This window comes from Carcharodon carcharias, chromosome 16, assembly GCF_017639515.1.
Source record: "Carcharodon carcharias isolate sCarCar2 chromosome 16, sCarCar2.pri, whole genome shotgun sequence".
In the NCBI taxonomy this organism is placed as follows: Eukaryota; Metazoa; Chordata; class Chondrichthyes; order Lamniformes; family Lamnidae; genus Carcharodon; species Carcharodon carcharias.
The window spans coordinates 63911907-63983995 of record NC_054482.1 but is presented as its reverse complement, the minus strand read 5'-3'; the positions used below and the strand labels follow the sequence as shown (position 1 = coordinate 63983995).

Here is a 72089-nt window from a genome sequence, read left to right as displayed (position 1 = left end):
CACATCAGGGCTGAACTGAGAGATTTGAAGCTGAGTATAGACCTCTGAAAATATATGATAAACTGAAGACTTCAGTGAACCAAGCTATTCGAGAACAGAACAAACATACTTCAGAGATGACACAAAGGTACCAGGAGTAAAAAAAGATCTTCAGTTCCACAGTTTGCAAATCAAAGCAAGAGTTGGGAAATATCAACCAGATGTACAGCCAGGCAAAGCAGCGGGCAGAAGAGGCACACAAAGAAGTTGCGACCCTGAAACACTTCTTGAAGAATCAATATGTAGCCATGGAAAGACATGTGGAGCTACAGAGGATGTTGAATATTACATTATAAAAAGCCACATTAGAATTATCAGTAGCAACAAAATGATGCTACCCAGACAGAATTGGCAAGCTGTCAACAAGAAAATAAACAGTTGAAAGAACAATAATTGTCCTTCAAGATCATATGCAAAAGGAATGCATAATCATTCAGCAACATGAAGAAACAAATATGTCCTCAACAGCATAATGAAAGCACAGCAGAAGAAACTCAAGGAGACTCTGCTGAATTACAAGAAAGCTCAAGATGAAGCAAGCGGGCTTCGCAACGAAAAGGAAAACCTGTTGACAGACCTTTACATGTTACAAGAGTTTCTTAGGACAAAGGTTATTCTTCTGAAAAATTACAAAGAAGGAAAATGAATTTAATGTCACTCTGAACAAACTGAAGAACCAGTTGACAAAGAAGACTCAGCAATGTTCTATATTCCAAGAGGGAGCCAAAAGCTACAAGAAACAGAGTTAAGAGCTGAAGAAGCAGTTGAATGGAAAAGAGGAGGCATTGAAAGGAAAACAATTGAACTTTCCAAACTGTGAGTGGATAATGAAGCAACACAATTACAGTACAGAAACAAGTTAAGACTTTACTGGAGATGGACCTGGCCAACAGTGAAACCAAAATGAGGGACAAAGGCAAAGTTCTGCTGCAGACAGAGAAAAAAAAGACAGAAATGAGATCAGAAAATGTAAGTCCGATACTGAAGCACAAGGCACTAGGAGAAGAAAAAGCTGAACTGAATGAAAATATTCATAAGCTTGCAAAAGAATTCGAAAATAAAACTGCAAACAAATGTTAGGCTGAGATTGTGAAACAAGTGGATATGAAGGCTCCGTTTCTGAAGCATATCTGTCCAGCAAGAACAAAGCAGAACATTGGAAAAAGAAAATTCAAGTCTATTCTAGGAATGAACGGAGCATACATTCCCTGCAAAGGGAACGGGACAAACCCACAGTGTACGAAAAAAAACATATGTGTTGTTAATAAAGGGAAACACACCTTGAAGAAGTGCAAAAAGTGAATCAAATGGAGATAGCCAAGTACCAGAAACATAGACCACTACTACCATTCCTCCAAACGTGACAGACTGTGGAAGAACTGTCAAGCCTCGAGACCATCTGAATTTATAAAGTCTGAGACTTGAGATGGGGGAGCAGGGATAGCAAATAAAGATTGTATTACGATTAGTTATATTCCGTTAGAAAGGGAAATTTTCTTTGGCGAAGAAAGGGGGATGATATACAATATGCCTGCATGCACGAAATTCACGCTTGCCCCGCTCGCACTCCTCCCCCTGACTGCACAGGCAGCACTCAGCACTGCCACTCACATTTCACACTGGGCAGGCCTTAATTGGCCCGCCAGCGTGAAATCACCTTCCAGCCCCGATTGTGGTGGCGGTCAACTTCCCAAATGACCCCGCCCACTCCTGCTGAGCCCGCCTGACATAGGTGAAATTCTGCCTCTGCTTTCTGCAAGTGGGGAGACTTCTGAGATTTGCAGCACAAAATCTGCTGGAATTCCCATAGGACCATTCCTAGGCTTGCCCCCAAATTGAAGTCAGGGCAGAAATATCCAATCCCCCCCTGTTGATGTTGTTGCATTTATGGGGCGGAAACCAGTAGGAAATACATTAGTCCCAACATCCAAGCCTTCTGTCTCTATAGCAAAATTCTGCAAAGCTGGAATAGAATTGCTCGAGTGATTTCTTTTATTATAATTTATGGTTTCTAATTATTGTAACTAATTTCTGAAGCCGACTTTCTGGAAACCTGCCAGTTTCTTTGTATTGGAGAAAACGATGATTGTAACTAACATGTTAATGGTATTTCAAAATCTGGCCTGGTGAGGTACAGCTCTAGAAATGAGTCTGCGCCTGTTTTTGGGCCTGAGCCCAGCTGTGTGTCTGAATTAAGAGGGCGAATGGATATTGGATATTGGGCCTTATCAGCACTGCTCCATAAGGTAGATAACCAGGGCAAAGGCATAAATGTCAGGCAGTCTGCCTTATTGGGTGCAGCCCTCAGGTAAGTCCCAGGATGGCAGGGCTGGAGCATGCTACATGAATAGAGATGATTGTGATTAATGTGGAGTCAGGGCAGCATTCCTGCTCCACAGGATGCATTTTTTTTAACAAGATATGTTTTCATGGCTTACCCGCAGGTCATGGTGTGTGGCAGCCACTAAAGAATCCCAACCACTGCCCTTGTTGATAAATTTCTCGATGGAATCCTTCACCAGACATTGCATATTCAAGGGGCTTAACACCTATGTCAGGAGACTGCCCAAAATGCTTTACAAAAAACAGCTCCAAGAATTTAGTAATGGGACCAATACCTGAAAGATTGGACCCAGGCTATGCCACTGCTAAATTGGTATGCTTTGCACCCATTTTATTCTTGAAATGCAGGCAGACATGCAACATCTACAAATTTCCATTCCAATGTGATTATCATTTATCACAGCACTTTTGGTGCAGACCAGCCTACCAGAGGGAACAATATTTGTGTCTGTATGTAGGTACGATCATTATATGGAAGGAATTTTGATCACCTAAGTTAGAAGTGTAAGAACAGGAGTAAATCATTTCAGCCTGGAGTCTATTCCTCCATTTGATTAGATCAACTCTATTTAACTGCCTTTACTCCAGACCCCTTGATATGCTTACTTAATAAAAATTGGTGGATTTCAATCTTGAAAATTTCAATTGATGCAGCACCCACAGTCTGTTGAAGGAGAAAATTTGACATTTCCACTATCCTTTGTTAAAACAAAAGAGGTTTCTGATTTCCCTCCTAAAAATAATCTATATTATAAATTGGCTATCCCTTGCTAGCAAAGATGATTTTCTTCCATGAGTCTGAAGATAGCTGATGAGGCTGATCATTCAGGATCTGCAAAATATAGGAATGATGGTACAATGGTAATTGGTAATGTTATTGGACTAGTAATCCAGAGGTCTAGACAAATGCTCTGGAGACTTGAGTTCAAATCATATCACAGCTGGGGAAATGAAATTCAATTAAATAAATTTGAAACATGTGGCGTCCTCCTTACCCTGCTTAAATGTGACTTGACCCACAGTAATGTGGTTGACTCTTAACTGCCTTCTGAAATAGCCTGGAAGCCACTCAGCCATGGTTGGTGACTGACGGTTAACTGTCAAGTATCAAACCACTGTGGGAGAAAAGTAAAACAGGATGGAATACCCAGCATTGACCTAGGCATCAGGAACAACAAGGCACATTGAACCTTGTGACCTAGCAAAGTCCTTCTCACTAACATCTGGAGACTTGGGCCAAAATTGGGCAGCCGAGCAATGGCCTGACATAGTTAGACTCAACAAATTATATCTTGCAGCATTTGACACACCAGGCTCCTCCATCACATCCACCAGAGATAGAGGCACGTTGGTGTACAGACAGAAGGATGCGGCCTTTGGTAGCTTCAATATTGACTCTGGATGCCATGAAGTCTCATGAGCAGGTCAAACACGGTCAAGGTATATTCCTGTTGATTACCACCTACTTCCCCGCCAACCGATGAATCAGTGCTCCTCCGTGCTGAAGACTTCCTAGAAGAGGCAATGAGGTCAGCAAGAGAATTGAGTGTACTCTGGGCAGGAACTCCAATGTCAGTCACTAAGCGTGGCTCAGTAATATCATTACCAACCTAGCTGGTTGAATTCTGAAGTATCTGCCAGCATGGGCCTGAACGGATGAGGGAAACAATAGAAGGGAAAAAATTGACTTGACCACATCCTCACCAATTTACTTGTTCCAAATTCACCTATCCATGTTAGTATTTGTAGAAGTTACCACTGCACAGTCTGTTTTGTGCATGCACAGATTCCCAAAATTGATGCCAGTTTCAGATGTGTAATGTCGGCAAATGCTGACTGTTTAGATTTTTCAGTAAATCTCTGCTGCAGCAGGAGCTTGACAAGTGGCAAGGGTGGAAAATTCCATGAATATCTGATCTTACATACTGTTATAAATATCTAGTTCATGGTTCATATTAATATTTTAGTGGTAATGTTTAGTTCTACAAAAATTATTGCTGAAAAAAGAAACATTTTTGATCCAAACTTTCGTCCTGCACCCATCAGGACAATTCGCAAGAAAATGCCAATGTTAGGGGAAACAACATATTTATACTGTATGAGAAGAGAGTGCTGATTGTTTGGCAAGTGGACTCTGATTGGTATGGATTACGATGCCATGGAGAATGCACTAGCGGTTGGTGACTAATGGTTAACTGTCAAGTATTGTTTGAAATTTAAACCAGGCAGCTTGACTCTGATTGGTCAAGACATTGCCCTGAGGAATAAACCAATGAATGGCTGTCACTTACTTTGTTTAGCTGAAACAGGCACAATGTGTGTACATGTTCTTTCTGTTTGCAAAGTACAGGGCCCTATGTATTAATATCTGTAGCTTCTAGTACACGTAAATGTGCCACACCGAGAGCCCGACTGACAATCTTAAATTAGTTCTCAGCGTAATTCTTAGCACACTGAGGATTATTTAGTGAATATTGTCCAATTACAGAATCATATTTAATGTTGGGCACTGTGTTTGAGTTTTGCAAGCATGAGCATGAGCTGGTTGGGTATGGTCCAGACTTTGCCTATTGCGGACAGCGGAAGGGACATGATGTTTGATACGCTTTGCCAGTCTTTGGGATGTATGACCTATGTACCTAGCATCATTCTGGCACTGAAATTCATGCACCACATTATTCATTTGTGTAATAGGCAGAATGTCTTTTTGGCTTGATGGCAGCATCTTGTTAGTAGCAAATACCACTCATGTTGCGACTGCACAGCAGCAGCATGAAACAGCTAGCTTTACCTGTTGCTCAAATTTTTGAGATACCTTGTCCTTCCAGGGTAATCTGAGGTAGGCTGGGCACTTTTCATAGCCAAAGGTGATGGCCTTCGGTCCATTCTATCTGGGATGTTTGTTGTTGTGAAGGTAAGATAACTAAAATGAAAATGCTGGCCTTTAGAGATTGGCAGAACACCTAAAAGAAAATGGCAGTTCAGAAGGTTACTTATGTTTGTTTAATAGAGTCAGATCAGAAGAGATGGAGCCATAAAACAGCAGATGACCTTACTTAGCTGGAGAAATTGTAAAGCAGGGATAATTGGCTAGGAGGTCAGTTGGAAGATAAACCAGAGCAGGCTACATTGTCATGGAGATGGGTGGAGCTTAAGAAGGTTCTCTGGTTTCAATTTATCAGTGTGTTTGCTGGGAGAGAGAATGTTCTGCATCGGGAAAGAGGCTTGAGACAGAAAAGATACTGCTGTTAGCAGGTTTCAGGCGGTTAGGGTTCAGAGAGCCATTCAGTACAGCTAAGAGTTGCAGTTTGGACCTCATGTGGTTTGCAGCTCACAGATAAGCTGTGGGAGCTGTTTGGTGCAGTTCAGGCTCAGGAGAAGTCCTGGGAGCTGAGAAAGTAGTGGAAGGTTGCTGGTTCCATGATGGAGGCAGTTAGGGCTCAGGGGAAGTCCTGGGAGGCATTTATAGTTTGGTTGTAGCTGGGAGGCTGTAGTTCAGAGAAACCCAGAGGCAGTGCCAGTTTAGTGAAACTAGTGGTCTGTGCAAGAGTTGGAAGGATGCCCATAATTATAGGCAGGGAGTGCAGTATTATGAGTCCCATGGAACACAGTCTCAGAAGAAGAGATTGAGCCCTCAGGAGGTGAGACATAATTGAGAAAGTCTGAGTCAGAGTTGAAATCCCTCATGAGAGAGGTAAAGTTTTAACAAGATATTATGATTCACAGTGGTCACTGACATCCCGGCGGGTTGCTAAGAAAATCATAGGATCTGTCTTGGTCACATCTTCCATTTAATATGCAGTGTGCTGTGTTCAACCACAGTTTGTATGTTAATTAATATTTACCTCGTGTTAATTCTGAATGTTAAAAAGTATGAGATGGATGTTGTTGATTGTTTCATTTTTCTATTTGTTTAAAAGCTGAAGTCTTTTGGCTTTATTCTCTGAATAAGCACCTGAGAGTTCAAGCTTTGGGCAGAATTTTCCATGCCCACTGGCTGCGGGCGTGATAGGTGGTGTGCGCAGACAATATGGCGAGATCAGTTTCATAATGGCAGGAAGGCAGGATTGTCCGCTCAGCCCGTTGGCCGCATATCCCACCAACGGTCATTGGGGAGCTCGTTGTATTACATCAGCATATCATTAAAAGGCCATCCTGACGGGCTCTTGGACTCCCGCCAGATCATCTGTCCACGTCCGGGGATAAGCACGTCGACGTGTTTTACAGCAGCACACAGGCGACATGCACTCGGCAGCCTTCACCTTGGGGGAACTGGAGGTGATTGAACAGCATCGTTCTGCAGAGCTTTGCCAGGGTTGCCTGTTGCTTTGCAGGCTTCAGGGGAGCCGGGGGAGCCAGGGTGAAGTGCCGCCCTGCCGCGGAGGTGACTGTGTGGTGTGGGGTGTCCAGGGGCAACTTCTGCCCAGCCTCGGAGGTGACTGTTGTCGGGGGAGGGTGGGGTGGTGTCCGGGGGCAACAGTTGCCAAGCTGTAGAGGCAACTGTTGTTTGGGGGGGGGTTCTGGGGGCAACTGTTGCCTGGCCTCGGAGGCAACTGTTGTCGGGGTGGGTGTCCAGGGGCAACTGATGTCCAGCCTTGGATGCAACTGTTGTCAGGGGAGCTGCTGCCCTGGCGTTGGATCCCGTGCACAAGAAATTGAGGTGGGGGGCAAGGTCGGCGAGGGAAGTGGCCATGCAGTAGGGACACCTGTAAAAACTGACCATTCCTCTGCAACTGATGCAGTTCAGGCGCAGCCACAGTGAATTGATTGGGGTCAGGCTCCTAGGCTGCCCACCCATGCAAGCAACACGGAGGCACCAAAGTGCCACCAAGTGCTCCAGACATTACGTACCCCTGCCCATCACCCACCACCCCACCCACAAACCCCACCAGGCACAGACTGTGAGTCTGAGCCACTTTACTGCACTGCGGAATCGTTGGACTGAACACATTTTACAATTTCCTCACCAACACTGGCCATGTAGCAGTCACTGCTGGAGGCACTCACAGCCCTTTGCAATCTTAGCATCCCGGTTAGGAGCAGTCCCCCCCGCATATCACAGCCTGACAGGGCAGCCGTCATGCAGCGCACTCATCTCTGGCCATCTGAGGGATGGCCAGCACTCTCCAGGAAGGGTAGAGGGGCCATCACACAGGGCCAGGAAAGGTGCTAAGTACACCCACACTGACCAAATCTCTCTTTCTCTATTTCATGCTGCAGGAGGAGGACATCAGGTGCATGGAGACTGGTGAATTAGCTGTATGCTTGATGGCAGAGAGCAAGAAGACAGTCAATAGAGCGACTGAGGCTCCTAGCTGCGCAAAAACAGGAACAGAAACCTCAGGAAGAAGGGGCTGCTGGGTCTCCTGCACCCACTGCCCAGGAGCGACAGTGAGCCATGGCTGGTTGGTGCCTAGTGACACCCAGGGTCTATAGAAGGCATCTGTCTTCCTTGCATATGACCAAGAACCAGTGTCACTGAAGACAGTGTAAGTCTAAGGGCCTGGTTGCTCACGTCTGCCAATTACTGCAGGACTTGGCATCAAAGGGACATGGAGGGTATCCACTGCCAGTGGCCATGAATGTGACTGCGGCACTCAATTTCTATGCCAGTGGCTTCTTTCAGGGCTCCACAGGTAACCTCTGTGGACCTGTGATATCCCACAGAAGTCACCCACAAATGCATCCATGAGGTCACGGATGCCATCTTCTCGAGGGCACACAACTTTGTGCATTTCACCCGGAACTGGGACAGCCAGGATGCAAGGGCCATTGGATTCTCCCAGGTCTCAGGATTCCCACAGGTGCAGGGTGTGATTGACTGCACTCATGTGGCACTCAGGTCTCCATTGCTACACACAGTAGACTTCATCAACCACAAGGGCTTCCACTCACTGAACATGCAGCTGGTGTGCGACCACCAGAAACGCATCCTGCACATGTGCGCACAGGTTCCAGGGAGTGTGCATAATGCCTACATCCCCAGTCGGTCACAGATCCCTGGAGTCTTTCAGGGTCCACAGAAGCTGCAGGGATGGCTCCTTGGGGACAAGAGCTGCCCGAAGAGGCCATGGCTAATGACACCTGTGCAGTGGCCTCAGACTGCAGCAGAGAGATGGTATAATGAGGCTCATGCTCCAGCTCGCAACTTGGTGGAGCAGACCATCGGGATGTTAAAGATGAGGTTCTGGTGCCTGGACCGTTCAGGTGGAGCCTTGCAATACAGTCTGCAGAGGGTGTCTTGCATCATCGTCATCTGCTGCGCCCTTTACAATCTGGTTCTGCAACGGGGAGAGGAGCTGGCTGAGGAGGAGTTGGAGGAGCTGCATGCCTCCTCCGATGAGGAGGACACCAACAGAGATGAGGCTGAGGAGGTTCTCGAAGGAGATGATGATGGGGATGAGGCCCTCGCACTGGCTAGACGAGGCAGGCGTACTCGGGAGGCCTCATAGTTGCTAGATTTGTGGAGGATGATGATGACATGCAGTGATAGATCCTCACATCGCATGTGCGAACGTTTGACTCCAGTCTGGCTTATGGCAGCGTGAATACCCACTGTGAGAATGCTCCTGTCGTGGAGATGCAGTAGAGGCCCTAATAGTCACTCGATTTCAGGAGGATGATGACAATATGTAGTGAGGACACTCCATAAATCTTCACACAGCCTCTGAGAATGTCTGATTCCTGTCTGGCCGAGGGCAGCTTGCTTGCACTCTATGATCAGGGTCATTTCATAGAGACACAGCCATGAAACTTTAGAAGTTCTGATGCTTTGTCTGCCTTCAGCACCTAAGCCCTTCAGGAGCTGGAGCACAGCATCAGTGATAACAGATGCTGAAGAATGGGAGCCAGCCCCTCCTTAAAAGTGCTGAGAGCAGACAGAGAGAATGAGAGAACTCTGTGGTGCCTGTCCACTACATTCTGGCAGCAATGAGAAGCACCGCCGGGGTGCAGGCATCAGTAATGTTTCCAGGGAGTGTGAAGCCGAACCATCACTCTGGTTTGAAGGCTGAACAGAGCACAGGGAAGAGGCCCTGGACTGAGACACATGCTTTTTATCTTGTGCAGAAAGGTTTTACATCTGAGTGACAAGAACACTGCTCATCAAAACAAGGATCCAAAGGCAGGGGCACATTCTTGGGAGTTTATTAACAATAGTGAACAGTATGTACAAGTGATTAACACCCGTACCTAGGTTGTGCAACTAATTCTCCTTAACTTTCCTAACCCTGCTGCTACATCTTGGTGTTCCCCAGATAGCCACAGCAGAGTTGGAGGCAGCCTGCTAACTGCGATGCCCTGTCTATAATGACTTTGGCAGGCGTCCTCTGGAGAGCCAAGATGTAGAGGCCCCTGGCCTGCTTTTGTGGTCATGCTGTGTGGCGATGGCATCCTCCTTGGCCTGTGGAGCTGGATTTGCTGAGTTCACAGGAAGACGGGAGTCGGATTGGCTGGGCCCTCTCAGAGTCACCTGGATGGATGGGCCCGGAGTGTGCACCAGCTGATCCTCCTCCCTTTGGGTGCCCGGGGGCCCCAGGCTGACTCCTTGAGGAGCAGGGGTAGCTGGAGTGAGATCGAGCTGCCTGGCATCCCTCTTGCATACATACTGTTGGAGGTCAACTATGGCATCAGTGATGGAGTTGAGCCCGTGCAGCAGTGCAGGAGTGAAGTCCTAGACCAAGGTCTCCATGGCGGCCGCCACCCTACTTGTGTTGACCTTGGTGCATTGGCATGCCAGTGCTATCGCCTCAGTCTGAAGGCAGACGGACTCTTCCATTGTGCCTTGCAATCTGAGGAGTGCAGCGGACATCACTTCCTGATGTTCCTGAGCTTGCCTTTGCAGCTGCAGCAACTGTGACATGATCAAGTCCAGAGACTCATCATCTGACTCAGACTCAGCAATGTTCTGGCCTCCAGCAATTGACTTCAATGTCACTGCAGGCATGGTCCATGTCCTCACCAGTCAGTGTGATGGATGTTCCTCAAAGTCAGTGAGGGGCCTAATGTGGGTCATTCCACCCCCATCCTGGGATCTCCCTGCTGTTTTGCGCCAGCTTCTCCTGCATGAAAGCAGATGGAGACAGTGTGAGCAGGATGCATGATTTGTGTGGTGAATGGAGCCATGGACGGGATGAGGACGCCACACCAGAGGATATGAGTCTGATGGAGATGTTTTCTGGTGGCACTGAACACCACAGCCACTGCCTCCGAGGCCAGATTGTTGACTCTTGTGGACTTCACGTGGCCAGGGTGGGGATAGAGGATATTGCGGTGGCCTTTCACTGAGTCCAGCAGGCGCCCCAGAGAGGCATCCCTAAATTTGGGGGCTGCCGTCTTCTTTGCTTTCGGGGCCATCTGTCACCTGGAGCAGTCCTGGTCTGAAGACATGAAGTAGCCATGAGCTCTGGTGCACTTTAAAAATGGCACCCAGAGCGAGGTCATGGCGTGGTGAGCAAATCCGAGCCCACCCACCAGTAATCCAGGGTGTTTGCCATGAATGCATTATTAATGAGGCGGGACGCACCGAGAATCAGACGATACGGCGTGAAAAGCTGCCATTGTGTCTGGTAGATAAAACGTCCTTTTCCCCTTCCACTACTGCACTTTGTGCAAATCTGGGACAATTCCACCCTTCATCTCAGTGCCACACCACTCCCTGTAGACTTCATGAACTTTAAGTAGAAGTACAAACCACTAAACACTTCTACTAACTCAGCAGCAGCCACTATAAATTAATCAGCAACTAAGCTGATAGTATATGATGGTCCCTTTAAGTTGTGCTGGCCCCCTTCCTTCAGCTGGTTGCATGTTCAGCTGTGTGAGGTTGATCGTGGGTGTTATAGCTGGAATGTTGAGGTCAAAAATGGCATCACTACTACAAAATGACTGTTAAACACATGTCTGATATCATGGTTTCGCTACTCTACATAGCTCCAAATGCTGCCTGTGAACATGCTGACGCCCTCACCAAAATGATGTCCATTGTGGCTAGCACCAGAAGTATCGGCACGTGTCATTGACACCATTTTGGAGGCAAAACAGCACTCCTGAAAAAGCTGGTTCTACAGAGCCTATTTTCCTGAAGTTTCATGCAAATCAAGAGCATTTCTTCTAAGGCAAATAAGAACTTTAAGAAATGTTATTCTTTTGAGATTGTGACGGGAAGGGAAGCTCTGTAAAATTCAGTACAATTTGTCATGTTTGCTCTCCTGTTCAATTTTTTCTTAAACCTGATTCGTAGTTGCAGTATGAACGATATGGCCCATTGAGCTGTTATTCAGTTGAGGTTATTGTTTCCTGCATATGTTTTGATACTAAATGGGCATGCGATTTCTTCAATTAATTCATGAATAAGATCTCATTTCAGTTCTTGGTTAGCAAATGGAAAAGGTAATATGCACTGAGCATGAAAAATGTATCTGCAGAGTGCTCTAATCTTAACTTCGAGTTTGTTGGTAAACTGTCTAAAAGGGCGATCCTTTGGCTGTTGATTAAATTACTCATTTGCATTCATCTAAAGGTTGAAGTTCATTAATTTGCAAATTTTAATGAAATGTAGGCATGAGTCAAAAGTGGCTGAATGTCTGGAATAAGCTAAAGGACTATTAATCCATGTTCCATGCTGCTCTGATCATTCCTGCCCCTTTCAAAATAATGGATGAACAAGTATCACAACAAAATAAAGAATGAAGACCTTTCACAGCTTGTCAAATGTATCAATAAAGAACTTGTGTAGCAACTACACAGTCCAATTTAGGGTGTATTTTAGTTTAGATCAGATCTGGTATTGGTGGGTTTAACAAAGAAGGAAGATTTGAAAGTGAGAATAACAGTAATGAAGTGATACTTAAATGTCTTTTGTGTGTTTTCTTTGCTCTTAGTTGATAGAGATGTAAGAGAAAATGAAATGCAGTCTGCACTTTATGGTGAATAAAAATAGTACATGCTTGCAAAAGATGCAGGCAAAAAAGGGTTAAGATGGTGGTTCTCTGTCCTCAACTTGATTTTGATAAAGTAGTAAATGGCACTGATACTCTGCAACAACTGCAGTCAAATAGGAGGTTGCATCCTGTATGTGGTCATGCCTCAGCGATTGACAATAGTTCTGGCCCAGTTACATTTATATGGCTGTGTCCCATATATGTTAATAGTTATCTTGGAATGTGTCATAAGTATATTGTAGTTCTATTTATTGTTTGTCATGATTTGCAACCTGCATGAAGGAGATACACAGAGAGAAGGTGTTTAGTCCCTCACACTGCTGTCAGGGAGAACTCTTCAAGTGGAGTGCTCTAATCCTATTTCTCTACCTTTTGTGTAATATCCGTTTATATTCATTCTTTTCAAAACATTATTAAATAGCCACAAGTGATAATGTGTTCCACAACCTAATTTACAACTCTGTGTAAATAAAATACTTCTAATACCCCTCATATTTATCCAATCTTTTGTCCTAGCCCTCTGTTACTGATTTGTCAACTTTTGGAAATTTTCTTTCTATTGTCTTAAAACTGTCCTTACATAATTAGGAAGACATTTATCAGAGTTCCTTTTTCACCTTCTCCAATGTAAAATATCGCGGTTTCAAGTGTTTTTCTTCCAACTATAATCTGTCTTTTGTTGGTATCATTTTAGTGTACCCTTGCTGTGCAGTTAATAGGCTGGATTTTCTGGACTCGTCGAGGCAGGTAGTTGGAATCAAGGAAAATTCCTGGCTTGGTTCACATGCCTTAGGAGAATGTGCTCGCAAGGACAGGATTTTCATTGTCGGGGTTGGAAGGGGCGGGTGCGGGCCAAATGACTAGGAAAAATGTTCAAAGGCAACCATAGGGACTGCCAGGTGTGGAGGCAGGCTGTTTAAAAGGTCTGCTTCAGTGCTGTGGGACTTTATTGCAGTTAAAATAAAAAAACAGAAAGGCCATCTAGGCCCCACCCCTCACCCCATCCATGCGACTTCATGCCCCACCCATCCCCTATGGTCACTCATGCCCCCATGTCAAGCTATATCCCCAACCACTCCCTAATAGCCCCTCACAACCCCAGGCTAGTGCATGACCCAACCCATCGCATGTGACTCTTCATGCCAATGTATGCCCCCACCCCCTGTGGCCCATTATGACCCCCATGCGAACGTATGACCCCCACCCACCCTCTTTAGCCCGTCATATCCCCCATGTCAAGCTATGGCACTTCCATGGCCATTTACTGTATTGAACCATTGAACCCTGTAGGATGTGTAAAAAAAGCAGTCATTTCAGTGATGCCTCATTATATATTATTGACTGAGAGTCCAGATATCCATTAGAGCACTATATCACCTGATCCCCAGAGAAAACATTGCCTGATTGATAGCGCTGGCTCTGTGATCTCTTCAGTCAATTTCACAATGTTTATTTACACAAGATGAAGAGGTGCTTAAAGTTTCAACCATTAATAATTTAAAGAATCTGGATAATTAACAGTTTTATTGGGCCATAGTAAAAAGGAGTTTTTTTAATAAAGTGGAAAGTTATCAATGATTTTTTCTATACATCCTACTGTTACTAGAGGGTTTATTGCTTCTATACAGTATATAGTGGATGAATGGACATGGAAATGCCATAGCTTGGCATGGGGGACATGAAGGGCCATGGGGTGGGTGGAGGACATATCTTGACATGAGGAGCATGAGGAGGACATATTGAACTTACCTTTTAATAGGTCCCATCATGCAGATTATGGTTCACGACATCTCTGAGGTGCTGTGAACCACGAATCTTTGAAAACCTAGCTCAACTCCATGAAAATTGTGGAGGATTAGGACATGCCTATCCTGCAATGAAGCCGGCCAGATCTGAAATGCAGGGTGTGGGTTTGTGACCCGAACCAGCTACTACCCTTAAAAGGCTCCACTAAAAATTAGAAACCCTGGGAATCAGGTCAGAAATCCCAGAATTGGGTTCCAACCATCATTTTACAGTGTTCCTGATTCACCTCAGATTTGATGAAAATCCAGTCCAATATCTTTCCTATAATTTGGTTCCCAGAAGTACTCCCAGTGGTACAACTGTGACCTAACCAATACCTTCTATGAATTTAATATCCCCATTGATTTCAGGGCTGATAAGTCTTAAATGCTCCAGTTTGTCTTTCAGGTGTGAAATATGTATTTTGGCTACTTTAAAACATGCTTGCACAGATCATGTTTTCAATATCTCTCAAAGGAATTATGTAAAAAGCAAACAATCACAGTCCTCTTTAAAAAAATTTGTGAGAAAGCCATGATAATTTTCCAATTCCCTCTTATTTCTCTAGATTTATATCTAGTCCACTTGTTGCCATTTTAGTTGTCTGCAACATGGAAACATTGATTCCTTGAACTGCTTCACCCCTACTCTTTCCAGTTGTTATATTTTTTTCTTTGCCCTCACTGACGTACCCTACTCTGTTAAAGGGCCTGACTTTTCCTGCAACTTCTAGCTTGACATTTTACTTACACTCCAGAACTCCCATTGTTGACTAATGCTTTCTTTTTCAATATTGTGAGGGCCACTGGGCATAGCATGAACTTTCTGTGCCGCATGCATTTGTCATTTTGCTAGAGCTACTATGTTTGTTGGCTTTATATCTCTAATGTGATCCATACTTCTGGTAATGTCTAACCAAATGACAAGTGATGGGAAAACAATCAGGGTTTACAGAGCAAAAAAGGCAACTTACACAACAGCAGGCCTGTAAAAGGAAAGAACACAAAGTGAGTGGAAGTTAAGAGAACTGAGGGAGAAAGTTCAGAGGTTAAAGTCAATGATTTTGAAAGAGAAAAGTGACAGAAAAATAGATAAGTCAGGAACAACACTATTGAGAACAGAGAGCCCAAATCATCAAAGTTGTAAACAAAAGGGGAAACATAAAGCTAAGGTTTGGTAAGATGAGTGACCTTCTGACTAGAAAGATAGATATTTAAAGTATCAGATTCACGTCAATGTAAAGAATGCATGTCAGCACTAAAATACAATAGAATTACAGTCAGGGACTATTTATTTCTATACATACAATTGTGATATAATGAAGTCATGTACATATTAAATGTGTTAAAATACACTCAACAACTGATTTTCACAATACCACAAGCAATTGCTAATAATTTTCAGCATCATCATTGTAGTTTTTTTGCACTGTTACTGTTTGTGTGAGAAATCAGGATGAAATTTAATTGAACATATTTGCATTATTATAAGAAATTTAAGAGGATAAAGAGCAATTAGTGACAGAAATTTTAGATTATAATATATGATGGAATCTTTTGCTATGAGGCTGTATCTTGTTGCAATGAAAATCTGAAATTATTTTCTTTGAATAACAGCTTCTGTTATAAAATGGAACATTTAACTTAGAAAGTCCATAACTCGGAAGAAAGAACTTGCATGTCTATAGGTCTTTGTCATTCTATCAGAATTGTTCCATCAATTAAAGTGCCGTTTCTGCTATTATGTAGGCAAAACAGCAACCATTTTGTACACAGCACTGTGATGAATAAACAATTAATCTGTTTTTCCTGCTGTTAGTTGAGGGAATCATTTTTGATCAAGATACCAGGAGAATTGCTCTTTTCTGAATAACACCAAAATGTCTTTAACTTTCACCTCAACCACCCAAATAAACAGAAAGACTTCAGTTTAATATATTATCTAAAAACTGGCACTCCCAACCACGCAGTGTCACAGCAATACTGTACTGAAGTGTCAGCCTAGATTATACGCTTAAATGTTGAAGTGATACTTGAGCCTATCACATTCTGACTCAAAGGCTTGAATGCTACTGAATGAGCCAGGCCATTTATGTCAGGTACAATTTAACAAATTACTGTTACTGTAACTTAATTACAGTTAAGTCTAGAAATCATAAATAATTTTTAAAATTATTATACCGATAACTAAGTTTATGAAATAATATTTTAATATTTATCATCTTTTTGGGGGAAGAATTATATGATCTGAGTGATTCAAAAGGTCTGTGTATAAAACAACTAGGGTAATTCTTGGTGCATTACTTAGGAATAACACACTGAGAATTCATTTTATTAAGTTGGCTCAAGCACTTATTTCCTTGCAGTTTCACTCTCTTTATAGGACCGTGTGGAGCAATCATAACACACAGCATATTAAACAAATCCATACACAGAAATTCATACCCAAAAGATTATCTCATAACCATATTAGATGATCTTTTAAAATTGTACTGTACTTGCCTACTCTAGGTGTTCCAGAAAGGTACACTGAGTGAGTGTTGAAATGAAGCCTTCTAGCTACTGGAATGGAGAGGTGAGCTTCAGAAAAGTCAATTGTTGAAAAATACTATCAAACAGCATGAAGACAGATCAAATCTGCAGAACATGCCAGGAGAAAAGTTAGGAGGGTTAGTGTGGTGAAATGTAGGGAGTCTCAATGTCATGTTGCCACCGGGGTCATATTCAGACCTTATAGGCTATCATTGGTAATTGGGACTTCGTCACTTGTCATTAAACCATTTAAGAGAAACATTTTGCATTCCACAACTGGAATATTCCAGCCCTTTTTTTGATGTGGGCTTTGCTGGCTAGGCCAGCATTAATTGCCCTTGAGGAAGTGCTGCTGAGCTGCCTTCTTTAACCACTGCAGTCCATGTGGTGTAGGTACACCCACAGTGCAGTTCAGGAGGGAGTTCCAGAGGGCACTGTAGTGTTGTTGGAGCTGTACTCATCCAGGCAAATGGAGAGTATTCCAACACACTCCTGTCTTGTGCCTTGTACATTGTGAACAGGTTTTGGGGAGTCAGGAGATAAGTAACTCGCTGCAGGATATCCAGCCTCTGTAGTCACAGTATTTATATGGCTGATCCAGTTCAGTTCTGGTCAATGGTACCTCCCAGGATGTTGATAGTGGGGGATTCAGCGATGATAATGCCATTGAATGTCAAGGGGCAATGGTTAGATTCTCTCTTGTCGGAAATGGTCATTGCCTGGCACTGGTGTGGCGCAAATGTTACTTGCCACTTGTCAGCCCAAACCTGGATATTGTTGCATTTGGACATGGACTGCTTCAGTATTTGAGGAGTCGTGAATGGTGCTGAACATTGTGCAATCATCAGTGAACATCCCCACTTCTGACTTTATGATGGAGGAAAGGTCATTGATGAAGCAGCTGAAGATGGTTGGACCTGGGACACTACCCTGAAGAACTCCTGCAGTGAATTCCAGTAGCTAAGATGATTGACCTCCAACAATCACAACCATATTCCTTTGTGCTAAGTATGACTCCAACCAGTAGAGAGTTTTCCCCCTGATTCCCATTGCCTTCAGTTTTTCTGTTAAGTGCAGCCTTGTTGTCAAAGGCAGTCACTCTCACCTCACCCCTTGGATTCAGCTCTTTTGTCCATGTTTGAACCAAGGCCGTAATGAGGTCAGGAACTGAATGGCCCTGGCGGAACCCAGACTGAGCATCAGTGAATGGCTTATTGCTGTGTAAATGCTGCTTGATAGCACTGTCGGCAACACCTTCCATCACTTTGCTGATGATCGAGAGTAGACTAATGGGGCTCTAAGTGGCCAGTTGGATTTGTCCTGCTTTTTGTGTACAGGACATATCTGGGCAATTTGTCACATTGCCGGGTAGATGCCAGTGTTGTAGTTGTACTGGAACAGCTTGGCTAGGCGTGCAGCTAGTTCTGGAGCACAAGTCTTCAGTACTATTGCTGGAATGCTGACAGAGCCGCTAGCCTTTGCATTATTTAGTGCCTTCAGCCATTTCTCATTATCACATGGAGTGAATTGAATTGCCTGAAGGCTGGCATCTGTGATGCTGGGGACCTCAGGAGGAGGCCAAGATGGACTAATTTGGCTTATAGGCTACTGGAGAAATGTTAAAGAATCTTTACTGCAGGTGTATTTTGATTGATTCTTATCATTTTGTTCCCTCTACTACAATTGCTTTCTCAGAAATTTCACATTTCACTTGTTGTATAGTATCGTCGAAGAATTGTAGAATGATTACAGAACAGAAGGAGGTTAATCAGCCTGTCAAGTCCATGCCAGCTCTCTGCAAGGGCAATCCAACTAGTCCTATTTCCCCCACCCTTTCCCTGTAAGATAACTCGTTGTTTTCCTTCAGGTGCTTATCTAATTCCCTTCTAAAGGGCACAATTGAATCTATTTCCACCACCATCTCAGGCACTGCATTCCAGATCCTAACCACTCGCTGCATAAAAAAATGTTTTGTCATGTCACCTTTGTCTCTCTCTTGCAAATCACCTTAAATCCATGTCCTTTGGTTCTTAACCCCTTTGCCAAATGGATCAGTTTCTATCCACTTTGTTCAGACTCCTCCTGATTTTGAACACCTCAATCAAAACTACTGTCTATTTTCTCTTCTGTAAAAACAACACCAGCTTCCCCAATCTATAAACACAACTGAAGTCCCCCTTCCCTGGAACAATTCTCGTCAATCGTTCCTGTACCCTCTCTAAAGCCTTCATGACCTTCCTAAAGTGTGTCACCCAGAATTGAACACAGTACTCCAGTAGAGGCTGGAGCAGTGTTTTATAAAGGTTCAACATAACTCCCTTGCTTTTGTATTATATGCCTTGATTTATAAAGTGGAGGATTCTGAGTGCCTTTTTAAGATTTTTCCATTTGTTCTGTCACCTTTAATGATTTTAACAAACATATTCTAGGTCTCTCCACTCATGCACCCTCTTTAAAATAGCATCCCTGCAGCTCACAAGACTTCCAAGTTTTATGTTATCTCCAAATTTTGAAATTATCTGCAGCTTTATTTATGTTGATCAACATTTTGACTAAAAGATGCCATTTACCTAATCTTTTAGAAGTATCAGTCCCTAAACCATATCGTCAATATAAATAGTGGGGACAGGAAGGGCTGCATCTATTTACACAGTTTTCTCCTCAGCATGTTAATGTTAATTCAAAATGCAGGAGCCTTATTCATGAAGCAGAATTTGACCGCAGGTTGTGATTCTGTGCTTGTGACCTTTGCCTGATATTGTCTGATCATTGAGCAATGTACACTTCAGAAATAGAAAGCTTGAATTCCTCAAGCAACTTCTGCATCAAACTATAATACAGCATAGCAACTGAATAGTGCAAACTTTCTATAAATACTGACTAGTGAGGAAAGTCAAGGATGAGGCCTGAAATTGCCTTTCTCATTTCAAATTGAGGCAAATATAAATTATTACAGACAACTGTCCTTAAAATATTGTAGTGCAGAGGTGTACAGGCTGGTTCTGGTACTTGTTTTGCAACAAAAGTGGTGTCATTTTTTTGTATAGAGAAATGATGGACCTAACTACTGAGCTTTAAGTCAATTCATTTGAACCTCTCTGGTGTATCTTCCTTGCTATTTTATAACCTTTAATTGAAACCTATAAGAAAATGCAGCAATATTTTTTCTCAGACAAATTTCTCTGTTTGATCAATGCATCTCCAAAAAGCTATTTCTCATTAATCATAGTGATTCATTAACTGTTCAACCTCATAAATCTGGCTGAAGTACATGATTCTTGAAATGCAAAGGAGTGAAAGGTTTTCAGGTAGGTGGGAATGTGGAGTTGAGGTTACAGTCAGATCAGCCATGATCTTATTGAATGGTGAAGGAAGCTTGAGAGGTTGAGTGGCCTACTCCTGCTCCCAATTTGTACGTTCATTTGATGGTTGATTTTGGATGAATGGAAAACTTTTTTCAAAATTGCAAAATGGTTAATTCAGGAGTTATAGAGACAGACCTTACTGTTCTGAAGCTTAATTAAATCTAAAAGCTATGCCAAGGTACTCTGTAGACTACTGCTTGAAGTAAAGAATGACATAGCCTGTACTTCACTTTATAGGTACAAACGCTGTCCTATCCACTTAACTCAAACCTATTCAGGTCAATGAGGAAGTGAAGTCCTGGTTGCATTGCACACATTAATAACAAATGTTATCATTTACATCAACTTTGAAACTCTGACCTGCACAAATTAATAAGTTACTTTAAGTCCTGAACAGCATTAAAGGCTTATCATGCTTACCTTTGCGAAAGGTGTTCTCTGTTGCTCCTTTCTGTCAAGGTCTTTGTAATTGTAAATTTTGCAAACTCATTGATATGCTGTATGACTCCGACATAATGGTCAGTGGTGCACAGGTTGATGCTCACCTCCAGATTGGTTTTGGAGTTTATAGCCACAGGAGGTAAGGGGCACATATGGAGACTCAACAGCTTGTGCCTGACTGGCTGCCAATGGTGATAGAGCTACTATAAATAGGCCAGTCAGTCAGTCAGCAGCAAAACTAAGTCATGAGGGTTGTTGTGGGGACTACCAATTATAATGGTGATCCACAAGGACACAGTTTGACTCATGGGTCAGAGGTCCACAACATCTCTGGTAACAAGGAAAGGGTATTGATATCTAATTAGAGTAAGGTATGAGAACTAGTCAAAACTGAATATTGGGAACTCATCAGAGTAAGGAATGACAAACTAATCAGGCAGAGTATTAATATAGAAACATAGCAAGGTATCAGGATCAGCTCAGAGCAACTGAAGGTTGGATTGCATTTTCTAGAAGTTGACAGCACTGACTGGCTATTTGGGAAAGTCAGAAAATTAAAGCTGCATTTGGTAATCTTTGCACTATTTCACTTTAGTTAACACTTTTGAAATACAACATTTACTGTTACTATTTGTGATGTTTCTATTTTCTTCATTAAATAATGTTACATTGTTCTAAACAACAAGCACATGGGAAGTACTTTTGGGTTGGCGAGCGGGGGTGGGGCCCGCTTGCCTCCGAAATGCATAAAATGATGCGTGGTGATGTTGGGCGGGCGTCCCGAATTCACTGCTCATCTTTTAGATTTTCAGTTCAGCAGGTGCGCAGCCAACTCAGCTGCGTGCCCACCGAACTGTTGAAGGCTTATTAAGGTCAATAAGAAAATAATTAAAGTAGTTAAGAATGCTGCCTGTCCAAATTAAAGGTTGGCAGGCAGGCGCAGAGCCAAGGCGGCCTTCATATTTTTCATGAAGCCTCATCCACGGGCCGGGGAAGGATGGGGAATCTAGAGCCACTGGTTCAGGATGTACTGGTCAGCTTTGCATCAATTCAAAGTGAACACTTATGTCAACAAACTGTCATTTTCTATTTTAACCTTCATTTCTGAGCAAGTGGTAAAGTTAACCGCCTGAAACCAATGGGTTCCTTTAAATATGCAAACTGGAATCTTATGTCAGATAGATCCCAACTGAAGTTGTAACTCTGAAAGTAAGGAAGCCTCTGCAGCTTCCCCGCCACAAGTGGGAAGAGATCAGTTTTTCTCTCTATCTATTTCTCTGTTTCTCCCTTTCTTTATTATTTTTCTCCCACTCTTTCTCCTTCCTAACTTATATATCCCACTCACCAAGAGAAAGGAGTTGAAAATGTAATCACCAGATGATATTGGAAAAGAGGTTGCACAACTGAAGAAAAAGAAGAATGTGATGATACCATCTCTTTGGCAAGCACAGCTTATTGCATTTTAAACAAATTCATGCTTTTGATGTTTTTTGATGCCTTGGGTGTAGGATTCATGACTAAAAGTTTCCTTTAGGATCTGCCTGATGATGCAGCACCACAGATGGGTATTATGGAGGCTTTCTTGAATTACCATGAGGGGCCAGGGATGGACTTTCCTCAGGAGATGAAAGGAGCTCGATAGAGTTTATGAAAGAAATGCCTTGATGGTCTCTGCTCATGTCATGCTTTCTCAAGTTTCTCAAAAAGGGGACACTATCACTTTATTTCTGATTATAGAGACTTTCAGTAGTTTCCACATGAATAAGCCTGAAATTCAGTTGACAGATCTTCTGGGTTTTCTATTTTATATTGACCCATATTTTACAGCCAGCAGTGAATCAATGGTGCTTGCTGCTGACCTTGAAAAAGGTTGCCACAAATATCTAGTGGTTTCTATGGTGTGGATTTCACCTTTCCTGATGTTACTTTAATTTTAATGACAGTTAAGGGATTTCCAGTATCTAGCAACTGTGAAGTCATCAGGCGGGCTAAGCAGCCAATCACACTGAAGAATTCTCAGAGACAGTATACCATAAAGTTAAAAACCACTATTTTATACTTTTTAACCATTTCACAAACAGTGAAATAAAGATTGTGATAGTACACATGTGATTAAGGTGCTGAAATACCAAATAAAAATTACTGTTTCGGAAATCTATGGATTATTTTTATTCTAATGGGGAAATCTGACATTTTACAAATATAAAATTTAGTTTTTCAGAAACAAAGAGGTTGTTCATAAGTAATTACAAACTAAGCATGTCATTAAAAACCCAGTTATACCTCATTCAACAAGGCATTACTTTTCCAATGGATTTTTCAATGAGGCCAATAGCAGGAGAATGGAAGTTTGCATCAGTGACATGAGGGGACTTCAACAGCAGGGAATCATTGGCAGTGACTTCTAGATTTCTGCATTTAACTCTGCAAGTGCATATGCCAGAAAGTGCTGTCAACTTCACAGTTGTAATGATGGCAAATGCTGACAGTTTTTTTGTCATTACAACCACAAATTCCAGGCCATTACTGATGATCCTTCATCGAATGAGCTGCCTTAATTTTCCTGCCTCCTTTCTGAATCCTAATCAGGCTTTTATTCCTCCCGTTCACTGATGATTAAAAGATTGCAGTTCAGCAATCAAGGGACACATTTAATTGCCTTGTTCTTTGACCCCCACCCGCTCCCAAAAAGCCTCCACCCAATCTGTACTTTGTTCTATTTCCATTTCATAGCTTTGCCAGTCGTCTACAGGGACATTAGAAAGATTTCAACCAGAAGGAGGCTTTAAGAAATCAAGGAAGGAACCATGGTAATGTACAGTAGCTACACAATTTTTTGCTGTGCTGGAAGCTTTATTCCTTTTTTAAGTTAATTTAGTTTTACATTTTGCTATTATCCTATGAAACAAAATTCCATCTGTCTATTCTCAAGGACAGGATAACTTGCTATGTACTCATATAGCTCAGATTTAATTTAGTTGAGTTTTTGACAGAGGGGCAAATTATATTTTGAGCTTGATAAATAGTCAGAGAGAGAACTGGAGCAGACAGATCTTGCTACTAATGAATCAATTGCTGCACTATATTCTACAGTCTGATGACTACTTGGTTATGCAGATCCTATGTTTTCAGGCAGTGAACAGAGCATGGATTCAGTGCCATCCTGACCTAAATAATTATGGCTTAAAATATCTGCAGTATGAGCAATTGCAGTTGTTTGACAGCCTGAGACAGGGAATGTGCCACACTGAGCAGATTACAGTGACAGTTTCTCTTTTGGAATCCCATGCTGGCTTTGTTTCAAATTGCAGCCTGTACAATGCCTTTTCATGGTAAGCCTGTGTTGTTACATTGAACTATTTCAGGTACATACAAAGGAGATCAAAAGAAAAAAAACTAATCCTCAGGGCAGAATTTTACGGGCGGGAATATCATATGATGATATCGGGCGAGTGTCCTGACATCATCACGCAATCGCACAATATTTTGGTCGGCAAGCATGCACGAGAGTTGGCAGCATGCCTGCTGACAGTTAAGAGGCCTATTAAGGCCACCAAAGTATTAATTAGCAGCACCAAGAACTTGAATAGCAACCGCACTGGCATAGCCTCTTTCAATAAATTCTCCTGCCATATTCTTCCAATTTTGTACAATACATTCGCTGCCCGTAAGGCAAGGTCCTCTATATTGGAATAGCCAAATATTGAAATTGATTAAGGTGGATGGTGGGGGGGGTGGGGGGTGGGTGGGATTACAAGTCTAGGAAAGGCAGTGATGGTCCTGAAATTGGCATGTAGTTGATGCTTTGGGAAAAGGGAGAGGGAAGCCATGGACATGTGCGGGAAAGCCTCAAGACTGGAACAGCAGCAACAGAATAGTTCAGTATGGGAGTGAGCCAAATAGAGTTGGGAACAGAGAGTGCCAAAGGAAAAAAATTAACAGGAATATTCAAAAACTTGACTTTGTTTACAGAACTCAGTCGGCAGTCCTGTCTGAAACAGTCTGCTGCAAACATCATCAGACAGCACTTTATAGGGGAATGACTTTAATTTACAGAGAAATCTAATTAATAGCTATCTCCCAAACTGCTCGAAATGGCAGGAAGTGTATAACAATGCAGATGTCATTTTTTTCTGAAAAAGAGGAACACGACACATGCACAGTGAATATATTATACTAAACTGGAAGGTGTACATACGAATTGTTGCTTTACATGGAAAGAATGTTTGAGATCCCAGATAATAGTGCAAAAAATGAACTGAATCTTTGGTGCTTTAAAGGGAATGCACCTATAGATGGACAACTGATAGTGAGGGTGATGGAAGAGTGAACAATTACATCATGTAGACAGTGTCATAATTAAAACCACAAAACTTCAGAATCCTGAAAGTCCTCTTTGCTATAATGGTAGCAATTGTTCAGCCTGCCTCTTATCTGCACCCCTAACTTATTTCTCAGGATCAAAGGCATTTCCACATTGGGGTTCAATGATGGGACCAATTACAGTCTTGGTGTAGGGCTGGGAAGGGAAATTTTTGTCATCATACTAATTGGCCAACGCTGCATGTTGAAGATTTCAAAGTGGCTTTTAAATCATAAATCTATTTGAATTTAGTGCTTTTTGTAAAACCTGATTGCCTAAGGTTGCTGGGACACAGGCAGCAGGAAATACTTTTGTTATTTGCATCCAATTATATTATGCCCATCCATATTTTGACAGAGATATTATTAGACCAAGATCATTTGTACTAGAATTGGAATCAGGTGGCAGGGGACTCTCAGAATAGTACCTTGGTTGAATTTACTTTATGCTGGTTTACTGCAAGTAGAGGAAATTCAGGCTCCACTTTTTAAAATAATCAAACCCTGCTTGAAAAAATGTTTTATTATGTAGAGTGCTTATTTTATTTAAGTTGACCTATTGACCTGACCTCTCATTAGTATTGTCAAGACAGCCAATTTGAAATTAGATTCCCAAACTGCTGGGTTGGTCTATCATGCTATTCATGTGTCATGAGCGTAACCTAATTTTTCCCTATCCTCTTTTGAAGGTTGACTCTCACTAGCATTCAATTCTACAGCCACAGGCATCCCAATAATAACACACATAAGTGGACATTTTTCAAGCATGAACTTAGGTAATGAATCTCAGCAGGCTATTTGACCATGTGGAGCATCACAGTAAATCATGACCCGATCCAGCATCCATATATAAACTTTCCAACCATTGCCACTGGAAAAGAAGCAGCACTGGCTGGTTTGTATACCTTCCTTAGCTGAACCCTCTTGTAGTGTTGCTGCTGAAGCTCTGGCTGAAACCAGCTGACTCAGTTTGATTAAACACAAAGGCCTAGTGATTGTTAGGTTAAAAAGGACCAAAATTCTTTAGCGTGCCTTCTACCATTTTGATAGTTTCATGGTATGATAATAAAAGCGTTGTTGACTGATCATGATAATCATCATGGGATGTTTCTGACCTGTATAACTAATAATAATGGCACTGAGAAAAAATCCAACAATGTTCTTTAAAAGACTGTATTTTCAAAGAAATAAAAGGTCACAGCTCTTACAGTAAAAGGCAAGGTAAGACACTATACTTAGTTTTGACTTCTGACTGATTGAGGTACATTTACTGCATATTGAGGTCATTACAGTATGAATAAGAGTGAGTCAGCTCACTTAGCAGAGTGGGAGCAGCAGCATGATGTAATATAATTTATCTATTTTTTAATTGTATAGATGGATTATTTTATCATGACCATTAACAAAGTGAACACTTTGCACTAAAGACTGACCACACTGTACCACCACAGACACAATCTGATCCTTGCAACATGAAGGAAATAACAAGTCAATTATATAGCTATATACTTTAAGGCATTATGTTAAGGTAATGAATTTGATAATATGCAGTTAAGTGAGTTATAAGTCCTTTAATCACTCTGCTGTTCCCTCTGTACACCTGCAAGTGTCTTATTATTGAACTAATGGCAAGGGTATTTGTTAACTCTGGAGAGAAGAAGCTCATAAGAAATGGAAAGGTGAAGATTGCTACAAACAGCAAGAGATATGTGTTATTTATTTGGGTCTGTCGTATATAACTTCTCAGATTCAGTGGCATAAGTCACTCCTGCTAACTAAGCTTTTAACTTTCTAAGAGTTGCTGCATACTGTCCTACATTTACCAAGAGGTCAGCATATCCCAGGATGTTACAGTATTTTCCCTTGTGATCTGGACTAGATATCTGTAGAAAAGTGAAGCTGACTTTTAAAAACAACCGCCCAGATATTGATTTTTGATCTGGGTGTGCTGGGGAGTGTGGGGGTGCTGGCTAGAATAGGAGTCGAGATGGGCAACCCAGGGAGAATTGAGGAGGCTGCCAGATGTGGAGGCTGGCTGGGCGGAAGTCCTGCCTTTGGGTTCCAGCACTGTGTCTGAAAATAAAAAGTAAAGATTAAAACATAAAACATCCTTCCAGCCCTCACCCTTCACATCCCCACTCCTCCCCTACAATCCCCATTCCCCATTCTTGCCAACCCATACCATCTCATGTCCTGCACCCACCCTCATAGCCTCTCATACTCTCCATGCCAACCAATGCTCCTGTACTCACCCCCATGGCCCTTTATAGTGTCAATGCCAACTGTGTGCCAGATGCCAGCCTATGCCCCCCACCCACCATCCTTTGCCCTTAAACCTACCATGCCAACTCACCTAGTATCCACCATGGGCAAACCCCAGGGCCCATGCAGAGATGAGATAAAATAAACTTCTATAAAATACATTTCTATGTGTCTATTGCAGACTTCACTATATTGAAAAAAACATCCTCCTTCATAAAAACCCATTCATTACATTTTCATTTCTTCAGCTAAATAAAGCCTTATAAGAATTCAAGTGCACAATCCTTTATAACAACAAGCATTGGAATTCATAGTCCCATCTCAGAGGCTGTAACCACTTGTAGCTGTCAATCAAACTGTGAAATGAAAGACACCCTACTGTGATAATGGATTATTGTGAAATCAGTCATGCAGCACTAATCCAGTAATGGAAGGGCTCAGGTATAAGTGAAAAGAAGGAGTGAAATACCAAGCAATTTTTTTTTAACACTAAAGGTTTAAAGAGTAGGCATTTTAAATGCCTTGGCAGCTCCCTTTGACAGATCCCTTTGACAGGTGCTTTCTGACAATTTTAACAGTTGATTTTGACAGGTCTGTTGACAGTTCCAATGAGCTTTGCAATAATAAATTTATGCACTTTTCATGCACATTATGCCTACTTTTAACACTTCAAAAGGGCACCTGGCATACATCAATCAGCACCTGATCTCTACCAAAGGTGTCCTGGGACCAGATCCAAAGGACTATCTTAAACTCTCCAAAGGGGTACCCTGGCTATCTAAATGAACCCATAAAGTTTAGACCTGCTCTTACCAGGTCTAATTTGCACACTTCGAGTTTCACACTCCTGGCCTACCAAAATCACACTTCAGTGGAGGTGGCTGATGAGTTAAATGGCCCGCTGCTTCCATAAACCATGACTGCTCTAAATGTGCCCCGGTCTCATTCCTGCCCCTGTGAAAATGGGAGGTGCTGTGTTCAGGGGCGAGACTCCTAATTTTTGGGCATTTACGCCATGATGGAGGGCCTTTCTGTCATGACGAAAATCTGGGCCAACATTTCAGACTAAAGGCCTTTCAACAGATTCAGATATAACCAGAATCAGATAGTTGTGCATGTTTCTTCAAGCTTTCTAAAGGTTGAACAAGAAAAAATTTGGTGAGATGATACAATTCCTTCACAGTAAAATTGTCATATGGAGCAGCAGTTTTGATCACACTCACTTAATTCAATTAGTACATCCTATCATTGTCTAGCAACACAAAATAAACAACATGCCATGTTTAAATTTATTCATATAGGAAAACAAGATGATGTACAACTGTCTCCCAGCATTTCTATTATCTGAAGAATTTATTGGCCTTTATTGGCCTTACTGCCTCGCAGTTTTTTTCAAAACCCTGATTGACTTCCTATGTCTCTGTGCCTTATCTTGCTCAGTTTGCAGCCACAAATATGGAATGTTAAATGTGTTTTGATTGCCACGATAGTCTAACAAATTGCTTATTAGTTACTGTTGAACAAACAAAATCAAGGCTAGCTGATTGGTATGTTAACAACCTAGTATGTCAGAACATTTTTTTTGAATCTGCAAGAATTTCCCTAGTCTTCTGCTGGTGGATACCACTGCAAAATGGAAGGCATTCAATTGCATTGAGTATTTGCCGATTCTGATATTTTGCAACCTATCTTGCAAGGAGTGGAACTTGTCCTAACCCTTAGTAGGAAAATGTTGTTTGTAGGGTGGAGGGGGGGAAATGGTGATGTTTGTGAAGTGGAGGGAGGGAATGGAAAGGAGGCAAAGATTCCCAATACTGAGAGTTCCCATTATTCTTGCTAATTTGGAAACTGACATAATACTGGAGGCTAGATCATTTAGTAAGATGGGGCACTCTGGTATCCAAATGCAGCATTGACATTCAGTCCGATATTTTTGAAACATGGCCATTGTGTTCCTACCCAAAAACAGAGACAGAAATTGCTCCTGAATTCAATGTCTTCAGACTCCTGACATCTGGTTGCCTATACTGCTCTGTCCTTGTCCTGGGCAGGCTGACAGCTGGCTTGCACACCAGCTCATCTTTAGGATGGTATGAATGATTGTGAGATGATAAAATAATACACATGAACCCAGCTGCTCTCAAATCTTATACTTCTGTTAAATCAACTAGACCCTTAAGTTATGTGGAACTATTTCCAAAAAATTGTTCCTTAACATTACACATGATCACAAGATATTTACTGATATTTATCTCATTCAATCACAATAACAAGTTCATCTAGAACTACCCTACATTACCACCATTCCTGCTTCTAGTTGTTTCTTAAATTATTCAAAGTTGTCATCTCCATTGGTGTGTTCTAAAGTCCACTCCAGTGTTAAATCATTCCCCGTATGAAGAACAACCTCCCTCCACCACCACACTAATAATGCTCCTCATTTTACCTTTATTTAGTTACAACCAATGTGTCCCCTTGTCCTACATTCATTGTTTAACCTAAAACAGTATTTTGGATTGACCTTTTCCATACCACCTTATCTACCTCCTTAAGGATGTCTCTCAGGCACATCCTTTTCAGTCTGCAAAGCACAAGACTCTCCAGTCATTCCTCATAACTCAGACTCCGACTCTCAGGATCAGCTCTTTTCTGCACTACTTCCAACACTTGAATGTCTCCCCTGGTCCTCAGCAATCAGCATTTGACACAGCATGCAAGATGAATTGTGACCAAAGCTCTGTACTGTTTGATCTCTAGTTCCTCTAGTTCTACTGATTTGGATTTGCAGTTTAACATTCCATTGACTCTGTTGATCGCTACTGTGCATTGATGGGATTTAAGTTAAATGGCAAAATCTTCAGAACATTATAGTCTGCTATATCTTTATTTTCCAGCAATATCTGCCACTGCCTTTGAGATGGATATCAGTTTTCCAATAGTTTCTTAAAGTTGTGCCTGTAAGCTTCTTGCTCGGGAGATTGCAGCTGAGGAAGGAAGTGGCCCTTAAGTGGTTGTTAATTAGCCACTTAAGGGCTCTCTCAATTGTCGATGGGACAGGAAGGCTGACCCCTCGGCCTTCCTGCCAAGAACTTACTTCCAGTGGAGGCAAGAAGGTGTTGGTATAGGTCCCAACACTAACCCACCAAATTCTTAGCATTAAATCATAAGCACCAAGATGATACACTTTAGAATATAATTCTCCTCCAATCCCACAACCCTCTAAAATATCAGCACACTTCTAATTATTGCCTCTAGGACATACCCGATTTGAATTGCTTCGCCATTGATAGCCATGTCTTCAGTTGCCAAGGTGCTAAGCTCAGGAATTCCCTCCCTACACCTTTCCATCTCTCGACATTGCTTCATCCTTTAAGACAGTTCTTAAAAACCCGCTTCTTGGACCAAGCTTATGAATGTGACTCTCCTTATCTCCTTATGTGACTCAGTTTCATATTTTGTTTTGTAATGCTCCTTTGAAGCACCTTGGGGCATTTTATTAGGTCAAAGGTGTTACATAAATACAAGTTGTTGTTGTTGTTAGTATTGACAAGGTTGATAGCCAGCACAAGCACTCCTTTCTTGGTGAGATGGTGAGTTGGCTGTGGTGACTTGTTACCAATTCAAATATCTGGAAGAAATTACCCATATCATTCCAAACTCGTATCGAAATTTAGAATAAGATTTGAATTCCACACACCTGTTTACCAGAGTTGCTCCTCCTGGTTGACAGCATGATGATTCTATTACTTGATCACTCTTACCTTGGATTTTCAGTCTCTCAAATGAAATCCTCACTCCTTTAGCTGAACCGCTCTCACAGCTCTCTCTGACGCTACTTATTCCAACAAATTGAGTAATCTCAATTGCAGTCTCTTTAGATTTGTTTCTCATTGTTAAATATCATAATTTCTGTTCCATTTGCTTTTAAATTGTGCATGTTTTGAATTGCCTTCAGAACCAACATAACTGGTATCGTCCATTCTCGGCAGGTGTCTCTCTTGTCACCTGATAAAATGATGAGGCACCCGTACTGACTCTGAGCAGAGGGGGGCCTGCCATGTCTTCCGCCCATCAGACAGTTAAGTGGACAGCAGTGGGACATCCTCCAGACTGAGGACACCAGAAGATGACTTCCTGCCTGTCAAGAGCTGCTGGCCAATCTAAAACCGGTAGCTCTTGCACTCAGCAGTTCCATGAAGAAGGCCAATGTTGCTGCCAGAATAATGCCCCCCAGAGTCCCAGGATCATGGAGCGACTCTGGAAAAAGTTAAGTGCCATTGCAGAGGGGGTCTTGAGGGGTGGGGGTCATGGGGCGGGTGGTGGCTGTCAGCGGGCAGCCCCCTGCCCCATGTCCATGCCCTCAATCATGCACAGCTTAGTGCAGATCAAGGGACCGCTTCCCTCTTCCAGCTGGCATGTAGCCTGCACAGTTTTACCAGGCATGCAGGCTGCATGTCGGTAGCCCGGGTGAAGATCAAAAGATTGCAGCTGACACAGGAAGTGGCCCTTAAGTGGTTGTTAATTAGCCAATTAAGGGGTCTCAATTGTCAAAGGGATGGGAAGGCTGACCCTGGGCCTTCCTGCTAAGAACTTACTTCCAGTGGAGGCAGGAAGGGTCAGAAGATTATGGCCAATATCCCAGGCAGCTGCCGTAGGGACATTTTCAGGTTCAGTAGCATCTGTTTCTCCCATCAGCAGTCTGAACATCATGGCCTGAATTTTACCCTTGGCGGGCGCACGTGATCGGCCGCTGCCTGTGATCGGCCATCACCCATGATTTCACACTGGCTGACCAATTAAAGCCCACCAAGCATAAAATGCGTCTTCCCAATGGTCGGGCAGGGGGCGGGAGCCTGTCAGCTGCCAGATCCAATGGCGACCCAGCAGGTGGTTTAAAAATGGCACAGGCAGCTCCTTGAAGGCTGCCAGGGAAGAACATACCTTCTGCATGCTGAAGACTGAAGTTATGGCCTCAAGTGCGGCAGGAGACACCAGGCGAGGGGGCAGATCGGGTGGGCACTCAGCCCCCTGGTTTTCGGACAAGTGCCTCGCAGTCCTCCTGGAGGAGGTGTCTGCCAGGAGGGACACCCTCACCTCCCCAGAGATGGAAGGAGGAGGCCACAGTACCTGAGAAAAAGGCCATGGGAGAAGGTGGCAGCCCAGGTCAGCAGCCACGACGTTGTGTGGCGTACATGGGTGCAATGCTGCAAAAGCTTTAACGACCTTCTGCGCTTGAGATGGCTGAGTACTGTGTTGGCATGTGTCAGTGTGTTGAAGTATTGAGGCCTGGCCGTCCCCCCGTGGAGCTCAGGGGTGTTAAAGTCTGAGTGCCAATTGTCAATGACACCAGAGCTGGCCAAGGGGGTCAGCCCTGGCTGCTTGGACTGAGTGACTTGTGACTTGAAGGACCACGACTCAGATGTGCTCTGCAAGCTTTTCCTCAGATGAGGTTGGCCAGGCTGCAATGGCGCTGCAGGTCGGGAGTGGACTAATCAATGCTCCTCTTTTCAGGGGAAGATGAGCCATAACCACATATACAAGGTGTGGACAGGTAGAGGCCTCCTAATCCTTACAAGATTTGAGCAGGACGCCTTGGAGCTGGAGAGGCGCCATGCATCTTTGTAAGCCGGCCACAGAGAGGCTGGGGTGTCAGACGAAGGTCAGAATGCAGTGCACAGAGGTGAGAATCTCGGACGGTGCAAACATTGATTCATTGATGGGAGCCTTAATATTGGAATCCCCATTGGTCATTGAAAGACGATGGCACCATGATGCAGATCTCCATTGTCTCACCAGGGTGCCTGGCATTCGGTGATGACTTAAACTAATGACATGTTGATGTTCTCCCTTAGATTCACCAGCACACACTCATTCTCAGGACCCCGAAGAACCTTTTCTATTCCACAGGACTGCCGGGCTTCAGCTGCACCTGCGTCACACCGGATCTCTGAACCAGGCACCAGCACAGATACCAGCAAATTGGTGGGCGTTAAATTTTTGGCTAGAATGTCAGAGCACAGCAGAGAAAGTGGAGGCAGAGGGTGCCCAGGGCGCAGGCAGTGAGAGGACTGCTGGAGACCAGGACGATGCTGAGGTGAAGGCAGATGTTGAGCCTCTGGAGTCATCCATTAGGCGGCAGATGCTGGATGTCCAGTGGGATGTGCAAGAGGGTCTGGCAGAGATCCATGAGGGTATGCATGCAATGGTCTCTGTTGTGGAGGAGTCCATGCGGAGCATAAGCACTGCATTGACTCTCATGGTCGAGCGCGCTGCCTCCTCCATTGAGAGGCTGGTGACCCTCATGGAGATGCAGCTGCAGGGAATGAAGGGTTCCTGGAATTGTGCTCGGACCTGCAAGCCCTCACACAGGCAATGACCTCAGGTGGTCAGTGCCAATGTGGGAGATGGGTGTGGCACCTAGTATCTCAGCTAGGTGCCCGTCCATAAATGGCGAGCAGGGAGGTACAGAGCGACTTCACATTGGTGCACAAGTGCTTGTCATCTCTGTGGGCCTCTCTCAGGGCGCTCCGGATGACGGCAGCAGCTCCTCCGCCCTTCTGACAGTGACCGTGGCACCTGATGAGGCTGCAATTACTGGGGAAATGCCAGCCGTGGCACTGGCCACTCCCTGCCAGGCGGGGCCAGCACAGGCTCCACTGTCCAGAGGATGACCACCAAGGTCATCAAGGCCAACAAGACAGCAGAGTCAGCAGGCTGCCTCTAATGCTATTGCCAGCGAGGCCGAGATGACACCAAGCATTCGCTACATTTAAGGCACCGTAAGCATAAAAGCTGCTGTTCACAGGTGATCTTCTGTTCTGTAATGTTTTGTTTCTGTTTAGTGGTCTGGGAATGAAGACCAGAGAAGGTTATGTTAATTTACATGGGTTATGAAAATGACATAAATTTTGTTTTTGTCGTAATGGCCTGAGTTTGCTTCATCTTTTTATTTTTTTTTTGATGCAGGGTATGCCAATATGTAATGCTGGATGTGAGTGGCTGCAAACTTTATTGCACAGGCACTGAGAGGACATGCTGGCCTCATCCATATGGAAATGAATAAATATCATTACCCACCTGAACAGAGCTTCTGTCACCAGCTTGACACAACTGTGGACAGCTGATTGTAAGACTCCACAAAGATCCCTCACCAAGCCCTGGAAAGAGCCATAGGCATAGAAGTTGAGGGCCACTGTGACCTTCAGAGCCACTGGCATGGGGTGTTCACCCACATAGTTGTAAGTGATCTCAGGCCCAATCATATGACAAATAGAGGTCATGGTCTCTCTGGAGAAGTGGAGCCTCCTTCTGCATAGCACGTCAGAGGTAGATGCATCGGCGCCTGTAAACCTTGGCAGTAGGATAATGGCATCTTCTGCGGCCCCTTCCGCCGTGGATTGCCTGATGGCCCTGTGCCCCTTGTGCCTGCACCTCTCCTCCCACAGGTTGCTCCCATGGGACCTGTATTGGGAAACCTGTCCTCCTCTCCCTTCTGCCTCTCTCTTCCTCCTCAGAGGAGGTGCCACCAGCGGAGACCACAATCCCCATTACCAGGGTAACGGAAGGCTGTGTGATACCTGGAAGGGCCCACATGGTCAAAATCCTCCGGCAGCCTTGGAGAGACTAATCAGTCCTGAAATGAAGCTTAGAACTACTAAGAATGAAGCACAGGACAGAGATGAAGCTGTCAAGTTTAAATAAGCAACCGGCAGCAAGCTATCTCCTAAACTCCTCACTACTCACCCTAGCAATGTTGCTGACCCTTTTTATCCTGCCCTTGGATGATGTTTTGCAAATGTAGGCTGCTCGCCAGCCCATTTTGCCCATGCGATGAGTGCAAAAATGGCATGGGCAATGTAAAATCTGGATCAATTAGATTTTTAGTGACCTTTTAATTGATCATGGGTGCAGCTCTGACACCTGCATGTAGCCGCTGACCTGAAGATTGCCAGCATGCAGGATGATGTTGGGATGCTCGCAGGATGCCTTCTCGCACTATTTCATGCCTGACCGGGCTGGGCACGCACCCATCCACAAGGGATAAAATTCTGCCCATAATATTATGGAGCTTTTGTGGAGAGAGAAACAGAGTTAATGGACTGAGTCTTTAATGTTAATGTCTTATCAATTATATTGTAAAGGCATGCTAATGTCAATTAGATTGTTAAGGTTAAGAGCAATTGGGGCAGGGTTTTTAGTTCTACGGGCGCCCGTGACTGGCGAGCCTGGGAGCGGCCAGGGAACGGACCCCTGACTGTGATCGGATGTTAACCACGATTTCACGCTGGCTGACCAATTAGTGGCCAGCCAGTGTGAAACGTGCGCTGAAAGGCTCAGTGCTGCTGGGGTGGGGGCAGGAGGAGGGCGAGCACTGAAGTCAGCATGGGCATGGGGGAGTGCGGATTGAAAGCTGCCTTAGGGAGCTGAAGAATTTAAATTCAATAAAAGCAGATTTTAAAATCCAGAAAAACTGCCCACGTATCAGAATCAGTCGTCTGAACATTTACAAGATGAAAATTCTGTCCATAAATTTTTATTTTGTTTTAATTAATAATGGAAACTTCATCCCGCCTGAAGGGGGATATTTTTCAGCATAGTCCAGAAAATTCTTTTTGATCGCTGGTGAAGGGAGTCAGGCTATTAGAGGGTCTGGATGTTTTGTATCAAAGGGAGAAGTGTCCCCTTACTCCTTCAACAAAATAAGTAAACCGATTAATATTTTGAGGGATACGGGGCAGATCAATCATTGATGGTGGCTGATGATACAATTTGGGTCCTGGATAATCTTATGAAGGAATAAGTATTAATAAGGGATATTAATGGAATTTTTAAACCTGTTTCCTTGTGTAAAGTTAACTTAAAAAGTCGCTTTGTAAATGGAATTGTTGCGGCGAGAATTATTCCTCGATCACCTTTTGAAGGGGTGAATTTTATTCTGGGTAATGACTTGGCTAGTGGAAACAGTAATGTGGCAACAACTGTATTGCATCAGGTGGCTGATCATGTTGATCTTAATAACCTTCAGGAAACTACTGTGGCCAAAGATGAAACACTTAATGGCAATAATTGAAGGAAAACTTGATTAATGTAAAAAACCAAATTTCATGTGTGAAAGAGGAGTTTGCTAATAAAAGAAGAGAATTGGTGAGAACAATTGAGAATCAGTCACAGAAAGTAGAATACTTGTCTGAAGACTTGAAATATATAAATGATAAACTTGTAGGAGCAAATTCAACAAAGGTCAATCTTCAGTTTAAACTTGATGAACTTCAAGCATCAGAAGTTGCCATGAAATATCAGGGAAAATGCCATGAACAAGAAGAGGAATTGTTGGTAAATCAGAATAATTGAATAATTGGTTGACTGCAGAATTAAAAACCAAAGCTAACAAACTGTTAGAACATCATCAGGAAAATACGATTCTCAAACTTCGAAAACAGGATGAATGGAAAGAGACTTGTGATATTGGGTGTCACAACTCCAAAGTTGTCCCTGTGCATAAAAACTCCTTGCTGAGTTGTGGTCCATTTGAGCAAAGAACTGATTCAAATAAAATTACTGATGTGTCAACCTCAGTAATGGAAAATATGAAAACAGCTAATGTGCATGCAGAGGTGGAAATCAAGAATAGCCAAAAAAAATGGATTAAAAATACAAAATGATCTGGAAAAGTCAATGACCAGAGACACTGATTTAACAAGTGATTGCTGGTGCTAATATACAAAATACAGCAGTTGAAATCCAGGCAAATGGACAGTTTGCAAAAGACCATTCAAAACCTGGAAAGCAGTGGAATGACATAGTTTGTGGACTATGTAAAAGAATTGAACTATGAAACTCCACTGGGAGAATATAATTGACATTGCTCAAAAAGAAGTAGAAAAACTCTGTTCAAAATTGGATCTAGAGAAACAACAATATCAAAAAAATTTAATGATCAAACTAAGCAGGGGTTTGTGTGAACATAAAAGCAATTCAATGACATCCTTGAAATGGCAAAAAGAGATTTTGAATAGAGAAGAAATGAGATGTTAACGCACAAAAATGCCATTTTGACTTTACTAAATTGAAATGAGAATTTATCACTTTTGAGTTCAAAAAATTAGCTTGAGGATGCAATTACACCTACAGCGGATGAAAAGGACAATTGGATTTTAAACATAAATGAAACTTTTTTTGCTGAGTTAAAGACTGGGAATAGAGAAAAAAGAAACATAAGAGTTGGCTTATAATACTGTGATGTAGAAACCCTGCTTATCCTGTTATAATTATTGACTTTGTTTTAGTATGTTTTTGTAATTGTATGATGTAACATGTCTAATTATGAAACAAAATGGAAAGTTTATTTGTATAATAGATAATAATCTATTGTTAGAGATTTATGATAAGTTTGTATGAAGAGGTTGGAAGTCCATTGTAAAGAAAGCTTCACTGTGCGAAGCTTTCTTTTCTCCAAAGGGAGTGGTGTTAGGAAATAGAGATAGTTTAAGTAAGTTATATTTGTATTTGTGGGAAATATTAACTTTAAAGTTTAAGTTTGATTTGTATTTCTGTACCAGTGTGTTAAGAAAGGTCAAATGGAGTTTTAGCTTCACTTACAGGCCACATCTAATGGTCATCCCGAGTTGCCCTGAGAAGTTCATGATGGGCCTTCCCCTTGATCTGTTGGAGTCTTTGTGGCAAAAATGCTGCCAGAATGCAGTTAGATAGGAACTTCCAGGATTTTAACCCAGAAACAATGAAGGAAAGGTGATGCATGCGCAAGTCAGGATGGTTATGATTTGAAGGTAAATACGTAGATGGTGGTTTTCCCACCACACTGCTGCTCTTGTCCTTCTCAGTAGTATAAGTCAAGGAGAGGGTGGTGCTTCAAAGTAGCCTTTGGTGAGTGAGTTGCTGCAATGTATCCTGAACATCATACATACTGTAGCCACAGTGAGTCAGTGGTATAAGAGGTGAAAATTGAATCCCATGGTGGTGACATTGATCAAACGAACTACTTGTGTGCTACATAGCCCAGGGATGCAACAACATTTATCCTCTTGTGATCTGAAATAGTTATTCATGTCTTCCACAGCTCAGTTACTTTAATCTCTTAATAGGCACACTGACAAGCTGTAGTCACTCTCTACCTTTGTTTAATAAACTATCTCTTCAACGACAATTTTTTGTTCCCTCCCTCATTGTCCATTATTCTCTTCATTTACTGCTTGGCATCTTCCACACTCCCTTGCAAAGGGCTTGAGATGTTCTTCCATGTGAAAGGTGCTATATAAGTACAAGTCATGATTGATAATGAAACAAGGTGAGATTAGAGGCAGACCTTGTTTGCTGTTTTGAGCTACTGTGTGACACCATAGCACTACACTGCTACTTATTGCATTTCTACATTACAATAACTAGGCTTGAAAAAAGGTAATGGAAGAGGTGAAACCTTTGTTTATAACATGGGATGAAGAAACAGTTGAACCACAATTATGGTTACCAAAGTAAAAATGTGAATAGAGAGAAATAGCTACAAAGTCAAGATGTGGAGAAAACTAAAAACATCAAGCAGACATTTCTTCACATCTATATTTCTCTAGAGTTTTGGTATAGCGCATTGTCATTCCATTCTAATGATGAAGAAGTTAAGTGAGTAAACTACAGCATTCAGTCATAAATTTGTAGAGATGTTTCAGCCCAAATTGAATGGATCAAATGTCCGGTTTGTGCAAATATTTTAACTGGATCCAGGAAACAAAGAGACAGTTATGCAGGAGCCTAACGCATAGGGCAGAATTTTTAGGTCGGCTCATGGGTGCGATCAGTAAGTCCAGGATCGGCCGGGGAATGGACCGCTAACTGAGATCGGCCCCTGATCGTGACATCACACTGGCTGGCCAATTAATTGCCAGCCAGGTGAAGTGAGTGCTGAGAAGCTCAGCGCTGCTGGGATGGGAGCAGGAACAGGGTGAGCACTGACGTCAAAGCAGGCGCAGGCCCATGCTGAGACAAAGCTCCCTGAAGGGAGAGAGATGCCTAAGGGAGCTGAAGACCAGAAAAATCAAAAATAAACGTTTCAAAAGCAAAAAAAAATGTCCAAGCAACCCAATCAGTTGCCAGAAAATATACATGTTGAAAATGCTGTCCACCAATTTTTATTTTTATTTTTATTTTATTTCATCACGGAAACCTCATCCCACCCTTGGATTTGCCTGTTCTGCCAACCATTTGGTTGGATGGGCAGCGTAAAATTAAAGGCAATTGTGCCGTTAATGACCTTGGTTGGCCGATTAATTGTCGGCGGGTGTGCTTCCGACTTTTGTGCATGTACACCGACCAAAATATTGCGTGAGATGATGTCAGGATGCTCGCCCAACGTCATCCCGTGCAGTTTTACATCGGATCGGGCCAGGCCCGTGCGTGCCTGATCAACATAAAATTCTACCCGTAATCTTATGCACCACACAGATTTACATTTTGGGTTCGGTTTGATAAGTTTACATCTGAAATATTAGGATGGATAATCCTCATTTTGTACTTTTAACAGAAACAGCCTTTGCTTCCAAACACCAAATAGACATTTCTGAATTGAATCAATGTCTTGTAATTTGCTTAAATAAGAACGGTATTAAGTGTGCTAGTTATGCAAGATTAGGATGGGAAATTTGAATACTTGTATATCAGTTCAAACAGCTTTGTCTATAGCCCTTAACTGTTTATTCAAATAACCAGCACAGTATTCCAGAGGTTAATAACTTGTCTCTGGGAACAGCCATATTTAACAAGGCAACAAAAACAGAAAATGCTGGAAAAATCAACAGGTCTAACAGCATCTGTGGAGAGAAAGACAGGGTTAACATTTTGAGGTACGTATGACTCTTCTTCAGAGCTCTGAAGAAGAATCATATGGACTCAAAACGTTAATTCTGTCTTTCTCTCCACAGATGCTGTTAGACCTGCTGAGTTTTTCCAGCATTTCCTGTTTTGATTTCAGATTTCCAGCATCCAGAGTTTTTTGCATTTATCTTCGTATTTAACAAGGCCTGTCTTGATTATGGTGAGTGTTTTTACAGAAGTTTGATGGTTTTGGTTTTAATTGTGAGCTGTATGTTACTATGCTATGTCTGATCAGAGGGTAATGTACTGTAATCAGGCAATAAGGTTAACAAAACTTAACATGTTTTGCTATATATAGAGTAATAAGTGATCAAAGCAAAAAACTGCGGATGCTGGAAATCCAAAACAAAAACAATAATACCTGGAAAAACTCAGCAGGTCTGACAGCATCTGTGGAGAGGAATCCAGTTAGCGTTTTGAGTCCGTATGACTCTTCAACAGAACTAAGGCAAAATAGAAATGAGGTGAAATATAAGCTGGTTTAAGGGGGGGGTGGGACAGGTAGAGCTGGGTAGAGGGCCAGTGATAGGTGGAGATTGCCAGAAGATGTCATAGACAAAAGGACAAAGAGGTGTTGACAGTGGTGATATTAGCGAAGAACTGTGCTAATGGTGAGTAAGGGTAGAAAGCAGGACGAGCAAGGGATAGATAGCCCTAGTGCGGTGGGGTGGGGTGGGGATCGAAATAGGCTAAAAGGTAGAGGTAAAACAATGGATGGAAATACATTTAAAAATAATGGAAATAGGTGAGAAAAGTAAATTATATATAAATTATAGGAATAAAAGGGGATCAGAAAGGGGGTGGGGATGGAGGAGAGAGTTCATGATCTAAAGTTGTTGAACTCAATATTCAGTTCGAAAGGCTGTAAAGTGATATATCAGTATTATAGTCCAAGGTCAAATTTATATTAAAGTTCAGGTATCTGCAAGCTGAAGTAATCAGCACTCAGACGGCCTATGTCACAGAACAGGAAATACCTTAAGCACTTTTTGTCTGCTCCGCATGTGTTGTTAAAATAGAGGAATGTTACCTTCATGAAAAGTGACAACCCTTTTCTCTAAATGTAGCATTATAAGGCAAGTCAGTTCAAAACATGAATATCGATACCATGGAATGGAAAGTTTCACCAGCCCTATGGAAATGGGTTTGGAGGCAGGAAAACTGGTAAAATGGTGGAGGAAGGTACCGGAAGGGGAGCACGACATTTTCCCACTGCCACAGCATGCTGCCAGTGACGGAAACCTCAGTGGAATGGCCATCCACTGGGTAATCAATTAGAAGCTCAACTAAGGGCACCTCTTGTTCCCACTGGCACTTTACCAGTATAGGAAGGGCTGCGAGCAGGTAAACCCTAGTGGCCTCCCAACAGGTTCCGAGCAGGGGGCCTTCCTTTAAGGCCCCCATCAGCCCATGGAGGGGTGCCTGATGGCAATGACCACCCCATAACTGTGGCACTGTTGAGTGAATATGCCCCTTCCTCGTTGCTGGGGCCAACCTACTTGACCCATCAAACTTATCTGACTACAAGGATGCCATGGCATTGAGGCACCCTGTCCTTCATTCTGTAGGTTCAGCAGTGGCCACCTCTAACAGTGGCGCTACTGAGCTCTCTTATTGGACCAGCAGCTCTCAGAAGTGGGCTGTCATCCTTAATTGGATGTTGGTTCCGTAGATAGCCTGTTAATTAGCTGCTGCTGGTAAAATGCCACCCCAGGGTTCAACTGATGAGGAATTGGGTCCCACTTTCAGTTCCGAAGGTGATACTTCATACCTTCACAAGAAGTTCAGCGTCCTATCTCAGATTGTTCAACAGCATCCAAGCAAAAATAATCCTCACATCTGCACTTAACAATTTCTCTCTCCTCTTCAGCCTTTGCCTTTCTTTGTTTTGCTAATGCTACTCTAGTCAGCCCAAACTTTTTTTCTTATTTCTTCTCAAATTCCCATTTTTTTCTTATTCTTTTCAACTTAAGCCCATTACCTAAATCCCTCACCAAAAAACTTTGTCATGTCATTGGAACAGAGAGTTAACAAAATGATATAGTTTTTTGCTGGCTCATCTCAGTCGCTTGTTTTTTTGCAATACAACATTATTCCTTTAATTAGTAACTTACCATCTCAGAAAAGTGTAATACACAATATAAGAACACCAAAAATAAAAGTAACCTACATATCTTGCATTTACCCTTCAGAAATTATAATAGTGGTTGAGTTTTGTCCATATCGGCTGTTAATAGTTTCATTGATAGCAACATAATGAACATGGTCACAGAGATTGCCACAGTTAATGCCACCTTGCAGGCATGTCACACAGGGTAATAAATAGTTTGGATAGACAACAAAGATCACTCATTATTTCACAGTTATCAAATAAATTTAGATGAAGTCAGTTTTTTTGCTGTTTTCTGTATAACCCTTAGATGATAAGTAATAAGTTTTTTTTAGTACTTATATTTTAAAGCAACATGTATGCCTGCTGCTTGTCATTTTATAATCCTAATCTTGGTTTGAGTAATCAGTTAGCAATTAATGATGCTACTGAAATGCTGGAATATAAAAAAATATAGCAACCAAACAAAGAATCTTGGGATGCATTGTTAATCTGTGTTTTCATAAACAGAGAAAAATTATAGTGATTAACAGAACTCTATTTTTATGAATATAAAACTAGATTGACTATAATTTAAAGAAATTCAAAATATTGTCACAATTGCTGAAAAGACTGCATCAGTTAAAGAGGGATTTTCATTCTGGGTGTGGGAGGTAACTAGATTTGGGCCCGTTGGCCCCAGAAAGGGTTTGGAGGCAGCCACTGGGCCTGCTGGGTCCTGAGGATGGCTATTTAAAAGACCCGCCTTGGTACTCTGGGACATCGTCCTAGTTACAATAAAAACAATAAAACAAAAGACAGCCCTCTAGCTCTTACGCTTCACACCTCCTCACCCCCGCACACTCCTAAAACCCCATTCATGCCAATTCACGCCACCTCATGCCCCTACCCATGTCCCTTCATACACTCTGTGATAACTTATGCCCCGACCTACTGCATGGCCCCTCATATCATCCATGTCAACCTATGCCCCTCCACACCCACACCCACACACACACACACACACCCAAGCCCCTCAAACCCTCCATAGTAACCTATGGCACTTCCATGCTCATTCACCCAGCATGCACTCTATACAAAACGACTGAACCCTATAGTAACAATCGAATGTGTGAAAAAGCTTTAAAATACATTTACTCATAAAAATGCTTTTACTATAGCCCTATTAAAGTGCCAATCAACCAGACCCTTTAAAGTATCAGAAGCAGAAACTGCAAGCACTTGGCACTTCTTTATCTTGTATAAATAAACATTGTGCAATTGACAGAATAGACTGGAGAAAAAAGAGCTGTCAATCATGCAACATTTTCTCTAGGGCTCAGCTGTTTCAATAGTAATGGATGTTTGAGCTCTTGGCCAAGCTTCATAATAGATTATACATTGGCAACTTTGGTGACAGGGTAGGCATTTAATCAGGTGGGAGGGTGGTGGGGACCCAGATGCCTTCCAGCCTCCATCCCAATTAAGTCCAGGGTAGGAAGGCCCAGTTAAGGGTCTCATCCCACCGTGCTGGTGTTAACCCAGCGGTGAACAGGGGGAGCTGATCATGTGGGAAACACAACTGGAAAACCTGTGTAGGGTCACTTACAAGTTCCTAGAGGAATGTCCCTCATTCAAATGAGCTAGTGCCTGATTGAGGGACCTGGCATCAGGAAGGTAGGGGGGAACCAGCATCAGGAAGGGGTGTCACTGACAGCCAAACCTCTGCCTTGCTGTTGGTCTACCTTGCCCCACCTTTACTGCTGACTCCCCCACCCCCATGTCTGACTCCCCTCCACTGCAACACCCATTCCATGAACACCCTTCTGCCATCACTCGCCTGTGGCTTGTGATCCAGCAGTGATACTAGGCCTTGGCTGGTTATTGTATTGGCAGTAGCCACCACCTCCCCTATGGTGCTGCATGCCATTCAATAAAGATGCTGGCCTCTGATTGACTGGCAGCTGTTGGTGGGTGGGACTTAACCACCAGTGTCCTTGATCTCAGGAAAGGCCCACTGTTGCCCAGGTAGGTGCCTAAGTGGCACTCAATAAGCTGGGCTTTCCCTAAAATAGGTGTCTTAGGACTCCCACCAGCTCACTCTGACGGGTGAGACCCCTATCAACTTTGTTAAATATTGCTCATAGTGACAACTGTGAAGCTATAACACAACATAACCCTTCCACTTAGGGAAAGCAGGGGTAACAGTGTAGGAAACTGCGGAACTAAATTTAAAGTTGCATTATGAGATGCATAGAGTATTAAAAAATACTTTTTTAACATTTTATGTGCCAATGTTTAGTGTTTAGTGATATGTTATTGCTTATGAGTGATACTTTACCAAATGTTCTAACCCTTGTACTGCTAAGCATCTAATTTTTTAAATTGAAAATCATGATATTTCTTTTCTCTTACAGCCCTCAGCAGAAGTGAGTGAAATGTGCTGTCTGGGATAAACGTGTCTGGTAGACTGGTACCTATTATCAGAGAACAGTTATAAATGAACCTGGTTGCGATATTATATCTGCGCGTGCACAGTGTATGAAGAGGACATACTATTAACTAGGATGTCAACGGAGTCAGAAATTCAACAGGTTGTCAGAGCCAACACGAGAAAGGAATCCAAAAAGAAAGGTAGGCAGTCATTGTAGTTGTCTCTTCATATGGCCTAATCTAGAGGCTCTCTGTATTAATAAATACTCTCAGTGTAGTAATTCATAAACTTTATTGACAAATCCACTATGCTCCATTTAAAATTGCTCTGTCACTCTTGCAACTGTTGCTTTGGATGGCGTAAAAAGTTAGTGTTTTCTTCTTAATGTCAAATTGCAGAGTTCAAATCTGGTCAGATTGGTGGATAAGTGTCCCTTGATTGCTTCTGATGATTTAGTGACGTATGAAATGATTTTGAGGCAGTAAGTCTCAACTTTGTTCCTTCTGGTTTTGGAAATATAACATAGAACTAGTTATCTCATAGCACATCAATCTCCATTTCATTATTAATGTTTATAATGAGTATTTTCCAAACAGATTCTTTCCCTGGCAGACATTGACCTTCAAAATATGTTTTAATTTCAGGATGCATGGTCAACAGCAGAACCATGCAGGGTCATATTATTTATATTATCTGAAATGTCTGCATTTTGTATTTCTGCTCTAGCCCTAGATTTTCAGCTTTCTACTGAATATTTGTGTTCTTGGCCATGGGTAGTATTTTTAAAATAAATGGAATGATGATTCATTGTGTTCGCCAATGAGTTGGTGGTGGTCAGCACTTGTGATTTTAAGAAGATATTCACTGGGGGTTTACCTAATCATCTCCAAACTTGAGAGGTGGGATCTTTCATTTGAGTCAGGACTAATTGCAGGTCCCAAATCTGCACCATGTCAGGAATAGTCATCTGACAAAAATTAATGGCCAGAGGGCACGCTTGCCACGCAATTAATGACAACAGGTGGCCTCCAGATGCTTGAGGGTTAATAGGAAGCCCTGCAACAGTGAAAGAGCTGCAGCCTGCCATTGCAGATAAGAGAAAGAGAGGACACTTCAAGATGGCAATGCCATCTTAGCACTTTTAACATTTATAAAATTAAAAATGGCCACAGCTGCCCTTGTAGTGGGAAGGGATAGTTTATAAGCAATCCAGAGTGCTGGGCCCCCTAGGCTGCTGCCAGAAGACCACTTCCTTTCTCTGGCTGTGTTTCAGCCATTTCCAGTCAGTGTAGGAGGGGTGTCTTAATGGGGTGGGTAACCATTGCAGACCTGACCAGGCCTCCTAGAAAATGACTGAGGGTCTGCACTATGCTGGGGAACCAACATACTAGCAGAGGGAAATTCCAAGCCATCACATGTCTGTTCCTGTCCCTGGTATCACTATGTGTAACCTTTCTTTTATTGAGATATATGGTCAGAGCACCATCAAAATTGTACAAATTCATCAAGAGTAGTAGATGTTTTGAAACCTAGACTTTAAAATCTTGCAGATTATAAAAAATGAATACTGAAGGGAGTAGGAAATTTCACAGTATTGAGGTACTAAGAAAGAATGAGTTAGATAGTGTAAAGGCATGTGATGATCTGGGATAGATTGAATTAATAGAAGAGGGTGTAAAACAGTAGTACATCCTTTAGAAGACAACAATTCACAGAAACCTACTTATGGAAGTTTCCTTTAACAGCGAAAGGTTTTAGGCCATTGGACAATGATCAAGTGAATGATCCAAAGAAAATGTCAATTTAACAGTCTGGATAGAGGGTATGAATCACATCCACTGCAACAGCAGCTTATTATATCAATCACGTGGAAGGGATGGGTATATGCAGACAGCTGCATTAATCTTGAGCTGACAAATTCCCCACAATGAGGAGATGGCATGCTCTGCTCAGTGAGCTCCTGCCATGCAGCTGACTGGGTGTATCTGATTTCTCTGTTGTGAGAAGGAAAGAAGAAAACAGTTGTAAACTTTATTCTAGCAATTACACTAAGGACTGAGGTAAGTATGATCATAATACTAAGTTAATGAGCATATCTTGTCCTGTCTCTTGCAGTTAATTTACTGCTCTGAATTGTGTTGTCAGACATTCACACCTTGCAGTGGCTTCAAGTTCCGTTTAATCCAACAGGATAGACTACTTTAAATGCTCTGCCCATAGAAAGTGATTCTTTACAGAATTTTGTTACAATTTTTTAAAAGAGGAATAGAAAAATGGGGCAATGGAATGGATCAATAATCTGAAACGTGAATTGATAATCAGGAACAAAACTGCAACTTGTACAAAAATCATTTAATGAATAAGAGCTAACATAGTGTAACTACAGAGAGATCTCATCTAATTAGCCTAGTGGACCTGGGAATAACATCCCAGGTTGTTGAAGATTGTAATAGACCAATACTTTCAGAAGTCTTTTGATCAAGTACTGCCTAAGAAAGTCCTTTACAAATCAAATTTAATGGTTGTCAATAAGACAGGGACATGATAAAATAAGTGGACCAATCAAGCGAAGAAACAATGAGTGGTCACAACAAGATTGAGACCACAAATGAGTAAGACACTGTATGGAGTTTTTCCTGATATTATATGACCAAGTCATATTTTTATCTCAATGCAAAGTAGTTACATATTTGTAGACTATTTGTAGAGAATACTGTGGACACAGAACAGGCAACCAAAACCTTGCACAGTACCTGTTTGGACCCAGGCTGATCAGTGGCAAATAAAATTAAAAATGTACAAGGGGACTGCATGGAAGTCAACAGCAGACACATGCATCCATTGTTAAGATCTTGCCATTGGGAGATTGAAATCATTTTGCTTGATGTTAATGGGCTGATGATATGGCTTCAAAATGCAACTAGTAGGCTTACCACTCCATTAATGATGGGGCTGTGATGTTTTAGAATGGGCCTACCTCCAGGTACCCAAAATATCCACCTACTTCAGGCCGTTTTTTTGAAAAATGGAAATCAGGGTCCTATGAAATAAATAGGACTTTGAGATCCTATTTACATCATAGAATCCCAATACATTTAAACAAAAATATACTTACAGCTGCACCTTATGGTTTGTTGGGGATATCCAAAACAGCAGTAAATTCTGAGCTTAGTACTTTAGTTCACAAATATTAAGTACATGTTAAAAACAGCCTTTTATTTTAAACATTTCTCTCACATCTTTTCAAATGAAAATCCACATGTTCCAGTCTTACATGAAATAAACAAAAGTTAAACCACAATTTAAAAAGGAAAATTTAAATAGGAAAATTTAATTAATTAGTCCCTTATCGATAATAATAGTTTTCCTTGCTTAACAAGTTGTTTTATCCATTGGATTAACAGGATTGGTAGCATTCCTTATTTTGTTATCTTATTGATAGTTTTACTCTTACTACATATGATTGCTTCGCTGCCAAGTGCAACATTTAATTATAAGCCTGTTTTTGTTTCTGTACCATTGGTACCAATTAAAAATGATTTACGTCGAGATGTTTTCCTTTGCATAACTAACCATTTTCCACTATGCTATCAATAATTAAAGTTTTCTGTAATGTTAAAAACTGCTATGCAATGTCATGTCTTCAATTAAGTATCTTATTATTTCACCCTGAAACTGGCCACTTCTGCTAGGTCAGCCCTAGCCCAATAGTCCAGTGTACTTTAAATTGATTTATAATTCTTTGCTTAACAAACAAAGCCTGAAGGTTAGCATGACTATAGTATAAAGAAAAAATAACTGCAGTATAGCTTGCTTAGAGCTCAGGACAGTCTAATTAACCTTTTGCTTACAAAATAGTTTGATTAATGTAGGCATTATCAGCTTCAAAAAGAGAAGTTCTTGAGGAGACTTGATACAGTAAATGTGATAGAGGAAACAATACTTTGAAACACAGTAGAACAAAAGAGTACAGATTCAGCACAGTAAAAGGCAAACATGGAACAGACATCAGGTAGCTTTTTACACAGAGAGTGATCAAGAGCAAGTTGCCAAGAAAAGCAGTTGAGGCAGGAACGCTAGATCATTTCATAGCTGCAAAACGACATTATTTTTTGACTGGCTCAGTTATTTTGTAAACCATGAGGAGCAAATCCGATCATAACCTTGGCAGGTGTCATGTTGTCAGAGAGGAAAATTTACACGGAGGGCAGAATTTTCTGGCTGACGTGCAAGTGGCGGAGCCCGCACGTCAGCGCTTAAAATGTCGCGCGAGCGTCCGGACATCAGCGTGTGGCATCGCAATATTTAGGTTGGCGGGCACGCTATGCAGCGTGACGCGCGCCCATCATTAATTAAAGGCCTTGTTAAGGCCCTTAAGTTGCCAACCGATGAGGATTTTGAGGAGCCCGTGCGAACTTCGACTCGGCACATAGGCCCAAAGGGCAGGCGGCTAGGTGACTTTTTATCAAAATTCATGCACTGGCGGATATGTGGGCTCAGAGGGGTTGTTCATGTTTTTCATGAAGTATTTAATGCAGAAAGTGTTTTAAATTTGCCTGTGTGATTGTTAGCAGTTCAGATCAATTTCCAAGAGCTTTCTGTGTACTTTGAAGCTTCAGCTCACCAGTCTGCAGATAGTCAGCTTTATCGGGCCTGCAGCCTTCCGGAGGCCTCCATTTAGCCTGGGTATAGTTCTGACATCTCCACTGGAGGCAGCTCCCCTGAGGAGGAAGGGAGGGATAGAATAAGGAGGAGGCCAGGACTGGACAATCAGCCTCCAGGGGAGCCACCTTTGGGAGGCCAGGCACATGCACAAGGGGCGCAGGGCCAAGAGGTTGTACAAGGCGGAAGGGGCCGCAGAAGACACCACTAGCCTGCTGCCAGGGTATACAGGCGGCGAAGCAGCTACCTCAATATGACTGGGGTGCAGTGCCGAAGGAGGCTCCAACTCTCAAGGGAGTTAGTCAACTATATCTGTCAGATGATTGGTCCTGAGATGTCCCCTAACTGAGACACCCCATGCCAGCGGCTCTGAAGCTCACAGTTGCCCTCAACTTCTATGCCTCTGGCTCTTTCCAGGGCTTGGTGGGTGATCTTTGCGGTGTCTCCCAATCAGCTGTCCACACTTGTGTCAAGCATGTTACAGACGCTCTGTTTAGTTGGGCATTGGCCTTCATCCACTTCCGCTGCAACCAGGCAAGTCAGACACAACGAGCCAGAGGCTTCGTGGCCATTGCTGGCTTCCCCCGCGTCCAGGGTGCAATAGACTGTACACATGTGGCCATCAAGGCACCAGCAGGTGAGCCCGGTGCCTTCGTCAACAGGAAGGGCTTCCACACCATGAATGTGCAAATAGTGTGTGATCACAGGATGCAGATTCTGCAAGTCTGTGTAAGGTAACCAGGCAGCTCCCATGATGCCTCCATCCTCAGACACTCTCAGGTGCCGGCGCTCTTCAGTGCTCCAGCTCGGCTGGATGGTTGGCTGCTGGGTGACAAGAGCTATCCCCTCAGAAGGTGGCTCATGATGCATCTCCGCCATCCAAGAACAGAAGCTGAGCAGCGGTACAATAGGAGCCACAGCATCACAAGGGCTGTGGTGGAGAGAGCCATCGGTCTTCTCAAGATGTGCTTCTGTTGCCTGGACCGCTCAGGAGGCGCACTCCAGTACCCTCCAGACCGCATCCCTCGGATAGTGGTAGCATGCTGCGCTCTGCACAATCTTGCGCTGGAAAGGGGGATGCAGTTGACAATGAAGACCTTGACGCAGTGGATGAGGTAGCACATGATGAATCCAGCAGTGCCTCAGAGGATGAGGAAGCACAGGGCAATGATGAGGGGCAGCACGCTGACCCGCTACTACACCAAGAAGGCAGCGACACCTGGGACAATTTAATCCAGCGAACCTTCAGCTAGCTCCACACACATCGATCAGCAGGAGCAGCATTTCCTGGCACTTCCACATGTGGCTCTTAGGTGCTACATCTTCCACCTCAACTAAGGGCTTAGTACAGAAACATCAATGTCCACTCAAACACTCATGATATGTCTGTGAAACATACAAATGCAGCACAAAGGAAACACCCTCAGCCATGCTCAGAAAACTGGACCTTATTCAGTCCAGCATCAAACACAAACATCTCTCTTACATACATAACTATTTGTTCCCTGATCTAATGCCAACACAAAATCACCAGTGACATACCAGTGGAGTGCCTAATGTGCCTTATGCTTTCGTTTGCGGGTGCTACATCTAGGTGCTGCCCCATCGCTCGGAGTGGCTTGTGAGGCATCCTGCTGACTCTGCTGTCCTGTTGGCGTCGATGACCTTGGCGGGCGTCCTCTGGCCCGTGGAGCATGTGATAGGCCTGCCTGGGAGGGAGTGGCCAGTTCCAGAACTGGCAGCTCCCCTGTTATCACAGCCTCAACTGATGCAATGGTTACTGGCAGAGGGACGGAGGAGCTGCTGCCCTCATTCAGAGCGCCCTGAGAGGAGCTCACAGCGACGGCAGGCAGCTGCTGCGCCGACGTGAGGTAACATTGGGCCTCCCTGCTCACCGCAGATGCATAGGCACCGAGCGCTAACACTTGTTGCCCAGAACATCTCCCACATTGGGAATGACCACCTGTGGACAGTACTGCTGAGAGAGCTTGCAGGTCAGAGTGTAACCCAATCAGAAGACTCTCAATCTGATCAAAGCCCCTCTGCATGAGAGTCGCCAATCTCTCAGCAGAGGAAGCATGAAGCTCTGAACTGAGGTTCATGCCTTCATTTACACTCTGTCTGGACTCCTCCACCACAGAGACCAACTGAAGCACACCCTCATGCAACCCTGCCAGATGCTACCATGAATCCTGCCGCTCATCCTGCAGCTGCTGTATTGGTGATACCTCCTGAGGCATATCATTAGTGCTGGACTCAGCATGTGCCTGGTCCCCTGCAGTCCTCCGGCTGCTGACATCATCGGCACTCTCTGTTCCTGCCACCTCCTCCAGCGATTGTGAAGTGCCCTCTCCACTATGACACTAGCTGATGTTACATTCCCACCGAAGTGTTTGTTGCTGCGCTGGTGCCTGGCTGGCTGAAATGATGTGCCGCAGATTGCACGTCTTGGCCCTCAAGTGTGGAGGGGGGGCTCCAGACTTGTTGGCCGCGGCCATGCGGTGGTGATGCTGAAATTAACAACAAGGACAGTGCATCAGTTAGCGTTCAGTCAATAACACCTTTCATCCCTTCCCTCCACTCAGCCTCATAAGTTGCTCATCCTTCAAGAACCTAAGGAGACGAACATTGGTGGGGTGGAAAATAGTCAAGAGGAGGTCCAAACATTAGATGCACATACAGATAGGCTGGTTAGATGGCCTAAGTAATGCCACATGAAATGTTATGTGGCATTGGAGTGGGGAGAGTGCAGAGGTACCTGACCCGGATGCATGCTGGCCTGGAGAGTTGCGGTGCTGAGGAAACATCACAAACACTTGCGACATTTGCCGTGGAGCACAGGAGATTGACAGATCACATTATTGACCTTCATACCGTTATGAGGGGCATAAAATGGGTGGACAGAAATCAACATTTCCTTTTGGCACAGGGATGAGTAACATGGTGGCTTTTATTTAAGTTGAGTGCCATGAGGTGGCAGGTGAGTTGCTGAGGACCTTTTGGACAGAGTAATGTGGGATCCACCGGCTGAAAGGGTGGTGGAGGTACCAACCCTCCTAAGATGCAAAATGTCTTTGGCTGTGCAGCAGCGATGCCATGGCATGTTAGGCCATGGGGATAATGGTCAGAAATGGGATAAGGCGACTTTGGAAGGTGCTGGAGACGCGCATCCTCAAGGGGCCGAGGGATCTTCGTATATGACCGACATGTCTGAGTGTCTCAGTCTGTGAATGAGCAGTGTTGCAGCATTAACAATTGCAGCAACCATCAGTGGTTTGGATGGTGGGGAGACAGAGTGGATGGGACTGTGGACCTCAAATACCTGGCCGCTGCACCTCAGCCTCGCCGACACCTGAGGACCTGGCCGCCTGCCTCCTCCCCAGCTCCATGGCCTACTCGTAGGTGGTGAGGCGCTGAAGAGTGGCGCGCCCACCACCAGTCCTCTGGCGCTCCCTGAGATTGTGTTCAGTTTTTGCCTGAAGAACAGAGAAGAGGATTTATTGGGGCTGATCATTCACGTACACTGCACGCGCATGCCGCACCCCAACCACAGTGGCCCATCCGCATGACTCCAGCGGCTCCTCTCCACACTACTGGTGTCATTCCCCAGAAGATTGTACAGCTGGTCCCAACCCCCTCCTCCAACGGCCACCTTGGACACATTCGGCATCCATCACTTTGAATAGCACATGGGTCTTAGCACCCATGGCAAGGAGGGGCAACTAGGTGTGGCGCCGAGGCCAGCAGATGGCTCTTAGCCACGACACCTTGAGCCTCCCCTTCCACCATCTAATTACCATCAATATGACATGTGTTGGAGTTCTGAGTATGTGTCTAGCTGCCTCTCCTGCAGGTTGTCCCCAGACTACTCAAATGCGACAAATATCAACATATGCTGCAGGGAGAACCCATCTTGTCCTCAACCACTAAGCTTATGTAAGCATGGTCCTATCTGTTTGCCCACCCAGCGTATGCCAAATGCCCAATGCAATAACGACTGTAAGACGTTGGGTTGGGGGGTGGGGGGGGAGCTCAAAAGCAAAGGCTACCTGCTGGGTCAAATAGCCAAGGCTGACATGGTACTCACCCTTCCAGAGCGCAACAAATCATTGAATCGCTTGTGGCACTGTATTCCTGTGCGCCGCACATCGTCATTGGCGCTTACTGCCTCCCCCACCTCCTGCAATGCCTGTCTGGTGACATGGGGGGCCCTCCTCCTCCCACCCTCCGGATACAAAATATCCCGACGGTTGGACACCTCATTGAGGAGGACAGCAAGGCAGGCATCTGAGAACTAAGGGGCACAGTGGCCTCCTGCTGGCCTATCCTGCAGCCTGCCGCCCTCCTCCTCCTCCTCCTGTGCCCTGAAAGCAGCACGTCGCTCTCTGTCAGTGGCCATGGTGCACTGCCTCAACGAGGCTGCCTGGCCACTCTTTATACAGACTGCCGGTTCCCCATTGGAACCGACGGTCTGAACACACCCGCCTCCGCAATTTTTTTCCCATTGTACACGGGAGTCGCTAACCCACTGGGTGGGCCTTAATTGGCCTGCCCACACAAAATGGTGGCACGGCTCGTTTCGGCGGCGGCAATTGGCTGCCTGCCTGCCACTGCGTCGGTCAGGCCCACCCACCTGTCAAGGGCAAAATTCTGTCCTGAGCTACAGAGAAAATGCAACAAATTTATTCATCTAAAATTGGGGATCTCCTAAAAGCTCAGGTGTATATTTATAATTTCTGTAAAGTTTTTTTTACACTATATGCAATAAAGTGGAAAAACACGCAAATATTATTACATATAGTGCAAGAAAAATAGAATTTTTATTTTTTCAATTAAGCAATTACTTGGAACCACAGTATAATAGAAGATATACAGGAAATACACCGCAATACACTTCGATAGGCTGAATAGCCTCCTTCTGTGCTGTAAACTTTTAATGCTTTAATGTTTATTTTTGCTGTTTATATGCTGACATAGTAAATATATTTTGCATAGTTTCATATTGATTTGTATATCAGAGTGACTGCATTGCTAGTGCATGAGGTACATCATGAAATCAAGAATATTCTTACTAAGGACCTAAAATTCAGAAAATCTTTGCAAACATTTTTTTAATAAAACACAATTACAACACTGAAGGTTAAAGTAGATTGATCAGTGCAGGCGGACACTGCCAGTCCAGTATAATATTGTTGAACTGTTGAGATCAATCATTTACAATAATCATACGAGCAGATGAACATACGAAATAGGAGCAGAATGAAGCCATTCGGCCCATCGAGCCTGCTCCACCATTCAATAAGATCATGGCTAATCTGTTTGTGTTTCGAGTTCCACATTCCATCTATCCCCGTTAACCTTTAATTCCCTTGCCTAACAAGAATCTATCTTAAAAATATTTAGTGACCCCCACCTCCACCATTTTCTGAGGCAGAGAATTCCAAAGTTGCAAAACCCTCAGAGAAAAAAATTCTCCTCATTTCTGCCCTATAAGGGTGATCCCTAATTTTAAAACAGTGCCCCCCTCGTTCTTTTTCCAAATCCACATGTCTTATATTGTGTTATTACAATAGTTTATAGTAATCAGTACAGTCTTATGTAGTGATGACTTTAATGGCAGTTTCCCTTTGTTGAAAGACAATTTTATTTAGTTGTAACATCATTAATCTGCATTGTCTAATATATGAATGAATGATGACAATAATAGGATGCTAATTGCCTTTAGCTTGTGATAACTGTAAAGGATCCTGAGGATGATTTACTATTCGTACCACTGAGCAGTGTGCTTCCCATTCATCAACACTTTGAACAGCTGGGCAGTGTTCCACTCAATTGTCGGTTTTGGGCCAAGAGCAATGAATGGAACGACATAAAAGCACTGACATTCTTTTTATAGCACTAACTCTCAGCAGCACACCAAGGAGGAGATTCTGAGTAGGTACTTAATCAGCTATTTAATGTGCCAGTGAGCGTTCTGTAGTTTGGTCCATGTTTGGTTCGTGGCATCAGCCATATACATCCAGGATCATCACCTTCTGATATATTGATCTGTCAGCTTAGTGATTAATTGAGTTACCCAAAAAACTGACCTCTATCAGGAATCCATTGTACGTGGTTAGTTTTCATGGCCAATAAATCCTTATCTTGCAGCTGGAAAGGTAGTTGTGGGTGGAGCTTGTAGAAGTAGTTGTACTCATAGCAGCCAACTCCCATGTTCACTTCAGAAAGAAACGTGTTGACGTATCAAAACTGTAAAATACATTAGATGTTTAGGGAGTTCTGAATTTGATTGCCTATATTCTTTGATGAGAATTCTCCCTTCGGCGAGCGGAGGCGGGGCTCACTTGCCAATGCGTAAAATGACGCATGGTGATGTTGGGCGGGCATCCCGACATCACCGCGCGTCATTTAGATTTTCAGTTCGGCTGTGTGCCTGCTGAGCTGTAAGTTGACTATTAAAGCCTATTGAAAAGTAACTAAAGCAGTTAAAGGAGCTGCCCATCCAATCTTAAAGTTGGCGGCAAGTGAGGAGCCCAGGCAGCCTTCAGAAAAAGCATGAAACTTCATCCATGGGCAAGATGAGGTTTCATGACGGATTTAAAATTTGTGTTACATTTTTAATAAAAGCAATTACTGTGTCCCAGCTCATGTGACAATAATCACATGAGGGGACAGTGTCACATGAGGGGTCATGTCAATAAAATTTTTTCTCATCATACATTATCTTTTTAAAAGTGACACTGATCTCCCTGAGGCAGCATTTTGCCTCAGGGAGATCTGTGCACTCTTTCGCACGCATGCGCGGTAGAGCGCACTCCCGGCTCAGGGAATTCCCCCCCACCACCTCCCCCCGCCTGCACAGGGAGTGCATAGCGCGTCCTGGCACACATCACGCTGGGCGGGCCTTAATTGGCTCGCCCATGTAAAATGGCAGCACGCCCCCAACCGGGGGCCCCGATCGGGAACCCGCCTGCTCCAGCACAACATCCCTGACCAGGGGAAAATGCCGCCCTTTGAGTAAGGAAGTATAAACACGCCAAAGTAACAATCAGGTTTAGCATATTTCAGAGATAAAAACAAAAAACTGCGGATGCTGGAAATCCAAAACAAAAACAGAATTACCTGGAAAAACTCAGCAGGTCTGGCAGCATCGGCGGAGAAGAAAAGAGTTGATGTTTCGAGTCCTCATGACCCTTCAACAGAACTCTTTTTTTCAGTGGTGGGGTCATGGTCCAGGGAGAGGTAGGAGGAAGTGTCTGCGAGTGTCTGTCAGTTCTGTTGAAGGGTCATGAGGACTCGAAACATCAACTCTTTTCTTCTCCGCCGATGCTGCCAGACCTGCTGCGTTTTTCCAGGTAATTCTGTTTTTGTTTAGCATATTTTAACCTTGTTAATATCATCATGTTCCCGTGTACATAGAATTCATAATAAATGATTACTTTGTCTCTGGAACTCTGTGGCACTATGCTTCAGATCTGTATTTTCCTGTTAAAGGTGGGCTGTTTGATAGAAAACCAAACTGATGGACTTGGCATTAATGGTAACCATGCTGCCAGCACCCAAATGATATTTCCAGTGAGTGAATCACTTTCACATTAGGCTACCTAGGCTTTTCTCCAACCCTCCCCCCATGCCATTTTTTCCCTTGTTATCAATTTCAGTTGGTTCCACACTGCCCTGATCCTTTCATTGCTCCCATACAAGTTCTGAACAGCATTCTGAATAATGCCATTTGCATGAGGAGTCCAGGAATGCGGAATTATGCACAAAATGGCATTCATTGGTCTTGAGCTACATTACTTTTTTACAGTTTGTTGCAATGGTGTAAACATGAGAGCAGTTCTCCGAGAAACAATAATGATCAAAGTGCAAAATCCATATATCCACATTAACACTTTCTCTTTCCCAGCAGGAATGGGTCACAGAATAACTCATAAAGTTTGTCTGTGTTAAATGTAAAAATGAATAAATTATACGAGCAGGTCATCAGTACTAAGCCAGTATAAGAAACATACCCACTCTACTTCCATGAGTTGTTTCTGTGTGTTAACATTCAATGATTCTACAAATGGGAAAGCAAAGAATAGGAAACACGTAAGGATGGCAAAAGGAGTAGAGTTAAGAATTTTGGTTTTACAGAAGGCCAATGTACTAGTGAAGCTTAAGTGGGCATCCTCTGCCCATGCTGCTGGTCTGAGTTGAAAGAAAGCAGATTCTGGGTAAAAGACATTTTCCAAAATTGCCTAATCTTTATAGTTTCCAATGGAGAGTCCCCAATCATTAGCCAGGAGTACTGAGGGGATGGGAATTCATGGCTGGTGATACAAGTTAAAGGACGGAATGGAGAAGAGCAACAGAAATCAAAGGAGGCAGGTGGTAACTGTGTCCAATCAAAAAGAGGGGGCTGTGGGGTAATTTAAAAAATTTTTTACTAATAATAACAGTTGCTGTGCTTCGAAATGCACTGTATATGAAACATTTATGGTGTTTCTTAAAGGTACAACAAGGTATGAATATTGTAAGTCTTTCCTCTTAATAAGCATTTTGGTTATGTTTGTATAATAGTATTACTGCAATGAATGAATTAAAACATGTTGTTCTTATTATCATCACAGTGCCTGAGCTGAAAATAAATAAAATTAATCAATTCAGGAAGATAGGAATTTTCTTGGATTTTATAAATATAAGTGCTAATATATAAGGTTCATATTTTCTATAAATAACATTAATCTCATGGACAAAGTTATGCACTTGCTAAGATTTTGCCTGTGAGATAAATAATGTGTGAATGAGTTTTTGAACAATAGCATTTAATATTCTTTTTGACTAGGCATTTGAACGTCACTGTTGTCATGACAATGAATCACAGCCCGAATTACTTACAGGCACATTGAACTTTTTAAGGAAGACGTGTTTTTAAAAAGCATTTGAGCAAAAGCTTGAATGTAAAGTAACCACTTTATGGAAAATTCCTACGTTGATTATACTTGACCAACTAGTCCAAAGAGAACTTGGAATGTCACACCTAAAAAAGGTGTGGAGGCCGACTTCAGACAGAGAAAGGAAGAGATGCAATGCAAAAGACTGAGCTTTAATCTCCTGTCGTTGTGGAGACAATGGAGACTAATTACCACATTTCAGCGGAAACCATCTGCTGTTGAGCTATATCTCAGAATGTGGAAATGGTCTGAGTTCAAAGAAAGCAGATTCTGGGCGAAAGACACATTTGTTTTTTCCCTTCCAGAAATGCATAAGAAAAAGTTTTAAAAAGCTAGCTGTAAACCTGATCTGTGTGTTCTAGTTCGATGTGCTAGTGTATGCTATGAGGGTCATGGCAGAAGAACAGCAACTAGGCATCCCTGCAGCTTGCAGGTAAAAGTGTCTCTCTCTCTCTCCCTGTTGCTGGGGCAAGTCAGCAAAGCTACAGTCAAAATGGAAATAACATAGTTCCTTCAGCTAACTTGCAGAACCACGTGTCTCCAAACCAACTGCTCAACTGCCAAAGTCAGCTGTACCAACTTAACGGCTGCAACGTTTGGCCATCTACTCCTTACAGACAAGCCAGAGGCTGATTCATAAATCTTTCCTAACTTTTACTTCTGGACTCAACTTCTCATTTCTGACCTGTGTGTATGTGTGCTGCGTTTTTATTATTTTTTTCTCAGGTTTTAATAACTAATGAACTTACTCTTTCTTTGGCTCAAGAAATCCTGGTTAAATTGGCTCCTTCTAAAACACTTTTCGAGGATTTTTAAAAGGATTTTTCACTGAGTGGGCGGGTGCGCACCCGACTCACTCAAGCGTAAAATGACACATGATGACATTGGGCGCACATCCCAATGTCATCGTGCACTTGCGCGATATTTTGGTTAGCGGGTATGCATGGGAGTTGTCAGCATGCCCTCCGACAATTAAAAAGCCTATTAAGGCCATTGAACATTTATGTTGTTGTTTGCTGCCTTTCCAACCTTACGTTTGGTGGGCAGGCAAAAAGGCCAAGTGGTCTTCGCACTTTTTAGGAAACCTCACCCAAGGGCAGGATGAGGTCTCCAATAGCAATTAAAAATAGAATATAAATTGTAACATTTCATTAAGAACATGTCCCTGCTCATGTGACAGGGTCATTGGAGGGGACATGTTTTTTAACACCTTAAAATTCTTTACTTTTTATATTCAGAACTGTTCATCTCCCTGAGGCCAGGGAGCTTTTCCAGCTCGCACTCATGCGCATGCCCCCCCATTTGGCAGCGCTAAGCGCTGAAGCATGCTTTACATGCTGGACAGGCCTTAATTGGCCCACCAGCACGAAATCATGGGGTCCGGCCCCGTTCGCAGGCAGTGGTCAGCTTCCCAACTGCTCCCGCCCCTAAGCTTGCCCAATGAAGGAAAAACCCTGGCCATAAATACATTTGGACTGGGAAAAGGTATCCACGAGGGAAGGGATCCTTTTTAAATTAACGTTGTTGCAACCAACTGAGGGGGTTGAATAGAGAAGGGGAGCCAGCTCATTCCTCCTCACCCGGGAGCATAATAAAACTGGGGGTCTCATTTGGGAAGTTAACAATTTGGGATATATCCATCCGAGATCATAACAAATTGGGGGACCTTGCCCAGGGACCACTTGTAACACTGTATGTAGGAGTTTTTGTTTCAACAGAATAAAGATTGGTGATTTTGAAAACTTTTTACGAATTGAAGAGTGTGGTGGAATAATTGCATCAGTTCATCACACACAGAGTACTTTATAGTAAGCTATGTAAATACAATGCTTGTTTCTCAAACTAATCTAATGGATAAGGATGTCAGATTTACATATATGCCATTCAAAAGCATTATCTACACGCTATACATGCATTATGTACATTTAGTGCACTTGGTGAAATTGAGAGATGAGAGTGGCAACTTATTTTATTGCTGAGATATGGCTTCCATTTTGTTTCAGCAATAGCAGCAAATGAAGTCAATTTGCTAGAAGTTTATATCTTGGCTTAAAGTTCAGCTTTGAGAATTAAGTTAGTTTTAATGGGTACAGTAACCCTGGGCTGAAGTAACAGAAACTCCTTGTTTCCCCCTTGGAGATTGTGTTACATTCATTTCAGTTGATATTCTTTTTACAGAAGTTAAATGCTCTTAAGAAACTTGAGTTCTAAGCCTAGTTTTATTAATTTCTTTTGAAGTCATTGGCCTTTGTCCAATAGAAACAACTAACAATGGAGCAAGACTGATCCATTTTAATAGAATGAGAAGTGTTGGTCCTCAGCCATGAAAGGTCAAAATAATGTGACCGAAATAACAAACAATAAAAGCAGCATGATTGTAAAGATAAAAGATTTCTGTTATGAGTTAGCCTCACAAAGACTTTGTAAGCTTCATTGGAGGTTTAGTGTTTGAAATGAATATGCTTTCTCCACCTCTGCTCCTTTCATTTAACCAAGGCAGTAAGTAAAGTTGATCATGTTTCATATGTAAATGACACACAAAAGGGAGCATGTTTCCCATGCCAACTACCCTTATGGCCTTTTTTAAATGGGAGTGCCAAATTCTTGTTGGTCTGTGCCCAAATAGAATTAATTTGAGTTTATTCAAATTCATTTTACATAGGCTCCTTACAGTTAATAAGGAGATTTTCACCTCATCATTTGGAGCAGTATTTGAACCCAAGCCCAGGGACAAAGCAGTAGCGTACTAAATCACTGCACCACCTAGTTCTCACTTTGCTTTTGTTTTACAGGGAGGGAGATATTTGGAATGAGGTTACTTTAAGATGCCAAGATGCCACCACAGATATTTCTGTGATGTAAAGCTATAAACAAGTAGCAGAAAATTAGATGTTTCATGTAATTTGTATTGTGTTTTGAGTTTCTGTGAACCTCTTCCAGCCTGAAGCTGAATTCTGTACAGATTATATAGCACACCATTTTTGCAAATATACTTTTAAACTGGAGAAGCTAATAGGACATAATCTCTTGAAGTGATGTAATTATTATGCATTGTCATCCTAGCGTAGCTGAGAGTGTAATAAGACAATGAACTACAGTGGTATTCATAAAGAAGTAAAGGGACATTTGAATAGTTTAACTGTGTCACTTGAATCTGGAGATTTATTGCTTCCTTGAAACATAGTCCTAAATTATTGGCCTGGATGTTCACTGCCAGCGGATTTCTGGCAGGAAACCATCCTGGTGACTTAATTTCTCATCGCCCATGGCAGAATGAGAACTGACTGATTTTAACAGATAAGCATTATTTAAAATCTACTGGATGACTTTCAGCCCAAAGACACCTGCCAATACAGATAGGTGCTAATATCAGCTTTGGCTACTGTCTTATGTTCAAAAAAGGGAGCTGAGGGGAGGGTGTCCATAGTAGGGGGAGGCCTAAGCTTTGGGGCCCAGAGGAACCCTACTTCTCTTTCTCAGCCCACAAGGAAGTTAAAAAGAAAACTGTTCTAGACCTGGTTCTTCATCCGGCTATATTCATTTGGTGTGAAAACAACAGTGGCTTCTCTGCATGGTGAGGCCACCAATTAAAGTAGCAGTAAGGTTCTGGTGACTCTGTACTGCAATGATGTCTTCTGATCCAGCACATGCAAGTTGTATAATCGTGAGCTAAGTTCATCTATTTGGGCTATAACATTTTACTATTCTGCTTTTTACCTCAAAATTTATTCCTAAGGTAAAAACTGGGGACAATTTTAAACCTACATGCCCAGTGGAAACCAAGGCTGGGATTTTTTAGCAGAGGACAAGTGCCAACATGGTTATGTGAGTCCTGAGGCTGAGTGGGCAGGCAATAGAACTGGTTGCTCCAGCAAACATCCTAGTGGCTGCCTTTTAATTGACCTCCACTGGGCCATGCCTTCCAATTAGGGACAGCGGGTGGGCTATCCATGCTGCTGGCCCAATCAGAGGATTGACAGCTATGCAGCCTTGGCAGTGCCACTGAGAGAGGAGGCCGCTGTTGAGGCTGGAAAGAGAACGATAGGGTAGAACCATAGAACCATAGAAAAGTTATACACAGAAGGATGCCATTTGGCCCATCTTGTCCATGCCAGCCCGCAGACACCCAGGTGCCCTTTCTAATCCCACCTTCCTGCACCCGGCTCATAGCCCTGCAGCTTACAGCACTTTAGGTGCAGATCCAGGTACTTTTTAAAAGCTTTCAAAGTTTCTGCCTCTACCACCAACTTGAGCAGTGAATTCCAGACACCCACTACCCTCTGCGTAAAAAAGTTCTTCCTCATGTACCCACTACACCATCTGCCACCTATCTTGAATCTTTGTCCCCTGGTTCTAGAATTCTCCATCAAGGGAAACAATTTTATCCTGTCCACTCTATCTATTCCCCTCATAATTTTGTACACCTCAATCAATTCACTTCTCAACCTTCTTTGTTCTAAGGAAAATAACCCCAATCTATCCAATATCTCCTTGTAGCTATACTTTTCTAACCTTGGCAACATTCTTGTAAACCTCCTCTGCACTCTCTCCAGAGCTATTACCTCCTTCCTGTCATGTGGTGACCAGAACTGCACACAATACTCCAGTTGTCGCCTCACCAGAGTTTTATACAATTCCAACATTATATCCTTACTTTTGTATTCTATATCTCTGCCAGTGAAGGAGAGCATTCCATATGCCTTCTTTACAACCTTGTCTACTTGAACTGCTGCGTACTTGTACACCAAGATCTTTCACTTCACCTACTCCTCTTAGTATATTCCCATTTATTGTATAACCCCTGTAACTGTTTGACCTCCGTAAATGTATGACCTCACACTTCTCTATGTTAAAATCCATCTGCCACTTTACTGCCCACTCCACCAACCCATCTATAGCGTTGTGGAGATTATGGCTATCTTCTGTGTTATCCATTACTCGGCCAATCTTCATGTCATCTGCCATTTTTGAGATGTCCTCACAGGGGAGGGATACAGATCTTTTTCTACCAAGGCCTGGTAAACAGGCCCCAGTAATCAGAAGAGGAACCCCTCCAATGGTGGCAGAACTACAGGGGCAGCCATTGCCTCTACCAGCTCCCTCCTTAGGTCATGGAACCTTTGGTTGCAATGGCCCTCTCACGAGAAGTTGCCGGGGGCTGCTCCATGCAGTTGGCAGCTTCTTCACATATTGAGGGGTCACTTTAAGTTGGCATCTAGGAAAATGGCCCTCAATTGGGCTCTTAATTATTCAAATTGGCTGCCTGCCTCTCGTTGGCTGGTAGTCGAGCCACTAGTTCCTGCCATGGATAAATGGCCCAGTGGTGGGACTGCATGAAGGAGCCCTCCTGAAATGGTGGCTGGCATTTTACCAACCCCCACTTCCTTCCCCACCAGTAAAATCTCACCTCAAGGGACTGGGTTGTTAAGATTACTTAGCCACCAGGAAAATGCCAGGAACTCACCAGTCCAAATTTTGACTTGCCCATTGAGTAGGCAGAGCCTTTTACTACATAGGGAAGTCTGTGGCCAAGTGGCAAAGCAGCAGGACAATTAATCACACTGTTAGATGGTCGGCAAATTGTGCAGGTGGTACTAAGTACAGTGTTAGGAGAGAACAGCATGCTTACCCTAGCAGAACACTCTTCCTATAAAGCACCGATCTAGGCAGAGGAAGAGAACGTGCTGCAGCTGACCATTATTACTATGAGCAGTGCCAGCCAGCCCTATAATGCATGTTAGCTGCAAGTATTTTTACAGCAGATGGCACAGCTCTGTAGCTGGCTGTCTGCTGACCTGGAGCTTTTTTGAATCCAGCTCCATCTGGTATTTTCCAGATAGGTGCCTGTGAATGTGGGTATGGGTATGTGAACAGGTGGGAGCAATCTGCCATTCTGCCTCTGGTAGAGACCAACTTGCTGGCATCCATCCATTTCTCTACCTTTGCTTTATCCAAAAAGTAAAAGTAGGTTCCATTTGGACAGCCATTGTCCCAATACTGTGGGTGTACCAAAAAGGTGACAGTGCCAGAACACGCGACTCAAGGTGTCCTGACCAGCTCCATGATAATAGAAAAGAAACAGGAAAAGGAGCAAGGAGAAAGGCTAAGCACAAAAGTTCTGAAATAGCATCATATTATTATTGCACATTTTATTATTGGGCTCTTAAAATGCACTTCTTTTAAAAATTCACAGCCTAGAAATTTTGGATGTCAATATAAGGACACGTGGATGAATGAGTACCATGCAAGAATTGGACAGCTTTGTGAACATCTAAGTGATACAATTTTCATATAATTAACTGAAAACTGATGAACTAGTACAAAACACAAATAGAAGATTATGTGAGGTGCTAAATGGGTGTCATAGATCTCTCCACTTTTTAAATTAGTTACTTCCATTTTATATTTATTATTCAGGTGCATGATTTGAAAACAAACCTTAATATCACTTGCTATGGCTCAAAGTCACAACGTGTTACTGTATTTGACTTTTCTGCTAAAAAGATAATTAGATTAGTCTCATAGGTCTTTGTAACAATTATACAATTAAACATAGATAGCCTTTCCAAACAGCTATTAACCATAGACAAACATTAACCTTGGGTACCTAGAAATATTGAGAAAAACAGACAGTAAATTTCAAATCCATAAGTACAAAAAATAATTTTTATCATCCACAGGATGACAGCACGGTCTTAGACACAGCTTTATTGAATAGACACATAATTGTCACACCTCTACACCTCCATCCCCCACCGGGATGGTCTGATGGCTCTCCGCTTCTTCCTCGAACAGAGGCCCAAACAATCCCCATCCACCACTACTCTCCTCCGTCTGACTGAACTTGTTCTCACACTGAACAATTTCTCCTTAAACTCCTCTCACTTCCTTCAAATAAGAGGTGTGGCTATGGGCACCCGCATAGGCCCCAGCTATGCCTATCTCTTTATGGGGTATGTGGAACATTCCTTGTTCCAGTCCTACTCCAGCCCCCTCCCACAACTCTTTCTCCGGTACATCGATGATTACTTCAATGCTGCTTCATGGTCTCGTCTGGACCTGGAAAAATGTAACAATTTTGCTTCCAATTTCCACCCCTCCATCATTTTCACATGCTCCATCTCTGACACTTCCCTTCCCTTCTTTGACCTCTCTGTCTCAATTTCTGCTGATAGGCTATCCACCAATATCCATTACAAGCCTACCAACTCCCACAGCTACCTCGATTACAGCTCCTCACACCCCACTTCCTGTAAGGACTCTATCCCATTCTCTCAATTCCTTCGCCTCTGTCGCATCTGTTCTGATGATGCCACTTTCAAAAACAGTTCCTCTGACATGTCCTCCTTCTTCCTTAACCAAGGTTTTCCACCCACGGTGGTTGACAGGGCCTTCAACCGTGTCCAGCCCATCTCCCGCGCATCCGCCCTCACACCTTCTTCTCCCTCCCAGAAATATGATAGGGTCCCCCTTGTCCTCACTTATCACCCCACCTGCCTCCGCATTCAAAGGATCATCCTCCGCCATTTCCACCAACTCCAGCATGATGCCACCACCAAACACATCTTCCCTTCACCCCTCCGGTGGCATTCCACAGGGATTATTCCTTCCGGGACACCCTGGTCCACTCCTCCATCGCCTCCTACACCTCAAACCCTTCCCACGGCACCTTCCCATGCAACCACAGAAGGTGCAACACCTGCCCCTTCACTTCCCCACACCTCACCGTCCAAGGGCCCAAACACTCCTTTCAAGTGAAGCAGCATTTCACTTGCACTTCCCTCAACTTAGTCTACTGCATTTGTTGCTCCCAATGTGGTTTCCTCTACATTGGAGAGACCAAGTGATTGACCACTTTGCAGAACACCTTCGGTCTGTCTGCAAGCATTACCCAGACCTCCCTGTCACTTGCCAGTTCAACATTCCACCCTGCTCTCATGCCCACATGTCCATCCTTGGCTTACTGCATTGTTCCAGTGAAGCTCAACGCAAACTGGAGGAACAGCACCTCATCTTCCGACTAGGCACTTTACAGCCTTCCGGACTGAATATTGAGTTCAACAATTTTAGACCATGAACTCTCGCCTCCATCCCCACCCCCTTTCCGATTTTCCCCCTCCTTTTTGTTTTTTTCCAATAATTTATATAGATTTTTCTTTTCCCACCTACTTCCATTATTTTTAAGTGTATTTCCATCTATTGTTTTATCTCTACCTTTTAGCCTATTTTGATCCCTTCCCCCCACCCCATCCCCACTAGGGCTATCTGTACCTTGCTCGTCCCGCTTTCTACCCTTAATTAGCACATTCCTTTCGATAATATCACCACCTCTTTGTCCTTTTGTCTGTGACATCTTTTGGTTATCTCCACCTATCACTGGCCCTCTATCCAGCTCTTCTTGTTCCCCCCCCGCCAACCTTAACCATGATTATATTTCACCTCTCTTCTATTTTTACTTAGATCTGTTGAAGGGTCATTCGGACTCGAAACGTTAACTGTGCTCCTCTCCAAAGATGCTGCCAGACCTGCTGAGTTTTTCCAGGTATTTTTGTTTTTGTTTTGGATTTCCAGCATCCGCAGTTTTTTGCTGTTAACATAATTGCCACATACATGGCAGTTCTCAATATACCTGCTAGAAATAATTAGCAGGCCTGGCAGCATCTGTGAAAAGAGTTAACAGGCAAAGTCTTGACGAGGGGTCTCGACCGCTTGCTGGAGAGCCAACAAGAACTCTGCGTCGCCTTTTTTGAAGAAGGTCCATTGCATCTTGTTGCTCAGGCACTTAACAGGCCAGTGGTGCGTTTTCACCCAGGATCAAAGACCCTGGGGGTGCAAGTCTTGCCCTCCCATAGCTGCCTGTCAATCAGAGGCCAGCAGCTCTTCAGTACTCAGCAGCGCCACTGGGGAAGTGGTGGCTACTGCTGGTACTACACTCACCTGAGGCCTTGGATTGAAGAGGGGTCAAAGCACAGGTGAGTGATGGCGGGAGGGGGGGTCACGTGCCATAGGCTGGGGTTCGAGGAGGAAGAGGGTGATAGACTTTGGTATTAAGGACAGGGAGATGGATTTCAGCGGCCCACTGCTTCCTGGTGCTGGGCCTGTTAATCAGGCTGTGGTGATGTGACTTTTCATCAGAATGAAAGATCATGACCTCAAAACATTGGGCCAGATCTTCACTCCTAAGATGGGTAGCTTGAGCTGGGAAATTTCCTGGCCACCCCAGAGAAAATTGCTCCATTTGGTGTGATTTTCGCTCTGGGTTGATGGGTTGGGCTTTTCATCTCTGGACACGGATTGGAGGTGGCCATGGGAGCTGGTAAGTGCCAAGACAGGCTGTTTAAAAGGCCCACCCCACTTCTGTGGGACTTCATGTCTGTTGTTCTCTTAAACATCAGGCCCTCCTAGATCTCACCCCTCACACCCCTTCATCCCCCTCCCACTCCCCATACCTATACATATCAACTCATGCTAAATCATTGCTCCCCACCCACCTTCAATGGCCTTTCATAACATCCTTGCCAACCCATGTCTCCTATCCCCAATGGCCCTTCATTCCCTCCATGCAAATCCATCCTCCCACACATTTCCTTGCCCCTTATTCTTTATGACAACGTAGTACCAACTCCCCATACCCTTCCCTTGACCCCTTATAGCCCCTCGCCACATCCACATCAATCATCATTCTTTGTCCTTACACACTCTGTGCCAACTCACCTAGTGTCAACCATGGGCAACCTCAGGAGCCATGCTGAGATGAAACAAAATAAAGTTCTAAATATCTATTGCAGACTTCACTATATAAAAAAACACACACCATTCATGAATGTCCATTGAATACATTTTAATCCCCTCAAGTACTTAACCCCTTATAAAGCAAACAATTGTATTCATAACACCACATCAAAGACAGCTAATCTTTTAGTCCTCTTTGAGCTGTCAATAAAACTGTGAACTTGGGTGTTTTTGAACTCAGAACTAACTTCAAGCATCCCTGCTGAGTTCAGGATTCCCACATTTGAGACTCATGTCCTGCCCCTGTTCCACCACCACCCCCACCACCACCAGCGAAAATAGGATCTGTCAGAAGTGGGGACAGGACTTCTATATCAGGTCAAATGTGCCAGTTTTAAAGGTCCTTGGAGTCTCCATGACTCCCCAAAAATCTGGTCCATTAACTCTATTTCTTTCTCTGCTGATTTTTGTATGTACCTGCATACCACTGTAATGTAAAGGTGCTCAGCAGTGCAAGGACTAATATGGGACTGGAGAATAGCACCACCCACAATACGATGTATAGAGTCACATAGAAAAAGACTGGGAGAACAGTATAGAAAGAAGCTTCTGGAACCAACCTGCATGGAGGTAACAGCACTATGAATGACAGTACCCTGGGATTCATAAACAGTTAATGTTTAATAATAAACAGCTCATGTTTAAACATCCAGATCTCAAGATCTCATCATTGAGACGTCTAAAGAATCCATATTACAACAATGAAGCTGCCAAACTTGCTGAGTGTCTCCAACATTTTCTGTTTATATTTCAGATTTCCAGTACCTACAGTATTTAGCATCAGAATAACTCACAGCCTGGAATGGGTTAAACAGTGGGTTATAGTCATACAGTCAATACATCATTGAAAGAGACCATTTGACCCATTGAGTTCATACTGACTCCCTATAGAGCAATCCAATCAATTCAATTCCCTGTTTTAACCCATAGCTCTGCTACTTTTGTTTCCCTCGAGTGCCCATTTCTATTTGAAATCATTAATTGCCTCCACTTCCATCGCACTCATAGGTAGTGAGTTCCAGGTCATTACCATTTGTTGTGTAGAAAAAGTTCTTCCTCACATCCTACATTCATCTCTTGCCCAAAACCTTAAATTTGTGTCTTCTAGTCCTTACACCATCAGCAAAGTAGCCCTCTTGATTGGCACCCCATCCACCACCTTCAGCATCCACTCCCTCCGTCACTGATGCACTGTGGCAGCAGTGTGTACCATCTACAAGATGTGCTGCAGCAACTCACCAAGGCTCTTTCAACAGCACCTTCCAAACATGTGACCTCTACCACCTAGAAGGACAAGGGCAGCAGATGCATGGAAACACCACCACCTGCAAGTTCCTCTCCAAGCCACACACCATCCTGACTTGGAACTATATCACCATTCCTTCACTGTCGCTGGATCAAAATCCTGGAATTCCCTCCCTAACAGCACTGTGGATGTACCTACACCACATGGACTGCTGCAGTTCAAGAAGGCAGCTCACCATCACCTTCTCAACTGGAATAAGCAATTAAATGCTGGCCTAGCCAGCGATGCCCACATCCCATGAAAAAATTAAAAATAATTTTTTTTAAATAATGGGAATAGCTTTTATTGTCTACCTTAACTACGCACCAGTAATACTCTTGCACACCTCTACCAAACCTTCTCTTTTTCATGTGATTATATAATAAGTCAAAAAATAAAAGCCCTGAAAATCCATAGGGATTTTGCTAGTCTCTTGCTTTAGCTTTGGTGAGAGCTGAACGCAACCTACCATAAATGGCAGAGATCCAGTTGCTTAGGGTAGGTGGGTGTTGGAAATATGTCCACAGTGGTGCTTGCACCTGATTGCCCCATGCAAATCACCTTCTGAGGTTAGCAGTGGAATACAGTGGCAAGTGTGATCACGGCATAACTACTGGGATTGTCACGGCATAACTACTGGGATTGTATCCATGGAAATGTTTAAGCCTTAGCAATATTTTTCAGAAGATGTTTTACGTGAACATATTATTTTTACAATATATAAAAAGTACAGGATTTTTGTTTCAAAGATTGTTCGTATGTGTACAAAAATTTCAAACAGATGGCATGTGCTTTGAAGTGCTTGCATACCATGTGATTACAGGATTTAATTTTCTGTCTAATAGATGGAGTAGGGAGCCTTTATTCATTCTATTGTTTTGGCATTTTAATGCTAGTTAAAGAAATCTACTCTGTTGCTTAAGCATTGTGTGATTTTATAGGTCACCTTTTGTAGGCCAACTGAAATGATTAATTTGTTGTTTAGTGATTCATTAGAATATTGAAACCTTTTCTGTTTATGAACTGGATTTAATATTTTTCCTAATCTGTTGAACTATTATGAAGATGATAACTCAATCAAAATAATTTAAATTTACAATGTAGTATAGTTAAAACTAAAGCACTGAAGCATGGGACATGAAGAATTGGCAACAGTCTGTACAACTGCCTGCTGTCAAGGAGTCATTGTTATGTGGAGTACTTGAGCAGTGGGGAGCAAATCAAGCGGTGATTAAAGATTTAGTCAAGCTGAATGACCATTTTGAAGGTTCCTGGTGAGCTATTTCCATTGCCTGATGAATAGATGCAGAAACAATTGGTAGATTGCTTTTTAAAAAATCCTTCCTACTAAATCCATTCAGAATGTTTTTGAATCTCTCTTTGTGCCCATTCATACTAGAGTTGAGGTAAAACAAATTCCGCAGCTAGTAAATTGCTTGCCAATGATCCAAGATATATTTAAGTAATTCACCAAGTCAAGCAGCATCTGAGGGAGAGAAAAACACAGTTCATGTTTCAGGGAGATGACCTTTCATCAGAACTGAAATGAATTAGAAATGTAATAAGTTTTAAGCAAGTGAAAGGGGGAGGGTGGAAAAAGAACAAATAGTTGGCGGTGCACGACCAAAGGGAGTGGTAATGGGACAAGTAAAGAAACTAAAGATGTGCCCAGAAGAGGTATGAATGGTGGAATGATAAACAGCTGAAATCTGAAAGCAAAAACAAGAGAAAAATTAGAATAAAACCAAAGCCAGCAAAGAAAAAGGAAACAAAATCAAGGCATAGGCCCAGATTTTTGCTACAACAGAGAGGCTGCCTGTAATGACGAAAACCCTGGAAATAGCCAAAATTTTGTCCACCTGTGAACTCGGCATTTCCCATCTTCCCAGGTGGCAGGACTAGAATCAGGCCAGGATTCATTCATGCGTTATTCACGGAGGAGGCTGGCCATTTAAACTATCAGCTGCCTCCACTGAAGTGGGATTTTGGAAGGCCAGGAGTGTGAAACCTGGAGTCGGTAGATTAGAACAGGTAAGAGGAGGTCTGAAATAGGTGGATTCATTTGGATAGCCGGGGTACCCCTTTGGAAAGGTGAAGTACACCTTTGGACAAAATCCCGGAGCAACTTTGGGAGGGGTAAGGCACCATTTGGGATTGTTATAAGTGAACAGGATTATGCACTTTTTACTCACAAACACAATGGAACTGTCAAGCTGTCAAAGAACTGTCCAGCTTTCAAGGAACTGTTAAAGAGCTGTTCAGCTGTCAAAGAACTGTCCAGGCGTCAAAGCTGTCCAGGAATTGTCGAAGCTGTCGGAACTGTCCAAAGATACAAGTTGAATTGGCATGGAGGAGGTGAGGGCAAAGGGTGGTGTATAAGGTTTGGCATGCATTGGCGCTAAGTTGGCATCTGGAAAATAGGGATGGGTAAAGGGTAATGGGTTTGCGTTGGATGAATGTGGACCATGGGGGTTGGGTGGAGGGCATGGGTTTGCATAGGTTGGCATGGATGGGGTACAGGGAGTGTGTTGGGGATGAGGGGTGAGGGCTGGAGGGATTTTTTAATTTGTTTTGTAATTTTTTTAAATTTATTTAAACACAATGCTGGAGCACAGAGGCAGGCCTTGTTCCCAGCCAGCTTCCACACCCAGCAGCCCCTGCACTCGTTCTGTGATTGCCCACCCTGACACATATTTCAGCCCGCCCATCCCGTCACCCACAACTGAAAGCGTAGGCCATAGATTACGGTTTGAATTTGTTGAATTCAGTGTTGAGTCTAGAAGGCTGTAGAGTGCCTGATCAAAGATGATGCACTGTTCTTTGAGTTTACATTGTGTTTAATTGGAGCACTGCAGCAGGTCAAGGACAGAGGGGTCAGCGCAAGAGAAAGTGAAGAATTAAAATTATAGGTGACGAGAAGCTTGAGGTCATGCTTGT

The 72089-nt window shown here is 43.1% G+C and overlaps 1 long non-coding RNA gene across 1 annotated transcript; it reads right to left on the bottom strand.

Moving 5' to 3' along the window:
* Nucleotides 1-26363: 26363 nt before the first annotated feature.
* On the bottom strand, nucleotides 26364-55488 carry LOC121289412. Its single transcript, XR_005945555.1, has 2 exons — nucleotides 55226-55488; nucleotides 26364-26880 (listed from the first exon to the last, which is right to left on the bottom strand). It is a non-coding gene; the product is annotated as an uncharacterized LOC121289412 (long non-coding RNA).
* Between the last annotated feature and the right edge of the window lie 16601 nt (nucleotides 55489-72089).